At 44.9% G+C, this 72089-nt stretch overlaps 1 protein-coding gene and 1 long non-coding RNA gene across 2 annotated transcripts in view; one reads left to right on the top strand and one right to left on the bottom strand.

Moving 5' to 3' along the window:
* The window catches only part of LOC146181517 (uncharacterized), a 15006-nt gene extending 14168 nt beyond the window's left edge, over nucleotides 1-838 (bottom strand). The window contains exon 1 of the mRNA XM_084576575.1: nucleotides 681-838. Within this exon, the coding sequence (XP_084432701.1) occupies nucleotides 681-779 (99 nt within the window). The 5' untranslated portion in view covers nucleotides 780-838. The remainder of the gene's footprint in view (nucleotides 1-680) is intronic.
* Nucleotides 839-44183: 43345 nt separating this feature from the next.
* LOC146181516 (uncharacterized) lies at nucleotides 44184-63592 on the top strand. The gene is made up of 4 exons (XR_014700214.1): nucleotides 44184-44408; nucleotides 49068-49243; nucleotides 61008-61099; nucleotides 63487-63592. It is a non-coding gene; the product is annotated as an uncharacterized LOC146181516 (long non-coding RNA).
* Nucleotides 63593-72089: the final 8497 nt, after the last annotated feature.

Raw genomic sequence — 72089 nt, 5'->3', positions numbered from 1 at the left:
TTATTGAAGCGTGCCGCCTAAAAGAAAATACGTAGCCTTCAAAGCCGAAAAGCTTCAGATGTGCAGATATTAGGCAAAGACTCGAGCCAGTGGCTGCTTTCCGGAGTGCAATAAAGAACAAAGGAAATAGTGGTTATTTTTCTTCTAATAGGGCATGACTCAATTTCTCTGAAACATCTGAGAATCTTATACAGACATCAGTTTGCTTCTTCATATTAGAGGCAGACTATTTGTAAAGCAACCATATTTTATAGAGCGATTTCCTACAAATAAAAACTAAATAATTCTTCGTCTCTTTTCGCGTCCGACATGAAGGAAACAAAAATAGATATTGTGAAGACCCAAAATGAGGCGTACAAATAAATTTATCCCATATTGTCGTCATTATCATACTCTTAAAAATATGGCCCTTGCATGTGTTTAGATATAAAGCTCTACCTTCTCCGAGAAAGCAGGCTATCAGGCTAATATCTACGTGGAGTTAACTATCAACGCAATATTTGGAAGAGCTGATTTAGGCAGGTATATACCTGCAAGTGATCTTGTTATTCCTTTGCATGAGCCTAACGAAAGGAAAGAGCCCATATTTTTACAAACTTTCGCCTCAATGCTTTTGAGCCACACCTGACAAGGCTGTAAAGATCAATATCTAATCTTGCAAAATAAGAAGCATTTCTTACCTGCTTAAGGTTGTCCAGTGTAGGCGTGGCACTAGCCCTGGAAACAATGGCACACAGTGCCAGGAGTAGGATAGCAGCAGAACAAGTCATTCTGAACATTATAGGTACAATTAAACGGGTAAGCTTGTGAATCCCTCATCAATGTCTTCGCTTATATATACAGGTTTTCACATCATAGAGATATTAAATTCCAACTCTCTTCCTGGTTTGAAGCTTCAAATGCTTATTTTTCTCCATAATTGACTGTTTCTCATAACATTCTCATGTTTCACCGCCTTCACTGCAGCAGAGCTGCATAATTAATAATATGTATATTTAAGCTCCCATCGCCCTAGCTGGTAATCAGTCATCCTAAACCGACAAATATTTCACGTGTACTTCATATTAAAGTTTATACGTTTAGCGGCCAACCTTATTTTAATTCGTTTCGTTGAAATGTGTTTTCTCTCTCAAACGCTAACGTGGATTACTGTTGACGTAAATGAGGAAAATGTCTTATTAAAAGATGCGGACATTGCTGAGGACGTTTCACTTCGTGATCTGACAAGGAACACGAGACTGCCTACTTCGGATTAAATTGGCAGACTAGTTCCACTATCCCTCGAGCAGGGAGTACCATGCCGTCAAGCCCTATTTAACACCGCACATTATACAACCATTTGGAAATGTTTAATGCAAAGTGGTATTTAAATACACTGAGATTTTTAATACGGATGCCATGAAACAAAAACGAATTAACGAAGACGGGGTTTGTGATCTCGCCTTGCCCTCATTGACGAGCTTATTTCGCTTCAAATTAGGTAGACAATCTCATTGTTGAATGCGAGCTTAAGTGGAAATACCTTGGCACCTGATCAAAAGTGCATAATAAACCACCATTAGCTTGCATGGTTTAATGAAAACAGCCGATTCATAAACTGAAATTGTAAGGGATCTAAAATATTGACTGATATGATAAGAGTTCAGATACGTGTTTTGCGCGTTTGCATTTCCATTGGTTCGCAGCCTTCGTCAAAAAAGATGTACGAAAAATAGTAGAAGTAATCTCACAGCGCTCCAGCACAGACTACCGATATGGTTCTAGGATGAACGACAGTAATTGCTGGCTCCAGAAAACCCAGGATGCCTTCAGGTGGACTTCCTTACGTTTGTATTCTCCGATTAAGTAATGACAAATGTTTTGTTGAATGACTCCAGAGAAACATTACGAGTCATGTTTTACTCCTTGGACCGGCTAAACACAAGTATGGTCCCAAGAATCAATCAGCATAAAAACAAATTAATGCTGAAGAGCCTCAGGAGAGTGAGAATTTAGGATGCAAAAAGAGGCGCTAAAAGTGAAAAAGGAGAACGCTTAATTAAGACTTGCAGGGACCACTGGTACCAACCATGCATGTTAAATGTTTTCAAGCATCAGAATGGTACGTCTTGGGTTGGATTAAGACGCTTATTGTCTTAATGCTACTCAGGGCATGAAACACACCGTAGAGAGAACTTCCGATAATACGGACCACCTGCGTTACAATAATGTGCACGGACATCACACAACGTGGCCACAACGACCCACATGCATATTCGGAGTCATCAATCAGGCAGCCTAGCCACAGACCCCTTTCTGCGGGCCAAGAAGAGAATGATCAGGGGCGCTTCTCTCTTGTACTATTGCAATATCATGGATGCTGACTGCTTTCCTTATGCAAAGGTATATAACTGCTTTCTCCTAGTCCTATTCAATTATTATATTGAGGCGCGCAGGATACTGAGAGTGATTAAACTATATGGGGGACAGCTCAGTCAGTAACAGAAGGGAAAGAATTCGAAATTGGTGACTATGAAGTTGTGACATTAAGAAATTTTTGTAAACGCATCCTTTTATATATGTTATATTTGTTATAAATTAAATTTTATTTATTCGTTATTATCATTACCGCCTTATTTAGGTGCCCTGATATCTCACTCATGATCTCTAACTTACCTTCATAAGCAATCAAGTTATGTGAAAAACAAACCGACCTATAAATAAAGCCCAGCTTGTCCATTATGATATTATTACTAATAAATTCATTGACGCTTTGAATTCTATATTATCAACAACGAAAAGTAAATACTGCTTATTTTCAGGAGAGCCTGCCAAAGAAAAGATTAAAACGCTAGAACCGCGTTTCGAAACCGCTTCAACTCAAGCGAAACAGCAGTCATCAATAGGTAGTAGAGAAAAAAACAACCTCGCCTGGCATCCCAATCAGGCAATGTTCTATATGCGCTGATATGCCTTGATTTTTCCGTCATATAGGTCACTTTTGTAAACATATCTGTGTTTTATGATTTTCAACAATCACTTTGTTATTAAGCACCCACATCTCACTCATGGCCAGACCTCGAATTTCAGAACAAGAATGCGAATACTACCGTCGCAAGACCGTATTTTTATACCGTTCATGCGCTCGTTCAACGGTTTATCTGCACACACATACACGCGACGACTCACCCAGTTTTCTTTGGTGATCCACTGCTATTCGTTCCGGTGGCAGCGCAGCGTACTTTTCAACTTTAGCAGGTGCTGTTTCCTGAGCGCCATTGAGCTTGCCGGTAACAAAACATGGACTAAGCACCGCCATCGCAATCTAAACGCCCCGAGAAAGGCCCGCAAAAGACTCATAATTTCTTCAGTTTGTATCCCCTAACAAATCAGTGCAGCCCATAGCTTCCCTCGCCACGCACGATTTCACAGGCGGCAACACGCATTGCCTACTATGTGACGAGCTCTTTACACCTGTTATCCCCGCGTTCATGCGTTTATTGAGAGAGTAGGTTGGTACGCTGCCAATGATACGCTGACGCTCCATCCAAAACGTAAACAAGCCAGAGACACGCAGGATCTTGGGCGACGACGAAGGCTATGCTGAGTGTGGCGACTACTCTCATGGCCCAAAACTGATGCTGAGCTATGTTATACAACCCAAACGCCCTAATATCTTTTATATAACCAGGCACTGCACCTGGTCTAGCTCGCATCACGTGGGACAGAACAAGTGAATATGAGGGGTGGGGCTGTTCTGTTGGTGCTCCCAGGAGCCACACAAACAGCTAGTGGAAGCGAGTTTCAGAGCCCCTGGTGTATAAAACAAATGTTCAGTTTTAATGCGAATGTGCTTCTAAACTAGCAATGCTCTCCAATACTATACCTTTATTTCAAGTCGGAGATGGCAATGGTGTCTGAAAAGCATTACATGTTTTCTTTTCTGGGCACAGTCTAATATCGGCCAGTTTTATTAGCAATTGTGTTAAGATTCAAAAACAGTGAACAATCATTCTTCGAAGCAAGGTGGGAGTGATAAACATAATAAAATTTTAACGGCATGCAATTGCAGAAGTGTCACCCAGTGCACACTAAATACAATCAGTTGATGTAAACAGACGCTTGTTTGCCTTTAAACTATATCATGAAATAATTTGCTTTTTAATACTTTGTCTGTTGCTCGCTGGAGTGGCATGACGTCGCGCTACAATAACGAGAAAAATGGTGCGGCAAAAGACAAGAGGAAAGTACCGAAACTCGAGAAATTCAGCATTCTCTTGGCTCAAGCTGATGTTTTAGCACATCATAGTTTGTATTTACCTCAAAGCTGCTTTTATTTGGTTTGTAATATGTTTCAGATAGGTTACTTACACGTTTCCTATGACGTCCATTACTCAGCAGCAATGAGTGTTCTTCCTATGATCGTGTTACTGTGTCAACGTTTAGGTACGTTTACGTGGGTTGTACATTTTACCCTTGTATTCGTTAGTACATAAACGCCTTTGCACACTTTCTCTACAGCTGTTTTACACAACGTATGAGAAAGATTCCTGCTTTTATTTCGGACTTCTAAGCTACACATTTTAAACGACCCAGAAGTCATGCCTAGCCTTAAAAGGCATTGTCTTTAGTTTTTTCCGCTGACGAAGATCTCGAAACAAATAAGGCAAGGGCAACCATGCAACGGAGTGATGTAACCACTGTAAGCATGTACCACCTAACTCAACTCTCCGTTTTATTTAACTCCAAACTGCACTAATGTGTTCAACTTTTTCGTCTGCACTTTACGCAGCTCAAACATATTGCTTCGTGCCTAACGCAATTTCGTCTTAATAAGTAACATATTTACCTTGCCGGAGATACAGTGAACTAGAACATTTTCCAGTGAAGCGAGCGGAGGGGGCAGAGCCTTGCTACGCGCGTCATCGAGTGTGTCTCCTGAAGCGGCGGCGCTGTTGTCGATCACTCTTGAAGGCGGCCGGCAGCGGTGGGTCAGAGCACGCCCAACGGCGCTTCAGTTGTGCGCTGGCTTTTCGTTCAGTGTGGTTACATTGCACGAGTGTTTTGATGTGAGTGTATTAACAATGAGTGCAAAGCAACGGCTCAACCACTGCTATGCCCCAGGGTGCAGCACAGGATACGCAAGAACAAAAAACGCGCGAAAGTTGTCGCTATTCAAGGTGCCTGCTGATCCTGAGCGCAGATCCACGTGGGAGAGGAACCTACATCGAGGCGACAAGCCGCTAACCGCAGACTGCGCGGTATGTGAGCTACATTTTGAGCCACGCTTCATCGTTAGGGATTATGTGCACCGCATAAATGGCGAGGAAGTGCGAATTCCACGCGGGACACCTATGCTTACCGCAGATGCAGTCACCACAATTTTACCCAATTTGCCAGCTTACTTGAGCAAGCTCCCCACTCTCAAGAGGCATGAGAGAAAAAGGAGTGGTGAGGACGATGTAAACCACGAAAAAAGGCACGAAGGCAGGCTACAGAGGTGATCGAAGATGAACCTGTCGAATCTGCGGCCAGCAACGAAGTATGCGCGGCCGCAACTGCCCCGCGGTGAGGAGAATGGAAGTCCCAGGGAAGCGATGGACGCAGCATGAACTTCAAGACGCAGATAGAGTATGTTTTACATTATGTGCTCTCGACTCGCTGTCAGGTGAGGTGACCGTGGAAAAGGCCGTGTTCTTTATTGCAGACAGTGCTGGTGCCTTGCATAAAAAGACGTTCCTGGTGGGTAAGCAGGTAGCGGGAGCACCAGTGGCAACAATGCAAGATGCTGTAACCACAATGCAAGAAGCGCATGATTTTCATATCTGCAAAGGTGCAGCGTCAAGGGATGAAAACTCCCTGATGACCAACCTAACAGCAAGCTTGCAAATTCAAATTGAGTACAAATCAAGAACAGCATATAGTACTCGCTGCCAAGGCAAGGCACCCAAAGATGGTGCTTCATGCGTCAGTTGCAAGTACTTAAGGAAAGCGCTTTTTAAGCGGCAGTCACGCCTGGAAAGGCGTCAAGGAACGAACAGCCAAAATACTGGTTCGCGATGTCGCGGTCCCGTTTCCAAGAAGCTGCAAGCGTGTTCCCAAAAAAACAAACGGCTTTTATCAAAGCTAGACAAGCTCGCAGTGGATCTTCAGGAAATGAAAACTAAGTGCGCTGCAACAGCTGAGGAAATACTTTCTCGGAAAACAAGCTCCTTATCACCAAAGCAGCAGCTGGCTATAAGGCAGTGCTTCGAAGCATCCAAGAGAAAAAGCCCACGGGGCATGAAGTACGATAAGGAGCGGATGCTTGAATGCAGTTTGTAATACTTAAATAAAAAAAAAACGTTTACAGTGCGCTCAATAGTCTTCGTCTGTTATTGCTTGCTATGGCGGGATCGACATTGTACACTCAATTCAGTAAACATCCGCGCATGTCAAATATCTTCAAATATTAAAGATAAATAGCAAGCGCGAAACAGAACTACGTTAAGGGCGCGGCTACATAACGAAGCGCGCTTTCCAGTCTCGTGTGCTGGCGTCGCACGCTTCGAAGGCGAGCCGAGCGTTCAAGAGTGGTCGATCGCAGCGCCGCCGCTGCAGGGGACACGACATGCGTCAGGCTGAGAGGCGCGGTCGCGCCACTGGAAAATATTCTCGTTCACTGTACCGGAGACATACCAATTTTTACGCAGTCCAGTTAGACAAACTATTACGCACGCTCACTGACAGAGGTGGCACCAATCGCGGCCACTGCGCCTGCGTGGGACTGGTCTGGTAAACCGGTATACGTCAACAATAGTATGCCTCCGGGAAGCTAAATCTTTCTATTAGCAGATACAAAATTATGTTAGTTGAAAATGAGGGTAATATTTTTGGCAGGTATATCCGCCGAGATTCGGGTTCCTAGAAGAAACAAAACGTTTATAAGATCAAGATTAACGATTATACTGTACAATGAATAAACTAAAAGGTAATATATTACAGACTGTAGTCAAGACAAGAGTTACGGCACAATGTACTTATTGCGATCAATGTAAAACATAGATGCATCGAAATTATATGTATAAGCGTCATGATATATCTGACAATGATGCTGTTAGACATTTTAATATCTGAACGATAAACTCAAAATAACTAGAATAATAAAGGCACCGAGGAAACATTCCACCAGCCTTGAAATACAGTGTATTCGTTCTTCAGAATCACTGTAGTATTACATTAGCTGCTTTATCGCGGGAGTACCACGCCTTCATTTTCCCGGTTTTCGGCTGCTTCAGTAAATTCGGAAAAATGAATACATGAATACTGGCAATAGAGCTGTTTTGTAAGAATAACGAGAGAATTTCATTTCATGCGGTTGGTGAACATCAAGCCAATATTTTCTACCGCAAGCTACACCAGACTAGTAGAAACGTATTTCACGGATCCGTGTAGAGGCCACTACTGCGCATGCGCCATCACCATAGCAACCAGTTACGCCGGAGTAGCAGAATAATGTTATTCCCCAGGTGTGCGCTTGCGCTGTCTCTCCGCCGAATCTGCTACGCCTAGCCCCCCGCGCGTGACACCCTCCCTTCGCTATTCGCGTCACTGCTCATGCACGGAGTCGCGCCGCGCAACTCGAATATAAGCAGAGGCGATGCGTTCGCTCCTCAGACACGCATCATGGAAGGGCATCGGCCATGTTTGTCTCGGGAAATTAAGCCCTCCGATTCAGAGTCGTCCGACAATGTGAAAACACAATCCGGCCGACACTATGAAAACAAGGCGAGAAAGTACAAGCAAGGGGGCCGAGATATCCGAGAAACGAGAGGAACATCTCGCGAAGAGATGCCGCCGAGCCGCTGAATGACGAAGACGTGTCGCAACCGAAATGTCAGTGCACGAATTCGCGCACTGTGAAGACACTGCTACCCGGAGGTTAACTGACGACACCGTCCTACATTCGGCAAGTGCCTCTGCTACGCGTGCGAACAATACGAGGTGATCATGTCTTGCACACTGCAGCCTGTGTCTCCTACAACATTCTCACGAGACGCATTCACAAGGAAAACGAGGCCTAAAGGTTGCTTTTGCAATCTATATCCTGGCCTAGCTGAGCAAGTCCAGCAGCAAGTTTTATCTATTTCTTGCAGAAGCGGCTGATACCAGTATGCTTTATGGTGTTGACGTCTACGTTCCCGGATATAACTGGGATATCCATTTCTATTGAGTTCATAAATGCCTCATTCGTTTTGTGTCTTCTGATGTGGAAAGGTAAGCTCTGTTCCTAAGATGTCATAATAGGCGGCTTGTTTCGAAGTAAAAAATTACCGACGATTACGTTACTTTCTAATGCTAAATTTGAGCGCAGCAAATAAGCTGTTTCACCTTTTCGATAGATTGAGGCAAAGAAATCGAGACACACATGTATGCGCTATCACAGAATTTTTTTTTTATTTTTCACACTTATTCCTTTAACAAAGACTCCACTAACAGTTCTTGACAGTCATGAAGGAAGCTTTGTGGTCGGAGAAATAGACTGATATATGTTCGACTCGCCGCTGGGCCTCTGCTCTGGCAGCTCGTTTAGCAGCAGCAGCAGCAGCAGCAGCAGCAGCAGCAGCAGCAGCAGCAGCAGCAGCAGCAGCAGCAGCAGCAGCAGCAGCAGCAGCAGCAGCAGCAGCAGCAGCAGCAGCAGCAGCAGCAGCAGCAGCAGCAGCAGCAGCAGCAGCAGCAGCAGCAGCAGCAGCAGCAGCAGCAGCAGCAGCAGCAGCAGCAGCAGCAGCAGCAGCAGCAGCAGCAGCAGCAGCAGCAGCAGCAGCAGCAGCAGCAGCAGCAGCAGCAGCAGCAGCAGCAGCAGCAGCAGCAGCAGCAGCAGCAGCAGCAGCAGCAGCAGCAGCAGCAGCAGCAGCAGCAGCAGCAGCAGCAGCAGCAGCAGCAGCAGCAGCAGCAGCAGCAGCAGCAGCAGCAGCAGCAGCAGCAGCAGCAGCAGCAGCAGCAGCAGCAGCAGCAGCAGCAGCAGCAGCAGCAGCAGCAGCAGCAGCAGCAGCAGCAGCAGCAGCAGCAGCAGCAGCAGCAGCAGCAGCAGCAGCAGCAGCAGCAGCAGCAGCAGCAGCAGCAGCAGCAGCAGCAGCAGCAGCAGCAGCAGCAGCAGCAGCAGCAGCAGCAGCAGCAGCAGCAGCAGCAGCAGCAGCAGCAGCAGCAGCAGCAGCAGCAGCAGCAGCAGCAGCAGCAGCAGCAGCAGCAGCAGCAGCAGCAGCAGCAGCAGCAGCAGCAGCAGCAGCAGCAGCAGCAGCAGCAGCAGCAGCAGCAGCAGCAGCAGCAGCAGCAGCAGCAGCAGCAGCAGCAGCAGCAGCAGCAGCAGCAGCAGCAGCAGCAGCAGCAGCAGCAGCAGCAGCAGCAGCAGCAGCAGCAGCAGCAGCAGCAGCAGCAGCAGCAGCAGCAGCAGCAGCAGCAGCAGCAGCAGCAGCAGCAGCAGCAGCAGCAGCAGCAGCAGCAGCAGCAGCAGCAGCAGCAGCAGCAGCAGCAGCAGCAGCAGCAGCAGCAGCAGCAGCAGCAGCAGCAGCAGCAGCAGCAGCAGCAGCAGCAGCAGCAGCAGCAGCAGCAGCAGCAGCAGCAGCAGCAGCAGCAGCAGCAGCAGCAGCAGCAGCAGCAGCAGCAGCAGCAGCAGCAGCAGCAGCAGCAGCAGCAGCAGCAGCAGCAGCAGCAGCAGCAGCAGCAGCAGCAGCAGCAGCAGCAGCAGCAGCAGCAGCAGCAGCAGCAGCAGCAGCAGCAGCAGCAGCAGCAGCAGCAGCAGCAGCAGCAGCAGCAGCAGCAGCAGCAGCAGCAGCAGCAGCAGCAGCAGCAGCAGCAGCAGCAGCAGCAGCAGCAGCAGCAGCAGCAGCAGCAGCAGCAGCAGCAGCAGCAGCAGCAGCAGCAGCAGCAGCAGCAGCAGCAGCAGCAGCAGCAGCAGCAGCAGCAGCAGCAGCAGCAGCAGCAGCAGCAGCAGCAGCAGCAGCAGCAGCAGCAGCAGCAGCAGCAGCAGCAGCAGCAGCAGCAGCAGCAGCAGCAGCAGCAGCAGCAGCAGCAGCAGCAGCAGCAGCAGCAGCAGCAGCAGCAGCAGCAGCAGCAGCAGCAGCAGCAGCAGCAGCAGCAGCAGCAGCAGCAGCAGCAGCAGCAGCAGCAGCAGCAGCAGCAGCAGCAGCAGCAGCAGCAGCAGCAGCAGCAGCAGCAGCAGCAGCAGCAGCAGCAGCAGCAGCAGCAGCAGCAGCAGCAGCAGCAGCAGCAGCAGCAGCAGCAGCAGCAGCAGCAGCAGCAGCAGCAGCAGCAGCAGCAGCAGCAGCAGCAGCAGCAGCAGCAGCAGCAGCAGCAGCAGCAGCAGCAGCAGCAGCAGCAGCAGCAGCAGCAGCAGCAGCAGCAGCAGCAGCAGCAGCAGCAGCAGCAGCAGCAGCAGCAGCAGCAGCAGCAGCAGCAGCAGCAGCAGCAGCAGCAGCAGCAGCAGCAGCAGCAGACGGAGGACTTCCACCGGTCGTCTCGCTCATGGCTCAGAAAGAACTGGCAGATAATTTCGCAGTGGCGAACGGCAGCGGCAATTTCGGCTCGGGCGGTGCACATATACAGATCCGCCGCCACCGATCTGGCTCTCTGATTGCCACCGCACAGGGGTTGCATTGGAGGAGGAGCGAAGAAAGGAATTAAGTTCAAGCCGGCGCTTTGACAACCGGAGACTCGCAGGAAGAGGGGTGAGGGGGGCGGCGTGTACACCCAGCGGCAAACGATGGGGGCAGAAGCGCGCGCAGCAAGCGGACAACGCGATAAAGGGAGGAGGGAAGAGATAGCAGCGAGTGACTGATGCTGCTGACGCCGATAGTGAGTCAACTCCAGCTGCGGAGTTGGTTTCAGGGACAACGCCGCCGATGCCGACGCAAACAATATGATACCCTCGCTTCCGCAGCGCCAAGAACCAGGTCTAGCCGTGGGAAGGTGGTCACGTATTCGTCGACGTGCCGGGGCCTACGTGAAATAACCGGAGCGTCGGCAACTGAAGAGCACCCTATCCGCCACACAGAAACAGGGGGGGGGGGGGGGGGGAACCCTCCCCTCCTCTTTCTGCATGGCGGCGACGGTGTTCTATGCAGTCACGTTATCTTGACTCTCTAGCGGCGTCAGCGGCATCCAGTGGTATCAGTCGGTCGCTGCTAGCGCTGGGGGGATGAAAGGGGGGCGGAGCTGGTTACGAGGCCGACGACGACGCCGACGCCGACGCGAAACCCAGGAACGGACGCCAAAGAGCTGCGCTCTAAAAAATCGCAACCATATAGCAGCTATCGTACCTCCTGAATGATATTCACTAGACTCACAAAGGTAAGGCTTCTAATGTGTACTCATTTTCTGGCGGTTTGCGTTTTCTTGTCATCAGGAGCTCGTCAACATTACGTTCGGCGAATCAGTTTCTAAAAAAATGAACGGTTTCCTCAGGTAGAACATAAAGATCCCGTATAGAAAATCTCGAGATGAATATGGGTAAATTAGAGGTCGAAATAGCCTGGAAAGGTAATGTTGATGTCTAAAGAGGTGACGTAGTACTCAACAGTGCCGGGAAATTTGAAATATTTGTACGTGAACGGGCAGGAAAGGGCGTGATATGCGCGCACAAATGGCTGGGAATGGTGAGAAAGTGTGCATAGGGAGGTAATAAATAAACTGCAGTCTGAAAAATGCAGAACCTGCAGTGTAAAAATGCGAAAGCCTAAGCGTTGCTGCGGCACACTATACATCGCGTGCCCCTTGTCGAACACAACCAGCGCTCCGTCGAACGCATCAAAGTTTTGCACAAAGAAGGCAGGTCACACGGATAGCAGCAATAGGAAGGTATACATTGGTATCCTAATTTTCGAATGGGTAATTAGACTATATGAGGTTCCAAGACATGCCGTTTTATGCCATGCAAGCACTGTCCGACAACTTTGTCAAAGCGGGGTTTATACCTCTGCCTGGTCGGCATCACATATGGTATATTATGACAGTAGTTATTGAATGTGCCATATCATTGTTTTTATTATTAAGTGTGAACTATTACAGTCACAAATAAGGGAGTGGTGAAAATGCGACTAGGAAAGTGCATACGCGAACACCGGTTCAACAGTGCCTGAAAAATAAAGCATAACGCGGTCACTTGACATAGTAAAAGCTTATAATATGTGCCAAACTGATTTTCTGCTGATAGATATGTGTGCACAGACAACAAAACACTCCGCTGGAGGCGAAGGCGAAGAGCCATGGTGCCATTTCTTTTATCCTGGATATTAGGTATCGTGATCTTAAAATACGATTCAATTGTTTCACCGCTTCTTAGTGATGCTGACATGTAATATTATTCCGTACGTTCTACTTTCTCATCCATGCAAAGGTGCCAGTGTCAAACGATATGACTCGACATATTGGGTCACTGAAAGGCTTGAAGAGGCGCGTGCGATTCTTTGTGTGCAAGTAGCCAACTCACCCTGCCGGCTTCCCGATTGCCTCAAGACACTGTGATATTTTATTGAAGAGACAATAAGATGCCTCGTCATTGGAAAAAGATAAAAGAAATTATTTAAATCATTGTTGACCTGTTCTGAGGTGGATACCCCAGCTTCTGCGTTTAATGTTTCGTTCACAAAACAAAACTATATCAATGTCTACCCCAATCCTACCGCAGAAGTAACAATACATGTCATTCAGTCCGCGGGGATCGGCACGTTCTTAATGCCAATCACCTTGCTTTTACAGATGCAACCCTTAAAATGAAGGTAAAGCAGCGCATATCTGAGGCCGGGCGCACCGTGAAGTGCTGCCAAGGGCGCTGCGAGACGTGTGGTCGTAGCCTTCTATTTTATGGGCCACTGTGCTGAACAAGGCTGTATGCCGCCAACAGGCTTCTTGAATAGTGCTACGAACTATAGTTGCGGGCAATGGTAATGGCTCCCACTGCTGACTCACTCATACATCTACAGATTAACTACGTGTGTGAACGTTCGATCATATGTGTATACAAAAATAGGAGATCTCATTTCCCTGATATCACACCGCCGCAAAAGAGGCTGCCAATGTGTTTTAGCCGCCGTATATCAACAAAGACTGTTTGCCATTCATGTGTCTTAACCTAAATTTCACTTTTCGAACCACATGGACCCTCTTGAATGTCAGTCATGAATCTATATTCTAATCGGCTCTAGACATAGCTTCCGCTAGCTTCTACAGTCCTGTGCGTGCTGGGAATCAACGCAAGGTGTAGTTCTCCGAACGAAACAGACGTTCTTACTCAGACACATAATTTTTTGTCGGTTCCTAACACTGGTAATGCAGTGCTGTGGAAGCCTTTTGTACATTGTAGGCACCCTACGTATATACATTATAAGTCTCTATTACTGTAACACTATGTCTATACTGCAAGGCAAAAATTTGCCATTTATGGCAATTGTTCTTCATGCTTCGAATGTGAAACGTAAACGCATGACGTCGATCAGTTTTATAAGCAAGCAGGTTTCAATGACTAATAGGTTTCAGAACTGTGCTAGGCTTATTTTCCCTGCGAGCAAGTAGTGACAATTATGCTTTCACCATAATACATATTGATGCAAGTTTTATTATTTTAATACATTTTTAAAATATTTCATATTTGCGGTTAATATACCTGCCGTTTTCTATTATGCTGTACTGAATACGTTAACAATAAGCGTTGAAGAAATAATTTCTCATTGCCTACAGAAAGGTCTCTTATCAGCCCACTTTTATCGAAGCATGAATGAATGTAAAACTTGCGGGGGAAAGTGCGATCGGAAATGTCCATAGCACTGGAAATTAAATAAAGCATGTCTCCGCCAGTAATGAATCCATTAACCGTCCGATCAACAGCCGAGCACTCAAACCACTAATCCACTCCGTGCTCACTAGAAACCGATAGTAATGCTCCTTGTCTAGCACAAGGACAATAGCAGTAATGACAATGATGCAATTTGAGATGATTGGGCAGTACATATAGTTATGATGAAGACATTGGCGATTAAAATTACAATAAAGATAGTATAATAAAGGCGATAGCAACATTGACAATGACAATGATAATGCATTTAAGAAACAATGTTTTGTAAAATTCCTTTCGCCATTTCCGCTTTTACATGGACTTAATCGCAGACCTGTAATTTTTATACCTTTGTCAGGCGGTCTTTTCTCATAGACTGGGTGCTTGAGACTTTAGTATCCAGACCAGGTGGTCATTAAACGACGCGCAAAATTGGAGACGAATGATTAGGTAAAATATAAAATAAAGTACATGAAAGAAGGTCAACAAGAAGGGTCAAAGCTTGTAGCCATTAGCCATGTCGAGTTATAATCCCAAAGCGGCGCCTAAATGTCCCCTAATTTTTCCGATGAATTTATGCTCAGCTCTGATCAGAACGAAGCCACCAGAAGCATCGAGTCGAATTATGAATGCAATGCTGATTTATTCTTGTCAGCATCGCCTAAGAGCATGCACAGACGAATTTCTTGGCGACTAAAAGCTGGCGCGCGAAAGGGCATATATTGTTTTTTTTTCTTTGGTTCTAATGCAATGCAAGGAATATATTATGACCATGCATCAGCCACAAGCTATGCTCAAGCGGTTCGACTCTCAGGGGCTCCGGCCCTGGCTGCATATTTTGGCATTTATTTGAATGCCTGCGCAGCAAAAAACTGCCAGGATGGTAAAACGTCGCTTAAGGTGGCTTGGGAACGTGAGGAAGAAAAGAAAGGCGTCATCTACGTAGCAGAATATGTTGTGCATTAGCAATTTACAGTAGCAATATATAGTAGATGTTTCGATGTGCAAGTTTACTGAAAAAAGTAGAACGTTTCGAATCTTTATTTTACGAACAGTTTAGCGAAATGGTATTTCATTTGTCATGGCTGATTTACAATCACGAAAATTTGTGATCAGCTTGCACAACCAGTAAGGATGTGCGTCCCTGTCCCGTTTCCCACTTGTGAAGAAGGTGAGGCCGCATGACATGCCTCGATCTAAGACTACATGTGGCTTCTAAGACAACACATAACAGCCAGAGGACATCGCATTGGCTAGAACAAAAGAGCGAGACAAGAGACGACGTGGACACGGTCAGGAAAAAAAGGGCTGGGAGATGAAAAAAAAAGTACGTGTGGAGAGCACGGCTCTTAACGCTGCCCAATGCTGCGCCGAGGTATTTTCCTCCATGCCTAGTACGCCACCCATATCAAATATTAGCACCTGCTATTGGGAGGAGTGTAAGAGCGGTAATCGTGACACACTGGTTTGATGTCGCAAAAATAGCTGACAGCACCTCTATCTACATATTTTCTTAACTTTTATTCGTTTGGTTTTAAATCAACTTGGGTATAGGTACCTGGGTGCCTATCTTTAAGTAAACATTCCGGCGACGTCTCAATCCATTACAGTGCCTTCAAGTTTTAGTAAATTGGCAACACCCACAAAAAATACACTTTTGGAAAATAAAACTTTCGAGAGCCCAACAAAATCTGCACTGGAGAAATGTGAAAGCCTGTTGCGCATGGTTCATACCTTGCTCCTTGTCGAACACAGCCAGTGTTCCACTGAACGCATTGAAATTCACCGGCGTTCTATAACTAGTTTACAGGAAAGTAAACATGTAGTATCTGTTACTCGCTGAATCTCGATGACACATCTCGCGGAGACAAAGCAACACTCAGGTTTACGCCTTTCTCCAGTGTAGATTCTGCAATTCTAGTGAATCCTCAATCGAGCACAACCATAAGTTTGATCGTAACTCTTCTGAGAACGACACAACGGCTATGGACACGTTTTGTCCAGAGAACCTCGCTAACATAGCCTAGTAATGCTTTAGGTGGTCCCCATGGTAACTGCAATGTTGTGGCATCCCTACATATGCGTAGCCATTTTGCACATTTGCTCAGTCTTCTTTACTGTCCGAGCCCTCATTATACACTTTATTTGATTTTTTGACACTCATTACTCACTTTCAATTACTATCATGCAGTTATTTGGCTCAATAAGACAGAAACACACCCAATTTCGGTTGACGTGACGTTCCATTTCTTGGACATCGACATTACTCGTATGACTAATTCAATGTCTGATTGATTTTGCGTTTACATTTTTGGCTCTAAATATTTACTAATCTTCCCATTGGCATAATTGTTTTCTACAGCGTCTTCACCTCATCAATCACAGCGTTGCGCTAGATCCTAACACTTCGGAGAATGACAAAGCGGATTCGAAGAAGTTCTGTACAAATGATCCAACCGGCATAACCTAGTAATGATTTTGCAATTAAAATACCCACTACAATATGACACATTGTGAGGAGTAAACGGAAGCTCAAAACAAAAAGCCCTATTTTAATTAATAAACATTGCAGCAAACAAAATAGAGGTTCCCCCTAACAAGCAATACGTATGTACATGCCCCCATTGCCTAAGACTACCCCGTCTTCTTTGGCACCCTAGGCTACTGATTAGTTGGTGTCATGTTTTCTTCATGGAAGACAGCAGCCGAAGGCTACGTTGGTGTGTAAACTAACGTGATCAACATCAAACTTGTACTGGAATGCAGCCCAGTAGCCGAACAACGGGGCTTATCTTATAGCCAAATCTAGCGATGGGCGCTCCGTTGCTATCGCTCGAGCGGCGATTATTTCACAGTAGAGTGCAATCTTGCTCTTACACTAAACTGTTTGCTTGGCTTGGCTGTACCTGGCATTTTACCGTCACCACCGATAATTAAAAAGGCCTGTTCATGACTTTTCCAACCAAAGAATGTCATTTTAGCGGATTGGTAACAAATGTTCAGAAAATGAATCAGCGCGAACGGGTTTTGGTGAAGAGGCGAGGGAAAACTACGGGAGTATACTCATATCTGCGGTTGCAGCTTTATTTGCGGTCCCGTCATCGCATATCCGTAGTCGTCACGCAGGCTGCTCGCGTGCGCTGGCCTTTCCAAGATCTCGGTGGTGACGCATTTTACATAACATTGTGTCGTAGTTCTGACGTAATCATCAAATTTTTCTGTAGTTCTGTATTTTTTCTGTAGTATATTTCTGTTGTCTGTAGTTCTCTAGCACTTTTTTGTTGTAACTACAGAAATTTCTGACGTTACTACAGAATGTTCTGTTGTCACAACAGGTTTCCCGTCAAAAACCGCGCAGAAATTCTGTCGTAACATTAGAAAATTTTCTGTAATTTTTTTTTGACTGGGCGACCTCTGCCTATCAGTGTCAGAGGTATGCGCACGCTTTCCTATATGTTTATGTTTTCTCTGTCGGTGTGACCTGCACCAGTGCATCCTGTTGCACAATTTTTGTAGCATCGCTCCCGTTTCCAAAGTATTGAGATTGTCCGACTCTATACATCAGGGACAGTGTGGTGACGCTAGGCTTACGCCCACCATCATAACTTTGTTTTGCACTCCAATTTGTAAGTATTAATAATAAGAACTTTAATTCATGAGCGCTGAAATAGTGCCGCTTTTAGAAGTTCGTACATCTCTACAAATCTGCCTGGTAGAGGCTAGGCTTGCGCCGTAGACACAAGGGGCGCCACGCTTCCGCCCTCTTCTTTAGCTATATTGAGAAAGGGTAAGAGGAAAGAGATCTGCGGCCGTGCAACCACATCATGGTGTAGTCACTGTCTAAGAGAGGCACTATCTAGACAAGCAATTACCTAGACAAGCGATTAAGTTCCTGTGGCAGGATTACGGACTCCGCTATCAATTATTTGAGCATGACGGCAAAACACTATGTCTCTTTGAGACCGTAATTATCACTAATTACTAAATCATTTAAGTATCAGCGAGGTATTGGTTATGGTAACGGTCACTTGCAGTATCGTTTTTATTTTTGTAAAAAGGCACAATCAATAGGCAGTAAATAAAATGAGCAGTGTTTTATTTTGCCGACGAACTGTCTTAAATAAAACGAGATCGTAAAGAACAAGAAGCGTCCTCAGTTTTGCTATTATATTTACCCTTCAGTAACCTCTGCTGACGCGAGAGCACGCTAACAGCGATGCACGCACGTAGAAGTCCACAAGAAAACTGTTGATTCTTCGATTACAGGCGCACAGGCTTGTACAGGCGTAATTTGAAAATGGGGTTCCTCTTCGGGGATCGTAACTGGGAAGAAATTTATGAATAAATCCAGTGCCTCGTAAAAATCTGCAGGGCTAAACGTTTCTGGGAGCTCGGCCCGAAATCCTACGAAGAGTACTTGTGTAGTGTTTTCAGTCATTGTTTACTAGTGTCGATGACAAAAGTGCTCAAAGTGCAACATGCCACAGGCATGTATACTCTGGTCATTTTGCTTTTTATTTGCCAATTATAAGACGGCATGTATAGTGGGCAGCGAAATACATATCATTCATAGCACCCCTTGAAACTTACCAGGAAAAAGGTTTGAGCCTGTACCCTCATTGACTTTCTTAACCGTCGGCCGGAATCTATAAGGAATCAACAGCAGTAACGCTGAGACCGATGACTTATCGTTTGTTTCGTGCGTTATTGCTAATTTATGAGGTCTCCCAAGAATCTGCATTTCTATACGAGTCCTTATGCATAGGCTATGCAGCAACGGGCAGTACCTACGCCGCAATAGCGCACTCGACCGCACAGCTTTGGCACGCCTCTCAGTTTATCCCGTTGCCAGTCACTGTACACTATGCCCGAGTAGGAATATAAGACGTAACATTTCATTTGGAATGTCAAATGGCCTTCGTACACCGTCTTCGCCCCTGATTGCGTCGGCGCAGCCGTTACTACCTCCCGAGAACGCCGGCCAACACCCATATTGCCACCATTTCTTCTTTTGACCGTGATGTGAGCGGCTCTCGTCGCTGAAAAAAGCTCCCAATTAGCAATACTAGGTAGGCAATGCCTTCACTTCAAGAGCGTTCACGGCGTCAACCACAGCCATATGACGGAAAAGCATCAGGCGTCGAATCCGCGCTACGTCTGGATTATTTTACTGCAGGCCTTTCTGCCTGCTGACCGACGTTCTGTTGGCAGAAGCGAAGAACAGTTTGAGAGGAAACTTGGTTTCAATAACGTACGTGCTCCTCTACGGTTGTGCAGGACGAGAATGTGAGAATGCAACAACTTAAACAGTTCATGCTGTTTGCATCGACGTTTTCAGCACAGTTGTAATGAATAAAATATATACTCCTGCTGGTGTCTTGAAGTAGGTGGGAACAATCAACATAGCGTCTTCGCAACATAGGTGGCAGTTGACGAGTGGCACATCCAATATGAAAAAGAGGGCGTTCATCCGTGAGAACCCTATTTGCGGAGTATAGAGCGGTTTCGGACGAAAGGCGCATCTTGTGACATTACCGCGATTGAAAAACGATTAGTGCGCGTTGGCTGTGTAAGATGGCGCCACTGGTCCAATACCGTGCCCCTAGCGCAAATATTTGAAATCGGGCTAGAAGCTTTAAAAGACTAAATCCTGCACCTTCTCAATATAATTATTGGATGCACAAAAAATCATAGCAGGGATAAAACTAAGGTTAATCCTGCACACTTACCTCCTGCAGTGGCCACAGGATTGGAGGAGGTCAGTTTACATCCCCATTCCAAAGAAAGGCAGTGCCAAAGATTGTTCCAACTACCGCACGATCGCGCTTATTTCGCATGCTAGCAAGGTGATGTTGAAAATCCTCCAAGGAAGGCTGCAGCAGTATGTGGATCGGGAGCTTCCGGTCGTGCAAGCTGGGTTTCGCAAGTGCAGAGGAACTAGAGACCAAATTGCCAACCTTCGCTGGATCATGGAAAAAGCAAGAGAGTTCCAGAAACCCATCTACTTCTGATTTATTGACTATGCGAAAGCGTTTGACTGCGTAGATCATAGCAGATTGTGGCAAGCTCTCCAAGAGATGGGAGTTCCAATTCACCTCATCTGTCTCCTCAGGAACCTGTATGAAGGGCAAGAGGCCAGAGTCAGAACTGGGTATAGTCTTACTGATTGGTTTCCGATGGAAAAGGAGTGAGGCAAGGCTGCATACTGTCGCCCTGCCTATTTAACCTATATGCAGAGTGCATCATGAGAAAGGCCGGTCTGGACGAGTCTTCAGCTGGAGTCAAGATTGCTGGAAAACGTATCAACAACCTTAGATATGCGGATGATACCACTTTAATGGCAGAAAGTGAAGTGGAACTCAAAAGACTTCTGATGCGCGTACAAGAACAGAGCGAAAAGTTTGGGCTTAAACTGAACATTAAAAAGACAAAGATCATGGCGTTTGCCCTATCAAGTCCTGGAGCATAAATGGACAAGAAGTGGAAGCTGTGACAGATTTTCTGTTCTTGGGCTCCAAGATTACCTCGGAAAGAGACTGCAGCCATGAAATTAGGAGACGCCTGCTACTGGGAAAGAGAGCAATGGTTAGCCTTGACCGCCTAGTAAAGAGCAGAGACATTAGTCTGCCAACCAAGATCCGTATAATTCGTGCTAGGGTCTTTCAAGTTGTGATGTATGGATGCGAGAGTTGGACTGTGAAAAAGGCTGACCGCCGAAGAATTGACGCGTTTGAATTGTGGTGCTGGCGAAGACTCTTGAGAGTTCCTTGGACTGCCAGAAGATCAAATCAGTCGATATTGTCGACCATAAACCCTGACTGCTCATTGGAGGGTCAAATTCTAAAGTTAAAGCTCAGCTACTTTGGTCATCTGATGAGAAGAGAGGAGTCGCTGGAGAAAGATTTGATGTTGGGATCCTCGAGGCACTGCAGATGAAGTTATGGGATGTTAGGAAGATAGTGAGAGACCGGAAAAGCGTGGCGTGACATGGTCCATAGGGTCACGAAAAGTCGGACACGACCGAACGACTGAACTGAACTAAGGTTAAGCCGAGTTAGATGCGCTAAAGCATGGTTAGCGAAGTGCCGTTTGAAATGCAAAATGCCGCGAACGTAACGGGATATTAATAATAATTGGTTCACAGGAAGGGAAAGGCGCAGTATCTGTCACACTTATAGCTGTGGACACCTGAACCACGCCGTAAAGAAAAGGGGGAAGGTGGGAGTGAAAGTAGAAAAAAAAAGGAGAGCCGTAGTGCAGGGCTACGGATTAATTTCAACCACGTGGGATCTTCAACTGGCCATAACATATCGGCTTTCTGCGCAATTATCGAATACCTTGTAGCGATCGTTTCTTTATTTGTCCTGAATAAATTTTCTTCACACTAAATTACTTCAGCTGTGTCGGCCCCCGCCGGGGTGGCGCAGTGGTTACGGCGCTCGAGTACTGTTCCCAAGTGTGCGGGATCGAATCCCGGCCTCGGCGGCCGCTTTTCGATGGCGGCGAAAAGCACGTCGCCCGTGTGCTGTGCGATGTCAGTGTACGTTAAAGAACCCCAGGTGGTCGAATTTTCCGGAGCCCTCCACTACGGCCTTTCTCATGGCCTGAGGCTTTGGGACGTTAAACCCCACAAACCAAACCAAACCAATCAGCTGTGTCGGCGCTAGGTGTGACGACAGTGTGAGTTTCAGCCGTATGAAAGCTAGTCCCTTGGTAGTCTGAAAGATTCAGGGCTTGTAGAATAAAAACCTTCAGGTGATTTGAATAACTTGATAGAAAAAAGAGCTATTCCTTTCTGACTAATCAAACCGCCTCAAATTCTTATACAGTAATTTCAAAGCTTTGAAATAACTCTTGCGCGTTTGCTCGGTTCAGATTTATGCACGAACTGAGTACCGGCGGTTCCATCGAAGGCGATACATCCATGCACATCACTCGCATGTCTCTAACTCTTTTATTGAGGCATCTAAATGTAGAACCTGTAATGCTCGGGGAGGAGGCCTTCCTCCTGCATTGCTCAACGCGCTTCATTTCCATTCTTAATGGAAAAGTGACAGTGTCCATCCTTCCTTACTAGGAAGGTGGACGAGTGTTTGCCTGTATTATTGTCTACTTGCTTATCCTCTCCTTGCGAGTCATTGTATTCTTGTAACATTTTTGTAAGTGCCCTTTATTGCTGTGTCAAAAGATAATCATGAAGCCTTCTCCTGCACCAGAACCTTCAGTATAAATAAAATTCTCTTAAACCGTCTCTAACCCAACGACCTACGCCATGAGGCGAGCTAGTTTCCCTGCCTTGAGCCTATAAACGCTAGGTAGAGCTGACCCTATTGTGACCTTCAATACCACGTTTCAGGAGCTTGTGGACACATAGTGACGTGACCTATACTGTCCAAAGAAAAATGTTCCCGAGTATGGTGCTTCTCCTTTCTTATCAAGCAACAAGCAATGACAGCTTAGGGTAGCCACATTGGCTCTCAGGGAGCCACAGGACAAAGGGTAGTTATATATATATATTGTGCGTTCCTTCCTCGAAATCATCCCAACGCTTGATTGAGGTGAAACAGAGGCGACCAAGTGGTGTGTGATGCCAGTGCACACTGAAGATCCCCAGGTGCCAGAAATTAGCTGTCCACGGTGGCTCCTCACTCCTCTTTCAAACCCGCATTCCTGCGTTCTCCCATCGCGCAGTTGCGGTGTCCACAGAAAAATGTCTGACAGAAGCTGCGCTTTTTCTGTAAACCAGTTTATTAATTCGTAAGCATTTGGTGGCGATGTTTTGCGTTTGACAAGGGGCAGTACATCATATTTCTCTTACATTTTTAGGTCTAGATGTCATTATTATCCCAGTAGCTTACCTTTGTTTTCTTGTCTTCGGGAACACCACATGGAGTATAGTCCGGTGCAGGATGAACATTGTGCTCTCTTTCTCCATCAGCATTAATGGTCGCACAAACCGAACAGCAGCTCTGAATATTGTGAGCTTCGCTATAGTTCTGAAAAATTAATGTTAAAGGGAATCTTGCTTTAACATTACTTAATGGTTCAATGCACTAAAATGACTTTTCTTATAGTCTGATTGTTATTAGCGATATCACAAAGTATATTATGATATCAGTGTCCTAACCAGTGGTCAATTCATTTAAATACCGTGTTAACTTGCAGGGGCATTTCCATGGATGGATGGAAAAACTTTATTTTCCTCAGAAAGCATGTATATATGATTCCGTGTTAGATGGCCATCAACCAATGGCTGACGGCGACCTGGGTGGCCCACTCCACGGCCCTGGTCTGGACGACCGGGTCTGAGCTGGCCAACACGGCCTCCCACTGCTCGAGGGAAGGATCACGCATAATATCCGCCGGTGGCGGTGCTCTGCTACAGCTCCATAATATGTGGTCATAGGTTGCCAATTCCTGACACCATTTGCACTCCGGCTGAATGTCCGGGTAGATTTTGCTCAACACGTATGGGTTGAAGAAACATCTAGTCTGCAATCGTCGCCAGACGCATTCCTGCGCCTTCACCAATTGCTTGTCCGGGGGTGGGTAAATCCTCCACTCAAGTTTGAAGTGATTAGTAATGTCATGAAAGGATACCAGCCCATCTCTCGTGGACCTTCCCGGAACGTCCGGCTCACCTACTCGGCTGACGAAACCTCGAGCATTCATGTGAGCCGTCTCGTTCCCAGGATTCCCAGAGCGTGTTGGTACCCAGACAATTTCCGCCTCCGTAGTCCCTCGCCCGGTGGCCCGATTCAGCAATCGCGCCGCTGTGACAGATATTCACAAGCGCTGACTAACAACTGAAGTTTATTCGAAAAAAAGCACAGGTAATATACACTTTTTTTCTTCAAGAACCAGGACGCATGCGCTCCCAAACAAGCATCAGTCTAATCATGGGAATCCAAATATACAATCTCAGTGTCATGCAGAAGCACCGATGGCGTGCTCACGCAACTATCCCCTTTTTTATGGATGTGATAGGCTTCCGATAACTCCCTGGTTAGTTGATCCTTATGCCTGTAGATTACATTAGTGTTGTTAAAAAGAGGTGTGCATAGTTTTCTATCAGGATATCTCTGATCATTATTTAAAGGGCAGTCCCTGTAGTGCAGGGCAAGGTTCGAAGATGGGGCATTTTTCAAAGATGCCTTATGTTGGCGTAGCCTTATGTTTTTTCGAATAAACTTCAGTTGTTAGTCAGCGCTTGTCCGTTATTCTCCCTTCTCTGTTTGTCCCAAGTAGCCGCGCTGTTTTTTGATCTTGCAATGCACCAACTAGCTCAGATTTCCGTTCTTCGACAGATATTCTGCCCCTCGCCAAATTTCGGATGGCTGTTTTGGAATCGCTGAAGATCAAGTCAGCATTACTACTAGTAATAGCTAGTGCTATCGCCGCTTCCTCTGCAGTTTCTGGGGGCTCGGCGACATCTACATAGTCAGCCCCGTTGTACTTCCCGTACTTAACATGTAAAGCTTTGGCTCTTGCCTTCCTGCGGTCCTCGTGATGTATTGGATGCATGTTCTTGGGCAAAGGTTTTATGTACAAGCTCTTGTACATTTCCCGCCTAATCTGAATTTTAGTGTCACCAGCTGAAGCGTCAACTCCAATGCCGATCCTTTCCAATATGTCCCTTCCTGCTTTTGTTTTTGAAAGCCTACCGAGCTTCATCACCAAGTGTGCCTCCCGTAGTTCTTCTAGGGTGTTGTGCACCCCTAATCCCAGCAGCCTTTCGGTAGACGCATTGTGAGGCAACCCAAGGGCCGCTTTACACGCCTACCTAATCATAGCCTCCACCTTGCCTTTTTCCGTCGCGTCCAACTTCAATTAAGGCGTCGCATACACTATTCTACTGAGCACAAACGCCTGCACCAGCTTACACAAGTCCTTTTCCTTAACACCTCTCTTACGATTGGTGATTCTCCTGATCAGCCTCACGGTAGCATTGACCGTATTTTTAAGCCTTTTCAATGACTCGCTATTCTTCCTGTTAGTCTGCAGATGCATACCCAGGATCCTGATCGTTTGGACCTCAGCGACCGGTACGCCCCCAACTTTGACCTCTAAAGGCGGTGGCGGCACATAGTGCCTCGCATGTATCCCTCTTGGTTTCTCCCTCAGCACAAAAAGCTCGGACTTAGGCTGAGAGCACGAGAGTCCTGCTTCCCCTGCTAGCTCCTCAACAATATCCACCGCGTGTTGTAGAGTTTCTTCCAAATGTGCGTCACTACCTCTTGTTACCCAATGATTAATGTCATCCGCATAAAATGTAAGTTTAAGTCCCGATATCTCTTGCAGCCTGGGTGGTATCTTGATCAAGGCGAGATTAAATAGGAACGGCGATAATACCGACCCTTGCGGTGTCCCCCTGCCCCCCAATGGGAAGGGATCCGATTTCATTTCTCCGACTATAATCTCCGCAGTCCTACCCTCCAGAAACGATCTGATGTACCGGAAGGTTCTACCCCCCGATCTTATGTCCGATAGGTTCCTCAATATTGCCTCATGGGTAACATTGTCAAAGGCCTTAGTTAGGTCGAGCCCCAAGATAGCCTTGGTGCCCGTGCCGTACCCAGGATCAACCACATCTTTTTTGAGCTGTATCATGACGTCTTGCGTTGATAAATTAGCCCTGAAACCAATCATCGTTTCAGGTATCAACTCCTTGTCCTCTACATAACCCTGAAGCCTGTTCAGGACCACATGCTCCATCAGTTTGGCTAAACACGACGTTAGCGAGATGGGACGCAGATTCTCAATGCAGAGCTTCTTCCCTGCTTTAGGAATAAATGTAATCCTAGCATGCTTCCACTCTGGCGGAATCTCCCCGGCCACCCAAAATTTATTCATCAAATTCGTGAGTGCCCCTACTGACTTGAAATCCAGGTTCCTCAGCATCTTATTAGTAACCCCGTCCGGACCCGCTGCTGACGTGGTACGAAGCTGACCCATTGCAAACTCCACCTCCGCCACCGTAAAGTCTGCATCTAATTCAAGGTTTTCCTCTCCCGAGTAATCCGGCAAGCAACCGCCCGCCTCTGCGTTTATGTAACGTCTTCGGAGTTCATGTATAAACTCCCCAGTCGTGCCTTGATACCGATGCACTAACCTAGTCATTTGCCCCTTCTGCGCAGATTTGGTTGCCGTCGGGTCTAAAAGGTGCCTCAACAACTGCCATGTTTTTTTGCATCCGAATTGCCCATTCATCCGGTCACAAATCTGCCCCCACTGTTTGCACTGCAACTCCAATGCGTACGTTTCGATTTCTCGTTCTAACTTGGCCATCTTTCTACGGAGCACACCATTATGCCTTTGTTTCCTCCACCTCCGAAGGAGACTCGCATGTGCTTCCCACATGTGTAACAATCTGGAGTCAGCCGTAAAGCCCTCCTCCTCCGCTGGAACCTCTTTTGTGGTACTCTTCATGGCCTGCTTGAGTGCCTCAACCCAGGCTCCTAAGTCCTCGATTTCCCCGGTCACTGTGTCATTCCCGACTTCCCGAAATCGGTCCCAGTCCGTCACTCGAGTTCCTTTCACCTTGTCTTTGTGCTTAGCAGCACTAAATATCGTGGAAAGGATATAGTGATCACTTCCCAGTGGCTGTCCCGTGTTTACCCACTTTGCATCCCGGATACCATTCACAAATGTGAGGTCTGGAGAGGTGTCTATGCTCACACTGTTGCCTATCCTCGTATGATCTAGCGGGTTGTTCAAGATCGTCCATCGCAGGTCCTGGGCAACCTGCCAAAATTTATTTCCCTTCGGGCTGGCTCGGATGTAGCCCCACTCCGGATGAGGCGCATTGAAATCCCCCACCACGATGAGTTGAGGCCTAGCCGCTAGCCGCTCTACAATAATGCCCTTGGACACCTTAGGTACTTGTATTGGGTAAATAAAACGGATGCAGGAAGGGTGTAGAAAGATGCTATGTGGTTTCTGGCTACATTCAGTTTTCGTTCAGTTCGGATCGCTCTCTGATTGGTTGGATGCACTTCTGCTCAAAGCCTCGGAACTGAACGCGTTTACGACACGGCACCCCTTCTTCCTTTCGGCAAAACTACACACCGGAAGTGCGTATCAGGGGATGTAAAAGCGTTCAGTTTTCGTTCACTTTGAATTTTGTTGTTAGGACTGTGTCGAAGTGAGAACGCAAGAGCATGACAATAATTCCACTCGATATAGAACAGGACCACCTGTCGCCAGAAAGCACATACGTGCGCGGGGAGTTAATAGATAATTAATTAGAGCCAATAATCAATTGAACTTTCGGTAAGATTTACTTGATGCCTCACTTACGGTCACCTCACATATGAAGACGTCGGAATAGTTACCAATTCATGTCGACGTCGGGATGTGACGTCGTTGCGGACGTCAAAAATCCAGAAGTTGACGTGTTTCGACATAAAGCGAAGCTGAAAAGAAATTGTGTCAAGTGCTGTTAAAGTAGTAGTAGTATAAAACTTTATTCTGCGAAATGGGAAGGCGTTTATGGATTCAAAACCTGTAACGAACCCAGTGAAGCGGCCACATTCTTTCAGAACGTCAGGCTAGCACAATTCAAGGTAGGAAGGTACCTACTAATGAGATATGGCCGCCTTTAATCAACCCTAAAAGAAAAAATATTACCAATGGGTTCATCGGCTACGTAAGGAGATATGTAGCGAGAGCTACTTTCCTCTGGTTTCCACATGTTGCCGAGCCTATTGTTGAGCTTATATTGATTAGCATTGCTTTGACAGTGGTTGTCACACATTTTTATTTCATACAAGAATGAAACACGGCCCGTTTAGTTGATGAGTATAGTAACAGGCGGCCGTTTATATGACGGGCCTTTACATCCTCTTCAATCGCTGTCGTATCTCCCCTTGATCTTCCGAAGGCTCCATCAAAGCTGCTATGCGCCACCTATTACGCTCTTTATCCTATCGTCTCCGCTTGGCAAGGCGTTCATCCCTCTGTTCCGTCCTCTCTTCTCCTTTGCCTTTCGGTATTCGTTCTTTGTCTGGTGAATGACCAACTACTAGGCGACAACTACTAGATTCCAGGAATTGAGCCTCCTCTGTCGATACCGCCGCTCAGCAGCGGCCCGCACTCCTCGCGCGACCCCAGCTGCACCGGTCCGCCAGCTGATTCCTCCTTGGTTGCCGCGCATGCGCATAACAACGTGACACAAGCAGACGCGGCAGCGGCGGCTGCCCCCGGCATCCAAGCTCTGATGTCAAACCTCTCGCACCTGCTCGTTCTCTCCGCATTGCATTCAACACACTCCAGAGCGGTTCCACAGCGAAATGCGCGACTGGAAGCCGGAATGCAGCCCTCGCCACAAATATTCTATAGCACACTTTGGACCTCTAAGGTGTGATGAGGCGAAAGCCATTAAGCGCCGTGGGTCATAGCCGTCCACTACACAAACTCTGTCTCCCTCTCTTCCTTTACTGCCACCTTTCTTCCTTGCTTTACGGCGTGGCACATGTGTCCGCGGAGAATTGTCACAGATGGGGCGCCTGTCCTATCTTGTAAATCAGTTTGAAACGCCTATGCAACCTGCTGTGCTAAAGCGTCCTAGACATCTGAGTCTGCTTCTGTTGTGAGGTGCGGAGTTGGAGGAAGCGCCAAATCAAAGGCGCCGCACGGACTCCTTGATCGGACGTCCGGTGGGGTCAGCTTCGCCTATACTTGAAACGACGGGTGACGTCATGACCAGTCGTGACGGGACATGGCGCGCCCCTTGAGAAGGTGGCTGTTCCTCGCCCTACGGGTCTCGGACTGGTAGGTCAACGCTGCTTGCGGTGGGGGCTAGATTGCCACCGAGTTTTTATCTGTTGTATGCCGCCATTGCACCCGCCACCGCATCGTTGGTGACGACGACTGTTGCGATGCGCGTCTTCCTCTTCTTATTATTTCTTCTCTATTTTGTCTTCCGTCCGCACGAGTCAGCGTAGGTGGCTCAGCTACAGTGCCAGTAGCAGGTCCGTGTATTTTCTTTACCTTCTTTCTACGGCAGCAACAATCGAACACAACCTGCATTCCACTGAACGCATCAAATTTCACCTGAGTTCTATTATACCACGTTTGTATTTTTTGGATAAATGTTTAGATCAGTTTTTCGTTATTCGCTGCTTATTCAGGCAGGAGAAGGTAGAACAAGAAATCGATCAGTCGGCATGTCAAAAATCGGGGGTGTCGATTGGCGATTGAGTGAATGGCACATAGCATTTTATTTCATTCTCACATCTCTCTAACTGCGGTTGTTTAGGGTTTTGTTCTGATGTAGAGCCCATTCTGAAAACGCTTACAAAAGCGAAAAGTCTGAATTCAGGAGCAGGTGATGAAGAAAACATGCCCTCATTGTAATACTGCAGGTCGATTCACGTTGCCAAGTGTGGATTACAAAAAGGCCGTAAATACTTTTTTTTTAATCTACTCACAATTCATAACGCCGGATCTCACTGGCAATCACCAGACATGCAGTTTCAGAGACAGTTACCTTCGAAGTAATGCATGCATTTCATGTACAATTTTGTAAAATTTGTATTTTCATTGTCTGCTCCACGTTATTCAGTTTGTGGTTATATTAAAATAAGCAGCATAACATTTTAAATTTGATGACAGCATTTACACATTCATTCCTCACAAAATGTCATTATCACGGAACCAGGAGCTCTATGTATACGTATAATTAGTGCCACATAACTGTATCAATATTATGCCTTCGGAAGAAAAATGCCTCAAGAGACATTTTTTGTGATCATTCTGAATACGAGCAAAAATATTTTTCGGTGCAGCATATTTTATATTGTTCGCGAAACTCATGCTCAATTCCGAACGTGTGCTTGGCATTTCATGACCCCGGCGCACATGTGTCGGCAAAAATGTCGCCGTTATTACTGCCTGTCAAGCCTTGTTAAAGCGATCATAAGAATGTAGTATGTTTACCATAGAGCACCTAACGATATCTATAACAATGTACGGAATTCTGCTCTGTTCACCCTCCAGCATTATATTCTTGCTCCAAACGAAAAAATCTTTCAGCTGCCCCATATCCTCGAAACATCTGAAAGCTCTTCGTCAGCAGTGCTTGTTAACTTGGGATGATTACTCGGGACAATTCTTGAGAAAGTATTAACGATAGCTTTAAAAATAGCGCAGCGAAAGCCCTTACATTCTAGAAAACATATGCCTGAAGCATCAAATATGCGAGAATTTTATCACCATGAGATCATACTTCTGGAGTGAAAGATTTTCCTGCAAATGGATAGGAGCTGTTTTGAGTCTGTAATAACATTATGTGGTTGCTACCCAAGACTGAATGTTTAATTTCACCGCTTCAACTACCAGCCTTACAAACACGCAGATTTTATAAACGGCATGCAGTAGTTTATGCGCATGTCTCATTTCGCTTTATAAATCCGAATATTTTTACTCTGCCGCCAGGTTTCCGGGATCTGCTCATTCGTTGTGATTGTTGCTAATTCTTTTAACAAAATTTTCATGTCACTTGGAACAAGTTCATTAATAAGGGGTGATTAGAATTTTTATACCTAAAGGAATGTACATTGGATAATATGTGTTTCCTCCTTCATCCAGTTTCGATGGGTAAGTTCTAAGGCACTTTGTATCCTGCTGCACTCTGCTTCTTTCTCATTTGTGGAAGCAGCCTGTCGTTACTTCTAAATAACTCAGCTATAACTGGTATTCGGTATTTCATAGCGTAGTATCAGACTAAAGATTTTTCCTCGTCATCTTAAATGCGTTCCTGTTTCTTTTATTCTTTTTATCAGCGAGCTTATATATTTCCAAAATTTTCTTTGAGCCCTTTTCACTGCATCGTAGACTCTAGCCACCCAGCGATTGCTGGCCCGTGTCTTAGGTTAGACGAAGGGCTGTATTGCTAATTTTTTTCGTTGAAAAGATTCTCATTTTAGGACACTTTTTCTGTAAATTACTGTTTTTTATTCATGATATTCCCAGAAAAATAGCCCGCGTTGTTAGACAGCTGCCCTAACTATCTTATTTCACCATCTCCATGGTTTCCTCTTTCCACATCACCCGTTTTCTACGTTTCCTAATTTATTTCTGTATCTGTATTGCAAGATATATATCTTAGAGTAATTTATTGCTTCCTCAATGATTGCAGCTATCAGCATTATTTGGTCGTCGTTTTCCTGTGCATGATCGTTTTCTTTTTTAATGTCTTTTTAAATCAGAGCGCCATTTGTCCAGTTATACATTCAGGATCACTTCCTAGTCTGCATTCGCCGGCTTCATCTGTTTTTATTTTCGCCAGCTTGCTAAAATATCGCCTGACACTGGGTAACACTCAATGGTAATCTCCCTGTTTGGGAATTCTTAAGTGAGTGCCTAAGCCATCACATTTAGTTTACGAACTACGTTGCCTCGCCCACAAGCCGCGCATTCGTTTCTTTTTACACTATCCTTGTATCCATCCACGTCCTCGCCTTTAGAGTCCCCCAATAGAATATTATCGGCACCGTCTCTAGACTGGTGTACATTATCACTGCATTAATTAATGCGATCTTTGTGAGAACTTTGGTTTGCTGCCCCCATTGGTCTGCTGCTCTAAATACACTACTCCAGAAACTTCATTCCCAGCAATTATCAGTGATCAACAGATGTCTTCTTAGTGCCATTTTGTTCTTTGCCAATAGTATCTTTGGTATGTCAACATATTGTGAGCCCTCCACGGATCTTCTTTCATTTTACATACCATGCTCTTCTTCTTCCTCTTGTACATACCATCATCACAGTCCCGCGGCGCCGGCTCCGGCACGCGCTTGGGTTTTGTCCATCGGAATAAACGCCAGACACGGCATCCCTTGCCTTGCCGTCTCGACCTTGCCGTCTCCACCTGGCCTTCTTCCACAAGGGGTGGTGGTGAGTCTTGATCCCCTTGCTGTTTTGTGCCCTGCCTCTTGCTGGAGCTACGTTCCGGTCGCTGTTTGCCGCCCGCCACCATCGTTATGTCTACCGAGAGTACCCACGAATCGGCAGGACCCTCTACCTCGGCTGCACCACCCCTTCCGACTGTGCCCACACGACAGCGCAACCCGGCGCTCTTCGCTGGTCGTCGCGATGAAGACGTCAAAGACAGGCTGGACACCTATGAACGCTGCGGTAACTACAACCGGTGGAACGATGCTCTAAAATTTCTGAATGTCTCTTTCTACCTCATTGAGGTCGCCAGGACCTGGTTTATTAACCGCGAACCCCACACCACTAACTAGACCACATTCCAGCAGCAGTTCCGCCAATATTTCGCGGACCCAGCAGTTCGGACTGAGGTCACGAAGCACAAGCTCGCCTCTCGCCTCCAAGGTCCCGATGAGTCGTACGCGTCTTACATAGAGGCCATAATTGCACTTTGCCGGCGTATTAGTCCCACCATGCCGGAACTTGAACGCGTAGACCACATCTTGAAAGGAATTATTCTCTGGCTTATAACACCCTAATTTCCCAGAATCCTTCTACTGTTGACGCCATTATTGCGACCTGCCAACGCATCGACCAGCTGCAGTCCTCCCGATTGGAGCCCGGCATTGCTACTGGTGCGACCTCTGCTGACCTGGATCTGCGGGCACTGATTCGAGCCATCACCCGGGATTAGCTCCAAACCCTCAAGCCTGTCTGTCGACACGGCATTCTTGCGTACCTTCTAATGACGCCGGTCTCCACAACATCATTAAAGATGAGCTGGCAACAATCACCCGACCTATGGCGTCCGACCCTCCTGCACCCCGCCCGGCATCGACTTACGCGCACGTCGCAGCATCACCCACTCCTTTTGTTCCGCCGCCCCAACTGGCACCGCGCTACAATAACATCAATGCAATGGCGAGGGCTCAACCTGCATCACCCTATTACGCACCTCGGTGCCCCTCCCGACCAGTCTGCTACTGATGTGGCATTAGAGCACACATATCCGTCTTCTGTCGCCGCCGCCTTCAGAACGAGCGCCGTGGTTGCGACGCCTTCGAAACTGATCTACCTTCAACTTCTTATTATCAACGCCTGTCTATTCCCAGCCCGCCTCGTCGGTTCTCTCCGCCTCCAGTGCCCTCATCTGAGCCTAATGAAGCCCATGTATCTCGACGCCGCTCCCCATCCCCATACCACCATTCAGTTTCTCCGCTCCGTCCCGCAACAACTCTTCCTGTCCGCCATCCGGAAAACTAAATGATGCAGTTGCCGGAGGACAAACTACACTCTACGAACTTACTAAAAGTCCTCCTCATCGCCCGTACAATATTCTGTTTTCGCTGAAGGATTATTGGTCGAAGCTTTGATTGATACAGGGGCTGCAATTTCTGTTATTCACGCTGATTTGTGCTACCGCCTACGAAAAGTGACGACACCATATAATGGACCTCAACAACGTGGAGCCAATGACGTTCCTCTGCGCACTTCAGCAAAGTGCACTGTGCGAGTTGTTATCGAGCGCGTCCGCCACCATGTGCAGTTTGCTGTGCTTTCACCTTGTGCGCATCTGATGATTTTTGAATGGGATTTTTGTCAACTGCTTCAGGGTTAATTTTCTCTGGCGACCGTGTCATCCATATGACAGACAGTGATTTTGCATCTGACTTTTATGAACGACATTATCCCCTCTTTGCCGCAGCTGATGCTGTTTTGCCTCCTCAGTGCGAAGAACTACTTACCGTTGTTTCTGACCATATCACTGACGGAGACGTACTCATCGCACCATCTCGTCATCTTGCACGTGGAATCGCCTTCCCGTCTAGACACCACCAAGCCATTTTTGATGCCACTTCCCCACCACTGGGACGGACTACTGTTGCACACCACCGCATCGTTACTGAAGGTAACTCGATCGTACGCCCACGACCTTATTGGGTTTCTCTCTCGGAACGAAAAGTAATCGAAGAAAATGTGAATGACATGCTCCGTCGCGATATTATTCGTCCATCAACAAGCCCATGGTCCTCCCCAGTAGTATTAGTTAAAAAAAAGGACGGATCGGTACGATTTTGGGTTGATTATAGCGCACTCAACAAAATTACCCGCAAAGATGTATACCCAATGCCAAGAATTGATGACGCCCTTGACTCTCTCCAAGGCGCCAAATATTTCTCGACTTTGGGCCTCCGCTCAGGTTATTGGCAAATACCTATGCTCGAGCACGATAAAGAAAAAACCGCTTTCGCAACTCCCGATGGCCTTTATGATTTTAATGTTATGCCTTTCGGACTTTGTAACGCACCAGCGACATTTGAAAGGATGGTTGATACGGTACTTCGTGGCCTAAAATGGAGAACCTGTTTCTGTTACTTGGATGACATTGTTATCTTTTCGCAACTTTTATCGACCATCTCACGCGCCTGAATGAAGTCCTGACGTGTCTTTCTTCAGCGGTCCTTCAGCTCAACACCAAGAAGTGCCACTTTGCACAGAAGGAAATTAAAATATTGGGACATCTGGTTAGCCATGACGGCATTCGTCCAGACCCTGATAAAATCAGTGCGGTCTTGAACTTTCCTCGCCCGCAACGGACTGCAGATTTGCGCAGTTTCCTCGGCCTGGCGTCATATTTCCGGCGTTTCATAAGGCCCTTTGCAACTATTACTGCGCCACTTCATGAACTACTTAAAGCGCGCAGCTCTTTCGTCTGGACTGAACAGTGCAACAGTGCTTTTACCGACCTCAAGCACGCCCTCACATCAGATCCCGTTCTTGGCCATTTCAGCGACAGCGCTCCTACAATCCTGCACACTGATGCAAGTGGTCACGGTCTTGGCGCTGTCCTTCTGCAGCGCGATGCAACTTTGCGTGAGAAAGTCATTGCCTTCGCCAGTCGGACCTTGACTCCAGCTTAGAAAAACTACACCGTTACCGAGCAGGAATGTCTTGTCGTCGTCTGGGCTGTTCAAAAGTTTCGCCCCTACCTGTATGGTCGACACTTCAATGTTGTGACCGATCGCCATGCTCTTTGCTGGTTGTCTTCACTGAAAAATTTGACAGGCCGACTTGGCCGCTGGATTTTACGCCTGCAAGAATACAAGTTCGACGTCGTTTATAAATCGGGTCGCCAACACCAAGACGCCGACGCTCTTTCTCGCTGCCCACTTACGGAATCAGCCTGCTGCTTTTCTTCGCAACGCATTTCCACCTCTGACCACAGCCGACCATCTCTACCCCCGACGCATATCACAACAGTTTCTTTTGACGATTCTCAGCACAAACATGCACTCCGCTCGCAGCAATTAGCTGATGCCTACTGCCGGCCCATCATCGACAGCCTTATCGGCGCTTCGAACCCGCCCAATGCTAGGCTTCGCCGACAGCTTCGCAGTTTCAAGCTCGAAGATGGCATACTACGCCGCTACGTGTATTGCCCTGATGGAACTCGCTGGATCCCAGTCGTGCCGCGTGTGCTTCGCCGACGTATACTGGCGGCTCTCCACGATGACGCTACTGCAGGTCACCTTGGTGTTGACAAAATCTACGACCGCGTGAAAAAACGATTCTTTTGGCCTGGCCTATCTTCAAGCGTTGCCAAATACGTTGCATCCTGCCCTCTATGCCAACGTCGCAAACGGCCGACTTTTCCACCCGCTGGCCTTCTACAACCTGTTCCCTGTCCCGCCACGCCATTCGACGTAGTCGGCATCGATTTATATGGTCCACTACCTATCTCCGATGGGGGTAATCATTGGATTATAACAGCTGTCGACCACCTTGCACGCTATGCTGAGACGGCCCCTGTACTGACTTGTTCCGCCGAATATGTAGCTAATTTCTTTTTGCGGTCAATTGTATTGCGTCCTGGCGCTCCTTGGGTGCTTCTAAGTGACCGCGGGACGGCCTTCTTATCGACAGTCGTATCCGAAGTTCTTCGTGCGTCATCCACCCTCCATAAGACAACCTCAAGCTACCATTCCGACTAACGGTCTGACTGAGCGATTTCATCGCACCCTATCGGATATGATATTCATGTACATCACACCGGATCATCGAAATTGGGGTACTGTTCTACCATTCGCCACATTTGCCTATAATACTGCAGTACAGCGGACTACCGGTTACTCCCCATTTTTCCTCGTTTTCGGCAGTCTTTCCACTACAATCCTCGACACTTCCTTCTTCTCTACGCCCGATTACTCCTCATCATTACCAGCCCAGTCCTTATCGCGTGTGGCCCGATGCCGTCATCTTGCCCGCCTCAACACAAAAGCGTGCCAGCAAGATCTCAAGAGTCGCTACGATTCGAAGCATCGCGTGGTCTCTTTTCGTCCTGGTGACGAAGTACTGCTTTATACACCACTGCGCAACCCTGGCCTTAGTGATAAATTTCAGCGCCGCTATCTTGGTCCCTACAAGGTCATCAATCAAACGTCCCCAGTAAACTACCAAGTCACACCTGGTGATCCCCCAGCAGCCCGACGCCACCGTGGAACTGAAATTGTTCATGTATCTCGCTTGAAGCCGTTTGTGCGCCGCGGTACATCGGTTGGTTAGGAGCGGCCAGGCTGGCCGCTTCCGACCCCGCGAGCAGATTGTGTGAGCCCTCCACGGATCTTCTTTCATTTGTACATACCTTGATCTTCTTCCTCTTGTACATACCATCATCATCGTCCCGCGGCGCCGGCGCCGGCACGCGCTTGGGTTTTGTCCATCGGAATAAACGCCAGACACGGCACCCTTGCCTTGCCGTCTCGACCTTGCCGTGTCGACCTGGCCTTCTTCAACAATATATACTTACCCCTCCACCCTTCTCCAATGTTGAGCTGTTGCTTTATGACCGGCTGTAGCCATCAATAATCGGCAGATCTTCTAGATCATTGAGACGTGTCTCGAATAGGGTGCAAACATCACTTTGTCCTCCTTTAAATGATGCTCTATTTCTAATCATTTAAATATTTGTATACCCCTTTTGCAAATCCCAGTGTTAATTTTTCTTGCTTTTTATTTGTGGAACTCCTATTATCCATTTATTTCGATACACTGCAGGCCAATGTTCTGGTCCAAGCAGATTGTGACATACTAATGTAATCGCATGAAAAATAACACAATGCGACAAAATACAGCGAGCAAAAAAATGCAGCATCCCAGAGAACATTAATACGAAAATTCTGAGCATTTAGAGGAAACAACACATTTCGTGAACAATAGGAATGCCAAATAGCCTGAAGAATAAATCGTTCTGCAAGGAAACAGTGGACAGTAGGCATGCGATACTTGGAAGCCTAGTTCACAAAATAATAGCCTTTAAAACTTTTACTTAGCAAAGAATTCTATTGTGTGACTGCGTGAAAAAAAAAACAAATTTGTAAAGAATCTGGAGAGTTCTTCTTTCACACGAGAATGTACCGTCTAGAGGACGTTAGATATAGCGGCCGGAGGATGTCGTGAGAGAGGTAAAGAAGCGGTCCAGCAGCCATGTCTCGCACACAACGAACAAACGTGTCTTCCTTTTCTTTGGATCCCTGTCCGAGAGGCTCGTTAGTCTGCACCAGTGGAACTTATACACGTCAGCGTGCGGGGGGGGGGGGGGGGGGGGAGGGGGGGGGGGCAAATCGCTGCTAAAGAATGCATGTGTCCGTGATTATACCCTGTTTGCCTTGTAATATATTCGTTCCTGAAAGCCTGTTGTCAAGAACTACAAGATGATTAAGTTTCCACATGGCTTCGAACGTGGATACCTTATAGTGCTTCATTAAACTTTAATGAAACCCTTAATTTGAAAAAAAAATTATAACGGCTTTCCTATTCAATCCTTTCAAGCTGCACATTATAATTCTTTAATTGACGTCTCATATGAGAGCGGCATAATTTAATTTTGACCTTTTGCATGCATTGCAAGCTAGAAGTTCGTCACTTATTAGTGCACCTTTAAATTTTGTTTTCAAGAATCACAGTTTTGAAGGGGCAGCTGCGCAAACATCTAGTTTATGTTTCAATCAGGTGGGCTTGTTAGCCTAATGGCTATTTTATACATTCGTTTTTTTGTAACGCTATTTTTTTGCGCTCATAAATAATTGCGCTTTCTTGTGCTTCACATCTTAGTACTTCTGTGCCCGGTGTCCTAGCCGACCCCATGAAAACGGTACTGCCCGGGTCCGACTTTACCTGATTCATTTCAGCTGCAATGTCCATGCCACTGCTGTCCTATCTATACCCCGTTTCATACATCAAGTGCAACACGGCCAAAGCTAGAGCTCTTGTTCGCGCTCCCCGCATCCGCGATGAAAAATAGTGTCATGCTCTTGACGATAGAAAATGGTAGTTTGCTGTGCCTGCAAGCTTAATTCATCTACCATTTGCCATCAACTTCATAAAAACCACCTTTTGTTGGGAGAAAAGATCGGATTCGGTGAATTTGTATGTTTTGTTTGTCGTTTTCTTTCGTGTCGTATTTTCGCTGTCCCCCAAACCTGCCAGCTGTGCCCTCCGCGCTGCGCAACGCAGCGACCTCGACTGCCTCTTCAGAGCTGATTTTTTTGTATAAGATTCGCACTGCGAAGATGCCCAGGCGTGCGAAGCAAGTTATTGTAAACGTTCAACAAGTTCGACGACTGGGCAAGTTGGTAACGGTTCATTTTAAACGAGTCAAAAGACGAGACACTGGAAAGAAGAGAACAAGAACAGCCTTGTCTTGTTCTGTTCTTTCCTGTGTCTCGTCTTTTGGCTGGCTTAAAATGAAATGTGTTATGCTCGGAATAGAGCGCGTTCCCGCCGAAACCACTCGGCCACAAAACGAGCGCGTAGTGATACGCCTGCTTTTTTTTTCCTTGCGGGCTACTTGCGTATCTTTCGCTGCGTTGCACCCGCTGTATGAAACGGAGTATAAGTAGCCCTCCCTGGAATGTCTGCCATTGTGGTCTCTAATGACGGTGTCGGCCATTTTGCTTTATTTAATAAACCTGTCCCTGCAATTTAGTATTCTTCGTCCTTACTATCCTCAGCTTGCTTTGCGCCGACAGTCACACGCATCGCTAGTTCGGTGTTTTCCCTTTCAACCCTGTAAACACACGCGTTCAGCACGCAACAATGGCGGAAGAAATCCGCACCTTCTACAGCTTCTACCGAATCAGACGGTGTTTCCTTCGAATAAGTGGCGTACACCGTGCATTCAACATTTTTTGGCTGCAGATATTGGCCCCTATGCACTCGAATATTGCTACCAACAAAATATCTCAAAACCTGAAAAAACGACCACCAAACGCACGTTCCAATACCTTCAGCGTATTACAAAAGGCAATCACCACGAAAAGAAAAAAGTATATATATATATATATATATATATATATATATATATATATATATATATATATAGCATTCCTTGACGAAGGCCGGGCCCCGGCCGAAACGTCAGAAATAAACCTTTGTTTTCGTTTCTGCGCCCCTACCTCATCTTATACATATTTCTAGATCATGGAAGACTTTTATGAAATATATATATATATATATATATATATATATATATATATATATATATATATATATATATATATATATAACACTATTACAATATATGCTAACTAATGAAGTGGCACCGATCATCATTTCAACGAACTACAATTTGCTCTGTAACAAGTACCTATCTTAAACAGCGCAAGCACTAAGTTGATAATACACATGGAAAGAGCTCATCTCAGATGCCTTCACATAGCTCCCACAGATGTTCGTCCGTCCGTAGCCGGTGATACACTCAATGTGAAGAGCGGTGAATCATACTCCCGCACCGCGCGGCTACCAGCTGTCGCGATAATTTACGCCCAACACTACACCCATCTTGAGCCCATGCTCTCTTTGAATTTAATTTGGGAAACCTATTTATGCGTGCAAGCTATATATAGCTATATAACCCTAGCAAAGTTTTGCAAAGGGTTAGCCAAATTTTGGTTGGACACCTGCTATAAAACCTAAATTCTACATTTCTGCTTTTTTACAACAGCGATATATGTCAGTGCGCCACTGTGAAAAACCAATGAATGTTAAGCTAAGTTTGGAAAACATACAACGGAACAATATTTAAGCTTCCGCATTTTGCACAAATATTTCACTCATCTCTAGAGCATATGCTCTAATTCCCCTGTTTCAAACCTCAACGCCATTTGGCTCCGAACATTTGAACATGAGCTGTCGCAGTAAAAAGCAAACGTCGTCGTCTCAATTCTTCTAAGTCCATCATCCCCACAAGCTAAGTACTCTGTATGCGTAAGTATCCTTTGAAATTATAGTGTAATAAGGTTCTCGATGTTCATTTTTTCTGTAATCGAACTTGGGATCAACATGTTAATGGCACCTACAAGAAGGTTTGCAAAGATATTGGTATAATAAACAAAGGTAGGCATGTGTTGCCTCAGACGATTAAGTTACTGCGTTATAATTCGCTAATTCTTCCCCAAATGGCGTACGCTATTTGGTATGGTGAACCACAACAAAAACGAACTTAACAAATTATTGTTGTTACAAAAGAAGGAATAAGAATTATAGCTAACGCAAAATATGATTCCCACAAACAACTTTTTCAACGACTTGCAGTTATTAAGGTTTATGAATAATATATCTATCGTCTTACCGTATCTTACACCGTAGCTGTAAAAAAGAATAAGCTTTTCTACAACATCTCCAAATTGAAACAAACTGCTCAGAAATATAACACACGTCACCCTGATGGGTTCTATATACCAACGCCGCCAAACAACTATGCTCTACAGTCAAGTTCAAGTTCAAGTTATTTCCTTTTAGCAAGAAAAGGAGGGGCCAGAACTAAAAGCTGCAAAAACAGCTTGACGGGGTCCTGGCCCCCTTACAATGCTGGCAGAGCAGCAGACAGGAGAAAAATCAATTCACATGTTTATAGCTAAACAGGTTTATACAAATAAAAAACGGGTAAAACGTTGTTTTGTTCCTTCTGTACGAACGAAGGAACGTTATAAAATACAGCACAAAGATACATGGAAAGAAGTGGGAAAGCACTGCTGATACAGAAAACAATGGTACACAAAGATGCAAAAAAAATATACAAATTTATGACAGCTCTCCTGGACAATAGAGGTTGACATCGTGGTTCGACACGCAAACTAGATCAAGTCCGGCAAAATGTAGCTTATTCAACAATTTGGGTACAGTATAATGCAGTGACACTGTATATGCGTATGTGCGAGGTACTGGAACAAGGTATTTTTCTTTATGTCGAGTTTGTCTGCTTCCAGGATTTTCTTTTGTGTCTGCAAGTGAAATTATACAACTGCTATTTGATTTTATGTGACTTATAAGTCGATATAAGTCTGTAATCAAATAACTGGAACACCGAAAGTATATCATACTTGGAAGAAAGCTCTTTGGTGGGATGGAAATAAGTTACACCAGCGATATACCGGAAGGCTCTTTTTTGTAATACATGCAGTTTTGATAAATTGGTTATTCCTGTGGTACACCAAACTAGGCTACAGTACTGGAAAAGAGATAACACGAGAGCATTATATAATAGCAGCTTGATTTTAGGAGGTAGAAGATACCTTATTTGAGCAATGACGCCAACAGCTGATGACACTTTCGATTGAATATGGTCAATATGCTCATTTCAAGCCAGGTGGCTCGAAAATACCACTCCGAGTACTTTGACCGAATCTACAAATTCAATTTGTTCCGTTCCTAGTCTAGTCGTATGTTTATGCTACCTGATAAATGTTTTCCTTTCGGTGAGTAACACACAGCTTTTGTGTTGCTCGTGTTAATTTTCAAGTAATTTGCTTTCACCCAGCGATCCAAGTCAAAGCGCTATTTGCTCGTTCTTCAATGTCGATTTCCGTGATCCCGGACAAGACGATAGGGATGTCATCTGCGTAGGAGTTAAAAATTACGCCCTGTGTACAGTGTGCCATATCATTAATATAAATGAGAAATAAAAGCGGCCCAGTATGCTTCCCTGCGGAACGCCAATGTAAATAGTTTGCGAAGAAGATTTAACATTATTTATTTCTACGTACTGCTTTCGATTTGTAAGGTACGACTTCAGTAGCGCGTGGGGTGTTTCGCGGACACCATATCTGTATAATTTTGAAAGAAGGATGTTATGATTTACCAGGTCAAATGCCTTTGAAAAATCTATGTAGATTCCTAGTACTATATGTTTCTTACTAAATCCTTCTATGATAATTTCTTTTTTGTGTTAAAAGGGCTCTTTCTGTTGATCGATACTTCCTAAAACCATGCTGATAGGCTAAGAGAAAGTTTTGTCGAGAAAAATACGATGTAATTCTAATGTGCAATATTTTTTCTATGCCTTTAGAAAATACCGGCAGCACCGAGATTGGACGGTAATTGGAGAACACGTTTCGGTCTCCAGATTTATGTACTGGAGCCACTCGTGTTATTTGCATTGCCCTAGGAAATACACCTGTAGACAAAATTAAATTATATATAAAAGTGAAAACGAGAAAGATTAAATCAAGTACGTGCTTTACGGGAAGGAGCTGCACACCACATGCATCCTCAGTTTTACTGTTTTTGATGGACTGAATACAAAAGGACCCCTCGGCACAATCAGTAGGACGGAGAAAAAGCGATTGGCTGCCCACAAACTGAGATAGATACGTGTCCGCGTCATATGCACCATCACTTCCAGAACCATCGCAGTGGTCAGCCTGCCGTGCGAAAAACATATTCAGGGCGTCAGCCAGTGGGCTACCATTAGGTTCCTCTCCTTCATGCATAAATGTATCAGGTATACTTTCTTGAGTGCCAGGACGCAGTAGGGAATACGGGGTTTGGTACGGGGTTCGATCCCCAGTGCCGCCGGGTACCCACCGGTTTCCAATGGGTACAAGATTTCCCCCAGCCTGGTGCTCGGCTCTTCTGGGGTGAAATACTTGAGAAAAGGGGCCATGAACTAAAATGTTGGTTCAAGAAGAAAAGGACCACATAATGGGCTTCTGCCGCGCGAGGCGGACTTACTGTTGTCCGATGGCGGAACGAATCACTGCCCCATCGGCGCAACTAAACTCAGTAATCTATAGTCAGTAAACTACACTCTGCCAGTTCTCGACAATTATTCTCTTCAGTCCGTCGATATTACTATGATGTCTAAAAGATGTTTGAAACAATGTTCTTGGAGTGCGAGCTCAAATGTGAGCTCAGCGTCATTTTCCTCTTTTTCCTGTCAATCCCATGTTTCCTTCTTACGACACTGTATTCGTTGTTTCGTATGACAGTATGTTCGGAATGCTTCTTTGTTATTCTGGTAATAAGATTTTTCCGTACATGCCTCTGCTGCTGTGATGATTTGGGGTAGTCGCCTCGTCAAGCGGCTGGTAGTAGTAGCCTTTTGCGGTGACTCCATCCTTGTTCTTTATGCAAAGAAAATAAAATTTGATTTTATTTTGTTTTATTTGACTCTCGACAGCGCAGCGCTACAAAACACACATGTCTCAATTGTGCTTATAGAAATAGTGCCAAAACAAACACATTTGCTTCCCTGGCTCAGGCAAGCGAGCACTATGCTATCGGCACAGCCGAGCACGCCTCGTAAAAACAAGTCCAACACTCTCACACTGTGCAGCAAATATCGTAGTCTTCAATAAAGTCCAAACCGCAAAACCCTCACGCGTTGTTGGGTGAACATCGTCGTCTTTATCCATGTTTAATCTGTAGCGTTCCATCATAAGCGACAATGAGCCAAAATCGATCCGTTACAATTATTGTTCGAAAGAGCAGCTGACAAGCTATCCTAGAGTATTACGCAAAATCCCTCCCAAATATGCGTGTGTGTTTTTCTTTGAGATATTGATTTTATTGAAGTAACGATTAATTGGTTTGTCCTTTCTAACCGAATATTTTGCGCGGTAGCTGAGATGTGTCTCAAATATTTGGCAATAAAAATGCGTCTGATTTAGAAGCGTCATTATGGGTTTAAATTACTTGAAACCTAAAGGAGATACGTAAAGAGCCTATAAAATCTAAGTTCAAAAATACTGTTACACAATAATTGTTAGCACACTTTACCAGAGCATTTGTAACGGTGACAATCTATTCATTTACGCTGAATTTAACAGTACGTTCGCTGCACGAATGATTTATTATTTAGGACTGCAATTTCAAATCTCCAGAAGATATTCCTACCACAAAGCATTGTGCATGTACGACACCAAAACCATTGTTCTGACGCACTGTTCGCTGAAATAAAATACTAAAGTCGAGTACAGCACAAAATGCGTTATAATGAGAAACCACCTAACACAGTAATAGGAAGCGTCACGCACTCTTTATGAGTAACAAAAAACCGCGACTGAAAAATAATTATGGCTATCAATTTTCGGGGGCTACAGAAGAAAAGAAAAGAAAAAGTAACCTCCTATAGAAAGTGCTAAAATATTCTCAGCATGAAGATAGCAGCACTAGTATATAAGTCTATTCCCGGACTGAAAGGAAAAATCTGAATATCTTGGAGTCAAGGAGAGCACAGGGTTTGTGCTGATGACGTACATCCTACATGGCAACGTCCTGTGTTGTTAAGCTTCACAATTTTCTGCGTTTAGTTATCATTTGTCTTTTTGCTTTTTGTTTTCATTTCGGTCTTGGGAGTCCGGAGAACCATGGCGAGAAGACAAATTTCGACATGGAACTTGACATAAGAAAGGTAAGTAGATTTACCACAGTTTATAGGGGCTACAGTCGAAATGCTTACCGCTAAAGCATTACCAGTCATGTTGGAATCCCGGCATCGGTGGTGTCAGTTTGGCGTTTTGAGCTAGAATTCGCGGCATGTCTTGAGCAGGTAATAGTTTGCAGTTTTCATCGCACTGCACTGATTTATTATCGAGTTGTGTGACACTGGAAGACATCACATAGCCGAGCAGGCATAGAAGCGGCTCAGATTACGTCTTTGAAATGGGAGAGTTAGATCTGGATTCAGCTTGATGTGACCTGAGATTCCGCTTTAGACATGCCGCTCCAGTTCCAAGCTGGGAAGCTGGTGCTGGTAGGTTAAAATGGATATATGTCCATGACTGGTGAAGTTTTATATAATTGGTACTTTACAACAATAGGCTGTCCTTTACCCGTCCTTTAAGGAGTAGATGCATAAAAAATCTAAGAGCACTGCAGAAACTGCATTGGAGTAATGCGAAAGCACGGATGCTCTGGTTGGTTGCTTCTGGTTGCTTCTAGTGGCTTAATTCATTTCTTGTTTATTCAATTCAGTCTTTGGTACCGGAAAGCGTGGCGTGACATGGTCCATAGGGTCACGAAGAGTCGGACACGACTGAACGACTGAACTGAACTGACTTTCAGACTGCGTGCCATTCCTTCTTATGCCCTTTTCCGGCTCTACTTCCGGTTGCGGAAAGTGACATCCTCTACGCCACATTAATTCACTTCTTCTTTATGCATTTTAACCTTTGGTACTTTCAAATTGCGCGCCAATTCCTTCCTATGCCATTTTTCGGCTCTACGTCCGGTTGTGTGACGTCACATCCTTGGCGTCACAATAATTCACTTCTTGTTTATTTATTTTAATCTTTGGTACTTTCAAATTGCGCGCCAATTCCTTCCTATGTCCTTTTCTCGGCTTTACTTCCAGTTGCGTGACGTCCAATTCTTGACGTCACATTAATTTACTTCTTGTTTACCCATTTTTAGTCTTTGGTACTTTCAAATTGCGCGCCAATCCCTTCCTATGCCCTTTCTTGGCTCTACTTCCCGTTGCATGACGTCACATCCTTGACGTCACCCTAACTGACTGCCTTAATTAACTGCTTTAGTCGTTTGTACTTTCAAATTGAGCGCCAATCCCTTCCTATGTCTCTTTTTTTCGGTTCTACTTCCAGTTGCGTGACATCACATCCTTGACGTAACCTTAATTGACTGATTCAATTAACTATTTTAGTATTTGATACATTCAAATGTGGCGCCAAGCTATTCGCTAATGAGACCATTTTCGCCTTTACTTTTTTTATTTTTGCCTCTAATTAATTACTTAATTATCCTATTAGCCTCATTATTTTTTCGCACACAGCATTACATCACTATCTATCATTGACACTACTCATTAACCTCTCCGACTTCTCAATTGCTCACAACAGCTGCAGACACGATTTTACGTGTTTTGCCTCTAATTAATTACCTAATTACCTTACTGGCCTAATAACTAGTTCGGAGACAACAATACGTCACCCTCTATGATTGACACCACTCATTGACCTCTACAACTTCTCAGTTACTCACAAGTGCGGCGGACAACTTTTTCATTTGTTGACAGTAATATTTACCTAATTACCTTATTGGCCTAATTACTTTTTCTGCAGCAACATTACGTCAGCCTCAATCGATTGAAACAACTCATTAACCTCTACCACTTCTCAATTACCCGCAACTGCTGCGGACATGATTTTGCGGACGCGGCCTGCGAACGAGGTCTGCGGACAGAAATCTGTGAACATAGCAAAGGGACGCTTTCGCATTAATAAACGAATACCGTTCAAAAGACTCACAAAGTGAATGGTATCGAACAAAATACATAAGGGGAGCCAAAAGGTGCGAAACAACGCCACTACGAAACGTGAGTGTTATCGCCCTATATTTTTCACTCACTGGGTGTAAACTCTGAGGCTACAAATTTAGAAGGAAAAAATTTTTTATTTACGGGTACGTTATTCATGCGGTGACGTTAAAAAGGAAGACTCAATCTTGAATAAACATCGCTAAGTTACGGTTTTTTTTTTTTTGCTCAGTTGAAAATAAACTGAAGATTTTACATTAATGACAGAATGCAATGTTTTTTAACCTATTATACATTGCGCCAACGATATGATGCAGAATTGTTTTTGCACCTCACTGCATAATGGTTGTTGCACTTGAAGAGTCGAGCTTTGTTTCATAAAACCATCAGGTATTCATTGAAAATGGCGATCAACAAATAATGGGAGCTGCTTTTGATGACGTAAGAGCCTTGTCCTCGGCAGTCGGCCCATATTCGGTAGTAATCTTGAACCAATCTAGGAGGCCAGCTCTGAAATCACTATACTAAGAATGATCAACAAAACTTTAAACATCACTCAACGCTGTTCGCTTGTAGACAATATGCTGCGGTACTCAGCTGTTTGAATTATTCTACTCATAGACCACCCTCTATTCCCAAGTCTCGTAACCGCCGCGCTTTCATACACCGGTTTCTCTCGCCCGTTTTGTCAAAAGCTCCATAATGTGTCGTCGTTGAAGAGAAAAGCAATACACGAGCAAGCTGAAATGATGCTTGACAAAAAGGTCTTTCAGAACTAGTCCATACCTTGGCCTGCTCGTATGATTGTTGTTCGCAAGAAAGCGAAGCACCTGGCGATTTTGCGTGGATTAGCACAAGTTAAATTTCATAATGAAGGAGTATTTATACTTTTTTACTTCCAGTGATGGCACAACAGACTGCCTTTTTAGCGTTTCTTATATTTATTGCCTATATGTGCGATCAAGTTACTGGCAAATCCGGTGCATGCGGCAAAGAGAGTGCTGCGTTTATAAAGCTAGGTGGCCTTTTTGAATTAAATGCAATGCCGTTTCCACTTTGCGATGGCCCTCCAGCCTATGAGAGATTTATGGGCATGGTATTGCGCGGCATCAAATGGGACTTATGTCCATGCAACCTTCATGACGTCGTCATTTTTGTTATAACTTTCGACGAGCAAAGGAGCCGCTCAGCTCGCGTATTAGACAGCTTACACGACTCCGGACTATTCCTCACTTCTAAGAAGTACCGCTTTGGCAACCGTCCGGCGTGGTGCGCGGCTATCTCGTCGATGAACAGGGTGTGAGAACAACTCATTAGAAAACAGCAGCTGTGGAGCCATTTTAAGCCCAACGGAACGTGAAAGGAGGTCGCAATTTGTTGGGGTAAGGTTCCTCAAATTGTTATAGGAATATCACAAAAGCGGCACTTCTCAGGTGAGACAAAAACACATTTTATGAAGTCAGTTCTTGACAAGGAATGTTTCTGCTTCGTATTATAATAAAAAGTATTGGTGCGAGGTCAAATTAACATATTTTATGCCCCCATTATAAGGTCATGTTTTAGCAATCCATTCTATGTCGAACGTAAGAGCTGGAAGAAAAAGCAACGAAATGAAGCTTTTGTACACGAGTTTGCGTAGCTCTGAGAATAAGAACTCTGTTGAAACATGTGTTTTGATAACCCGTACTACAAAACATACCTTGTGCACAAACCTTCTTAGACAAGCACTGTCACCGAAGTTCGCGGACAAACTTTATGTGGAAAAACAATAATTAAATCTGTATGCAGAAATGCCCGAAGGATTAGGTTACAGCCTGCACAATTTGTGCTGATTGGTCTAGAAGAAAAGCTCTTTAGCACCTACCTTGTTTTAAGGACATGTAGCAAACGCGCTATGGTGTTTATGACTTACTGACCTGGTGTTCGAATATCTACTGTGGTTGCCATAATAATTATTTGAAAGAAATCAATAGTTTAAATAAAGAAGTTATCATACGTTTTAGATTTGAAACGCCGTGTTAAACGCGCAATCATGCATATCCTTGATGCTAAACTGAAACAATGCACAAATTATCTCGTGCAATGTGCTTCTTGCATACCATGTTGGTAATGGCATGTATTTGGTTCTGCAAATTAACTATATTGTGAGTGAAGAGGAAATGGTGCTGTTCGCTGAAGGAAACCTGTTGCAGTGCATTGTATGATATATTTATGATCAACGAGGAAGCTTTGTTGGCTTCAATGAACCTTAAAGCAGATATGCGAACAGTGTTGCGTGGTTTTAAGTGCAGCGTCAACTGCGGCGCTTCAGTCAAGATTGTGACTATTTATTAGCATAAATGAAAAAGTATCTATTCTTTTTGTATCACAAAGTTCTAAGGAGGATTACACCAATCCCTAAAGCGAAATTTGAGCGCAACTGTCCAACCGTTTTCGCGATATATTAAGGCAATGGATTCGAAGATGCTTGTATGTATGTTCGTCTAGTTACAAGCATATTTTATTTTTCAGCAAAGAGAATTTCTCGAAAGAAGAAAAAGCAGATACTTTAGCGAGCGGCACTGGCGTCATGGCTATTCTTTATATTTTTCCATGACATTCTACTTAACTTGTGACTTTTTCATAACTAATGGCTTGCTGTTCCTTGGTAACACCGAGAACAGCATGAACGATGACTCGACATAACCTCCGAACGGGCCCTTAAGAGCTGCTCTCTAAAGCGTTTTCTTTTAGTAATGCAGAAGAGCACAGTTTCTTTCTGCGCACTTTGAGATTTTGTTTCTCTTTTCGTTTATACAGGTTCTCAATACCAGTGAGAGGCTTTGGTTGTTCAAGCAATCATGGAATAACACCTTCAGTTTAAGCGATGGTATACGCCAGTACTACGAACACTACACATGCCTTCACTATAAGGGGCTGAGTATGTCGACAACGGAATATAATTTTACAGTAACAATGCTGCTTAACGGAGAAATGTAAGCGAAAAGTTGTCTTCTGGCTATTGGCTTTGAGCATACAACTTCGAAAATTCACCGAGGTATTTGTGCGCCGAGATTATTAAGAGAATTTTTCAGGTAATATTGAGAGGCTTAGAAGCCACACATTACGGAACAAATGCACGATACCTACGTTATGCTTCACGTACCCCCGAATTTCAATTGAATATCGAGTGTTGTGTGCTATGCAAACGCTTTTTATGGCTTTTAGCTCTCGGAAAAAATTATATCGGCATATGCTCTCCAGCTCCTCGTATAAGTCATTTTGCTTTAGGGAAACTATAACACAATTACTGCCGTTTCACTAACAACCTTCTGATCTCATCGCTGCACTAAAGCCGAAGCCAAAAATGCCATCGCACACACCAAAGCTGCTCACAAAATCTCATTGTTTAAAACCAGTTATTGGAGCGAGAAAGAGCACAGCAATGGGTTGTCAGAGCCTCACCCAGGCATGCTTGAGCAATCTGCTTCCGTAACTCTGAGAAATTTTAATGCATTTAATTGCTGTTTGAAGCTTAATTAAGTCAATTTTGTCAACATCCTTGTCTGTGAACGACAAGGTGCGCTTTGGACAGAGTGTCATTTTAGAGAGCATGAACCACCACTGTGAGTGCTTCTTCGTGTTTCCCCTAGGTTTGTCTCAGTTGCCTTGGCATTTGCCCTTGACCCCTTCCAATCCCTTAAAGAATGCGCAAGATGTCCACCGGGAACTGTCACAGGTACCGCGCCTTTGCATTTATATAAACAAATTGTCAAAGCAAGTGTTGGTGCGCACTATAAAGCGAGAGAAGTACTGGTGCTTCTTTTATCGCAAACCTAACATCAAACGATGCACGGAATGGAAAGGCCGGATGAGGGCGCTATTGCGGCTACGCTCAAGGCTCTAGCTTCAGCGTCCACCTAAATCAATTCCTGCGCAACCTGATCAACCCATGCAAAATCAAGCTTCGCTAGCCTTTCGTTTATATAATAACGTTCAAACAATGATTTACACCCATCATTTTTCGCCCTCAGAAAAATGGCTTCTCTGTTGTGTTCGCTACTAGGTTGTTTCCTGAAGCGGATATATATATATATATATATATATATATATATATATATATATATATATATATATATATATATATATATATATATATACACACACACCAAAATTAGCTCGAAAATATAACTACATACCAGAAGCTCCTTATTGACATCGGCGGCAGAAACATTTCGCTGTTTGTTTTTCTCATCAATTTTATCAACAAATATTGTTAATATTACGTTACTGTGTGTGTAAAGTTTTTAGAGTACAAATATTAAGCACCTTCAAGGTGTCGCGAGTAGGGCGCCAACCTGGAGTTGTTCAATGTCGGCTTTCTAAGACCCAGTGGCACCGCCGGAAAGCCTGCCTTGCCCAATGCCCCTAGAGTCATTGCCTCCGATGATCTTGCGTGCGCAGGCAAGCTCCTATAAGCGACAAAACACATCAACATGGCAGTGCGGGCACTGGCGAACGGAGCCATTTCCGAGCGGCTCCACGTCGCCCATCGGGTCTAACGTCTCGCTTTTCCACTGACCTGCGTGCGTCGGCACGTCGAAAAAACTCGTGTCGCGCGCGCGCCGCTTTCTTCCTTGGGTTGTGAGGGCACTGTGAAAGATTGACTTGGTGTGTGATCCCGTGGTTTAAAAAATAGGTATTTCTCGCTTATTTCGACACCCATTATTTTTTCTTGAGGGCGTCATCGCGTGGTATCGTGGTACCAAGGAGTGAAAATTAAAATCTACCCTAAACGAAGCGCGGCACGAATGGGTTTTGCTTTTTCTTGTCTTCATACCGTACTTGTTCGGATTCCTGTAGTTGCTTCACCCGTATTTCTGTCCTCGATACAGTTGTCTGTTGTTTTTTGCTTTTTGCTTTTTGTTCCAGCAGTGCTTTATTCGTTTTGCGTCCAGGCTGCTCAACCGAACGTCCCCGATTGACTCTTTATGCTTTTTGATGCGGACAAAATACGAAAGCGCGTTTAGTGATATCGCTGCACGTGAATGAACACAGGTGGTTGAAATTTGAGATTGATAGGTTTTGTATGGTTTTTTCCATATCGAGACAGCAGTGCTGAGTTGTACGTCCACTGGCCGGAGAAGATTTGACGCGGCCGCCTGAGTTCGCGCCTTATGAACAACTCAGCACGCGGCATCTCAATTCAATGTCGTCAGCAAAAAACGTTGTTCATGCAGAAAGGCTTGGCCTAGATCGACTATGAACCACCGCAATTGGTTCCGCGTGTGGATGAGCATCAGTAATTCTGTCCCCATTGCTGTTTATGTGGAATTGATTGTTCTGGCTAAATAACAGACGAGTGGCCACAGTTTTACCTTGCAAACCACATTGAAAGCTCCAGCATGTCCATGCCTTTTAAAAGGGCATCTCTTCTCCTCCTCAGCATCCCTCCGCAGTATTCAGTCACGTGGGTGATGGGGTGTCACTGATCTTGAACAATAAGCAAAAGTGTTTTAGAGTCCGTCGACTCTATTCTCGGGTCGCCATTATTCCGGCAGACGAGAGACTGCGCCGAAGACGACTCTGTGGCTCGTTTCGTTAAGGCTGCGTACGTGACTAGACTGAAATAATTATTGAATAATTATTATATAAACAGCAAATTCTCCACCCAGAGACCGGTGCAAAAGGGGCCCTTAATAGTACCGAGAAATGTGGCGCAACAAACACAACCACGTGAGAAGAAACACAACACATGCGCACCAACTTGCCCCTCAAGTTATTATTTTAAGAGACCCTTCATAGAAAGGCAGAAAGTTCTCAGTTTTAATAATCATTATATAAATAAACCTGTTAGTTTTCTCTAAAGTTCTGCCCATGCCTGTTTCAGCGACTATTACTCTATCCATGTCCAAGTTACAAAAGCCAGAACCCGGCTGCCGTTTTATCATAGCCTCCGCTGCCTTCAATCATGGTCATGGTTAGAGTATTTGACATACGGGGTGCTCTATCAAATGCCTACTCATCCAGAGCCTTGCAATCCTCCTTTGACTGCCCACTTTAATCCTCCTTTGGTCGTTATTCTGAAAACAAAAATTATACTATGACACTGTTTTCATATGCTTAATCTGACACAGCTTTTGCGTTGTAACGCCGAAGTCTGTAGCGAAGTCTATAGAGTGCAAGGGTTGTAAACTACAGAGCTTCACTACTTGCTACCCCATGTGTTCAACAGAACTTTGGATATAAGGTGGCGTCTGCCATTTTCACCTTTTAAACTGCACGCACTGCCGAATTAAACGCCCTACATAAGTGCAAACTGTATAGCAAAGGACTGATGGCATACTCTTCCTTGTCGTCGCGAAGGATGTATCATTCCAGCTGCTTTCCAGTTACAGCTGTGGAGTCCAGACAAACTAGTTTTAATATTTTACTTGCATACCCAATTCGGTCCACCTGGCCATAGTTTCATTGCATAAGACATACGCCAGTAGGGGAATGCTAATTCTTAAAACCCCAAGACACATCCCTTTTAGGCAACCGCGACGGCTCTTCAAATATCACAAAATCGCTCAACGACCGACGTAATCGGCGCCAAGTACTGCTGCCGGGCGTCTGTTGGCACTCGCTGCGGTCGAGAGAAGACGAGCGCAACCGGCGCGAGCAGCACGCGCAGAAAGTAAGCACACGCGCCCCGTGTTGCAAGGTTCGTAAAAATGATGCGGAGGCGTCGTGCCAGCTGAGGGCCGCGGAAGGTCGCCACTAGGAGAGAAGCGCGCAATAGTCGCAATTTAAACTTTAGGTTGGGTTCCCTATGGGGGTCCTCACGGGTATTTCAAGCCGCTGTTTAGGAAGTAAGCTGGAATGCAAGCGCAGTCCTAAATGAGTGGCTGCTTGATAATGAAACTTCAGAAACTGCTTAGGTTTCGCTTCAAATGTAAACATTGAGTTCAAGACATAGTTGACTTCATTATGAAATTAGGGCAGTGGCAACAATTAGGTTGTAGGGTTCAACTTCCAAAAACAACTCAGACAATCAGAGACACTGCAGTGGGTTTTAAGGAAATATTGACCGCCTTGAAATTCCTTATCGTGTACTAACATCGCACAGTACACGGGCGCATTTCTCTTGGCTCCATCGAACAGCGGCCAGGATTCTATGCACTGAGCCACCACAGCGGAGGAGTGGCAACAGGCGTTCGTGTTTCCAAGTGGAACGACTCTTGGCTTTGCCAAATAATTCTTCTAAACGGTACAATCTGAGGCATTGGGATTCTTTTGTTTACTGCTTGAATGATGGCAGCGCTGTGCAATCGACGATGTCGCAAAACTAAGGAAACAGAGTATGAAAACGTACGTATCGGTAAATGTTTTTACAACCGAAAAATAAATTGGGGCCTATATTATAGACATAAAATATGTTGGAAACATGTTAAGGAGGTACATAAAGTTTGTATATAGTAGAGTGTCTCAAAGTCAAAGTGCAGATCGGGACACTGGGTTAATAATACTAAACACTCAGCAAACTGGCAGAAACAAAAACATGCCTTAGTAGTAAAAATAATATCTTCATTGACACAGGAACCTATAAAACATTGATGAACTAATAGGCAATCTATAGATCAGGGCACAAACAAATAATTTGAACATAAATCACTGTTACAAATAATGCTGCGGCTATACAATAAACGTACCGCATAGCGAACACAACCCGAAGGTCCATTAAAATGCTTACGAAGGTAAGTATAGTAGGAGAATGTAGGGTACATTATTGAAACCAAAAAATAAAAAAACAATTCGAGAAATTTCAGTGGCAGTATTCGCAACAAGTACTAATTCTATACATTGTTACAAAAGAAATTCTTCAATATACAGTCAAACTTAGACAGACATCGGCAATTTTAAACTCAGCGGGAAATTATTCCATATTAAATGCAAACGATAATGCGAACTTCGTTTTGCCTAATTATTGAAAACATGAGGCCGCAAAACATTTTCACAACTTCGAATCTGGTGGTGTTATATTTCATGAAAAACCGTAATAATTAAAAATATGGTATTCAGTTTTCTAAGGAACATGATAGCTAGGTTGTACTCCATGAAAATTATTAGCGCAGAATACTGTATAACGTACACAGTTACGGTGGCATTAGGCCATCGGACGGAAGCCAAGCAGCCCCTAAAAACACACACGTCTACTTTCTTGTCCTTCCAAAATATATCCACTTCTAAAACAGCTTGTCTGTATCACTTGCCGCTCTTGCCAAGCAAAATCTTCTGGGCCAGTCAAGCAAGCAGTTGTCACAAGAATGGTGCTTCTTCAAGCGGATGACGTGCCAAAACTTGGTTTTCGCTAAATGTCGTTCACTGGCGGCAAGGCGTGCAATCTGGTAGTTGAATTCGTCGAATCGCTCCAGGATCACATATGGCCCAGTCTAAAGTGCCAGCTTTATCATGTATAAGCCGCGCTTTTCCATCGGTCTGAGCAGCCAGACTGAGTCACCGGGGATATACGTGATGTGGCGATGGTGGCTGTCATAGTAATATGCTTTCGTTCGATGTTGTGATCCCAGATTTCTCAATATGGCAATGCGACGCCCTCCTTCAGCCAATCAGGCAGTTTCCGTTAAGCATGGATTGTCCGCTGTGAGATATAGGCGGATGGTGTCGAAGGTGTGTCGAGGGAAACGGACATGCAGGTGGAAGAACGGACTTCAGCCTGCGGTCTCATGTCTGACTGTGTAAAATGTGCATGTGATGAATAGTAGATTACATGCACATTTTCTGTGGTCCAAAGTGACGTACATTTAAAGCATATCAGCGTGTCTTTCCGCTTGGTTCCGTCTGCAACAGTTGAGGATTTGGAAACGTTACTGAAATAGGCGGCAGGTAGTCATATAAGTTATCTCTCAAGTTATCGAAGCAGCGAGCGTGAGAAACATTCAGCATCAGAGTGTTGACGGCCTCTTTTGTATGTTACAGTGAAGTTATACTTTTGCAAACGCAAAGCCTGTGGGCGAAGTCGGCTGCAAGGGTCATGGCGATTAACAAGCTAACAGAGCGAATGATGGTCGGTGACAACGGTTAAAGCATTTCCATAGAGGAAGGGACGAACTCGATGCACCGCGAAAACGACTGCGAGTCACTCTTAATCTGTAATGGTGTATTTACGCTCCAACTTGCTCAACGAACGACTTGCTTAACCTATCAGCACATGATAGCTTATGCAAGTCGTTCGTTGCTGGATTAGCACAGCGTCAATGCCCACGCCGCTAGAGTCGGGGTGAACTTCATTGGGGCATAAATGGCGTAGGATAGAGACTGAATTCAGAAGAAATTTGAGATGTCGGTCGACATAATCACAGTCAGCAGTCCAACTGAACTGTGCACCTTTGTGCAAAAGGCACCTGATCGGCTAGGCGATGTCAGCGAAACTATAGGCCCAAAACATCGAAAGTAGGAACATAGTCCTAAAAAGCTCCTGAGCTCCTTCACTGATTTCGGTGCCAATAATTTGGTTACAGCATGCACCTTCTGAGCTCCCGTAGAACATTATCGTTATCGACCAGGTGGCCAAGCACAACTGTGTGACGTTCGCTAAAGTGTCATTTCTTACACTTGAGAGTGAGGCCTGCTCGATGAATGCAGTCAAAAACGATAGTGAGGCAGCTATTATTCTCCCGAATGGTCTTGCCGAAGATGACAACTTCGTCCAAATAGCACAAACAAATTTTCTAGTCGCGTTCGCGCAGAATGCTGTCCATCAGTCTTTCAAACGGGGCAGACGTATTACCCAATTCAAAGGGCATTATGGTAAACTCATAAAGACCATCTGTCACGAATTCCGCCTTTGTCGCTCGGGTGCATTGGTGCCTGTTCTCAAGTCTGCCGATGAGAGGTATGATGCTTAGGGAGGACAGTCGATTGCATCTTCAATACATGGAACGGATACACATATATTTTTACGCATTAAGCCGAAGGTAGTCCATGCAGAAGCGCCACGTGTTGTCTTTCTTTTTAACGAGGATAACCGGATCCGCCCAAGGACTGGAAGATTCCGGATGGCGCCACGCTGAAGCATGTCGTGCACTTGTTCGTCATTAAGCTGACGTTCGCTCAGTGGCACACGGTAGGGCTTCTGTTTGATCGGACGAGAGATTCCAGTGTAAATTGAACGATGGACGCAAGGAGTTGGAATCGGTGGCCGACGATCCCTGGCGAAGTCGAAAACAGAAACATACAGCGCTCCTTTGTTGCCAAAGATGTATTTAGCATTGTCTGGATTCGAGAGTCTGTAAAAGGGTGTGTATTCTGTTTAAGAGCACCGTCCCTTAGTGCAGCCTCAGTAATTGACACATCTCCCTCGAAATGAGCGAGTTCCATGCAACGAGGTAACACGACTGGCTCGCCTGAATAGTTCACAGCCCACACCAAGATGTGGCTTCTGGTCTCAGAAACTGCAGCGGGGCACCAAGACCGTCTTCCTTGCGCAGGTAAATGTTTCAGGTTCCACTACGGAGTCGACATCTTTGCGCACATTTGTACATGAAACAACTCGGATGAATTCTACAGACACCGCTAGTAGAAATGTATCTTAGTCGGATATTTTAGGGGAATTCCCCGACGTGGAGTAAACTTATAATAAGGGAGTAATTACTTATTGACTCCCACCCAAGCGCAGCCATACGACTACAAAGGAAAGCTATACAGCTTTCTCCGAAACTTCATAGTTGAAGAAAAATTTGCCCTGATGCGGGGAACGGGCCCGGGACCACAGACTTTCCGGGCCAGTCGTTCTACCAACTGAGCTAACCAGGATGGTCAGCACAACAGATAGTACAGCGAGAGCATATTGATCAATAACTCGAAGTGGAAGTCATGTTGGACGGATATTTTAGGGGAATTCCCTAAGGTGGAGTGGATTTGTAATAAGGAGTAATTACTTTCTTAATAGTAATTATTCCCTTTGTAGCCGTATGACTGCGCTTGAGTGGCTGTTTGATGAGTAATTACGCAATTTCAAGCTTTGGAAAGTGTGGCAGTGCTTTATGACGTCATCAGTGGAGTACAAATTATATTTGCTGAAAAGGAACGTATAAACGACTTCGAGGCGATATCCTTTGAGCAAGTGTCCGGCTTTATCTTCCTCGCATATCCCTGTATTTGCGATCTTGCACAACTTCATATTGTCCGCGATTTATGTTCTGCGCTTCTTACCAGGTACCTGGACTCACCGCAGTAACGTTTGCTCTGCGCATTTCTTTTTCGCGGATCCATCACGAAACCACACCTTGATTTCTTCTGTGAAACCATCCTAGCTGGTAAGGGAGTCCTCGTGATTTTCAAACCAAACTAGCGCCGTGCCTTCCAAGAAGAGCACTACGTTCACAAGTTTCGCAGTCGAATTCCAACGATTGCACCCGATCACCCGTTCGTAGTTGGTCAACCAATCGTCGACGTTTTTGTCAGATTTCGCACCAAAGGTGTGCGGCTCACGACAATGCTGCCAGTTGCCCATCGCAGGTGTTCCTCGACCAGCGTCACCGTCTTGAGCCACAGTAAATGATAGGGGTGGTAACCAAACGAGCTGACAGCTTCATCAAAGACCACGGGGATTTTTGTTGATATACTCTGTAAGCTCCACAACTGTTACGTACTCAGTACGTAACGAGAGTATGTATGTGTAGTCTGGGCACTGCGATCCCAAGGCACGCCAGCTTGTGCGTCCTGTTTCTCACTCTTCAGCTTCTTTCTGCACCTTCTCATTACGTCACAAAGCACGTGACAATATACGAGAAACTAGCTTCAAATAGAATGCACAAATACCACAAAAGCTTGGGCTTGTATTTAAGACATCATTCGAGAAAGAGTTTGGTGCTTGTGTTTGCTTTAAGTTTATGTAATGGTATGCGTCCGCATATAATTACAGCTGCCTAAAACTCCCTCTCTTAACAAAAACTTCCTATCTGAAACATAGATTATGCACTTATTTCCCCGTAACTGAAAAGAATGTCGAAATATCAGCGGCAAGTCAGGGTCCAACACTGCCACCTTGTAAAAATGACGTAGCCGATATGGGGAACACGATCCTCAGTTGCAGCCGTCAGGGGCTCTGTCATTGCGTGGCATTGCAAATAGAGGGAACGTGCACAAAAAGGCGCTTTGTTAGAAGTGTAATGAAGTAACATGCCACCACATAGAAAATAACTGGTAAATAAGGCGTTCATATCCAGTGCTGGAGCCACGCTGTCAATACGGGGGTAGAAGAGGATGACTAGGGCCATCATTGGACGCGTCACGAACTAGCTTGCAATATGATAGATCAAATGTATCGTAGGACCAGCACTGAAACTGCCACTTACTGACATCGGCAATATTGGGGAACCGGTGGAGACACAAGTTCAATGTAGGCCAAGATTTGCCAAGAGCTTCCCAACCCTGGGAAGCCGACGTGATACCTTGCAATATTGCCGACGTGATACCTTGCGCTGCTCGAATAGGGGACGCTTTCTAGAAACGGATGTCTTCGGCCGTTGTTTGGAAACTTTTAGAAGTTTTGCAACGTTATATTCGTCTTTTAAACAGATTGACCTTATTAGTTCAAATAAAACAAACCGAATTCAAAGGTATTTAGTACAAATTTGCCTTTATAGTCAGTGCGTATAGACCCATTTTTCTAAGGCGTTGAATAAAACCAGCCCAAAAGACACTGCCCTTCTGGGCGCCTCAAAAATCATGAGAGTAATATTTACTTATAGAGCTGATGACATATTGATAGGTAAGATTCCTAGGCTGAAAGAATATCCAAGGTTAGTGTGTTAGCTTCGATGGCAACATTATTGTCTAGATTTGCACTTTAAAGACAGATTCTGTAGACCTATATACTCAAAGCCATAAGCACATTTTGATGACAAAGCAAAAAGAATGCGTCTCGGGCGAACGTAGTATTTCCAGTGCGCTTGGAAGATGCTGAAACAAAAAGATAAATAGTTTACTAGTTGGTTATATCAGTCCTGCATCTTCCTTTAAGTTTGACATCCTTTCAACGTTTGCTCCTTATTTTGAAACGTTATTACAGACCAGTGACAGGTTGTAATCATGGGCATATGTGATCCAGAGCATTTGTGAGTATTATAATCTCCAGGCTGCCAGTATCCTATATTTTTTATTGTTTAGTTTCAAACACGTTGGCGAACTTTTGATCCTGAATTCATAACCTTGAAAAAAATAAGGTCGAACAGACAAGCGATAAAATGCGAGGTGGCCAACATAGATATCGCGTGAAAACATAGCTTCATATTCAATACTGCCGACGTCCACCAGGAGTAAAACGTAAGCGCAACAACTTGTTTGAATGTTTACTCTTGGTGATCAAGGCCTTCATTTAAAGAGCTAGAGCAGATGGCCAGCGAAATACACGATTAAGTGGTTTACGCACATGCCAAGCATAACCGACATGGTACTCATAATCTGCGAGTTGTATAAAGCCTGACGAAGAAATTTCTGATCAACTACACATTGCCTTACCGTATTTGATGGCCTATTCTTCAAGTCAGTAAAGGCACACAAGACGTCGCCAAATTCACTTTTTGCAAAACGCATTTTTATCTGACTGCTTGATACAGTTAAGGTGTTCGAGCTATCGCACAGCATGTTCCCAGTGATATGCTCAGAATTTTCTGAGCGAAAGCCCTAGCTTACGTCCAGCACCGCAAAATTTTGGTGGATTGTGAGTCGATATTGTCGACCATAAACCCTGACTGCTCATTGCAGGGTCAAATTCTAAAGTTAAAGCTCAACTACTTTGGTCATCTGATGAGAAGAGAGGAGTCGCTGGAGAAAGATTTGATGTTGGGAAAGGTTGAGGGTCGCCGGAGAAGGGGTAGGCAGCGAACGCGATGGTTAGATGGCATTCTCGAGGCATTGCAGATGAAGCTATGTGATGTTAAGAAGATAGTGAGAGACCGGAAAGCGTGGCGTGACATGGTCCATAGGGTCACGAAGAGTCGGACACGACTGAACGCCTGAACTGAACTGAACTGAGTGCTGGTCTGGCATCCCTTTGTGTTTCTAGCATATAAATAGCATGTTTCAAAGGGAGAGCAAACTATGGTAGGCGTGTCATGCCCATTTGTGAGTCAATATATTACCTAAGTGTATCACGGTGAATATGACAATTAACAGTTAACCCGGGAGAAATTAAAAATTCGGTGCGGATCATCTCAACGAAAAGCAGTGATCGGGGCTAGTTGCTCGAAAATATCGAGGAAATTACGCGCTGTGCTATAAACAGATACCCAAGGAAGCGGGATAATCCAAACATTCACTTCAGCTAAAATGGTCAAAATTTGTATCCATGTATGTTGGCCAAGCGGAGTTTTTTGGTTTCGACCAAACTTAGTACGCCCCATCACCATAGTATATTCGGCTGACCTGAAAACGTAGCGGAGTTATATGGAACGAACATTATTGTGCAGGTATAATTTACTGGACTATTTCGACTGCTGGCACAAAAGCCGAAACATTAATCCTGAATGTCCTAATGATGGAACTCGAGCAAACGAAACAAAAATTTGTAAACAAGTACAATAGACACTTTACAGTTCTATAAACGCTGCCAAATGTTGCCCAAGCCACGTGTACAATTTAGAAATTTAACCCAAACATTTGGCCGTGCTTTCACCCAAACCATGGACCATATCTTGTCACGTTTCATCAGGGTGACCTTGGTAATAGTTTTTTATTCCTCTTTCATTCAAGGCAAACAACAAACTATACTGGAAAATTTGTCACTAATGATACCATCCACAGTGGCAAACCACCAAAAGCAATGGAGATTTTTGAAGATCAAGGTTAGTACACTAGCTGTGTTACTGATATCAATTATTAGAAATGTACTTGTCTGTAGTGATCTTATTCTAAAGAATTATCTACTTACATATGGCAAATCTTAGCGCAACAGAAACGTAATTATTAGGGCAAAGGGTTTTATCCTAGAGCACTTAAATCGCACGGGTAAATGCATTTTAACGCAACACCGGTAAGGGCCTTGTGTCGCAGAAAAGCCGGTGACGGCGTTGTAGTTTTAACTCGAAAACATGAAGAAATTAAGGAAACAATATAAGTTTTGCAGAAACCCACGACCTCGAACACGGTTTTTTTCTCGTTGCGAGGCGACCACGGAACCACTCCGCAATAGAACGGCATCGCTTCTCTCCGGAAAATATGTAACTAATGCATGTATTGTCTTGTGACTGTCAGCTAATGTTTAGGTATGTCATTAGAAAGAAGCTAATTACAGAAGAAATAATTAGGCGAGTAGAAAAGAACGTGTGTGTCTTTTTTTTTTGCGAGGCGATGATCACTTCAAATAATTTATCATACAGCGCTGCCGCCACAGATGGCATGAGCCGCCGCCACTATTCATGTTTTACAAAGAATTGGGGTTTAAGGACAGCAGAGAACCAACAGACGACTGCCTTTAAGCGGGTATAAATAACCAAACGGAGGTTATCTTATTGGTGGTTAAAATCAAGGCAAGAGGGAGAATACACCCTGCACTAAATCCATAAAATAGAGGAGTGGTGTGTCGTGAGATTTATGACGTCGTGAGGCAGAAGAGCATGACACGGCGATGCGAACGCGGCCCGATAACGCTATTCAGTTGAGCTCCTCAAGGTAAGCTCAAGCGTCCTCCAATTTCTAGAGTACTTTTGAACACTAAAATTATAGTACCGATGTGTTGAGCAAAAAAAAAAAAAGTTTTCGAAGTGTTGAATTTTCTACCTGGCTAAAAATCAGCTGAGAGGTTGCTAACACATTTGTTTATTCTGATGCATGAATAAATATAGATAAAAATTACACTGCCGAGGCTGTGATGTGATTTTCTATAGATTGTTTCGGCATCCATATTCGGGAAAATGCAATGCCGAGCATGATTGACACCGTCACAAATGTTTTTTGACAGTACGGAAGCTCTATGGTTCTTTCGTTCGTAGTCAGCTTTCATGACCGCTTTGCTATTCAATGCATGCCCAGATGCCTCAGCTGTTCTCTAGACTGAACACAAACAATTGCACGCTTTAGCCAGTGCGTACATTAAGGCTATGAGCTCGGCCTACTTTCATACTTCATACACATAAGCGGCCTCAAAATGTTGCCATTGATATTTTGCCTGCAAAGTGATTGTGAAGACAGTGCGACAGATAAGTTGTCAATATTTCTACATCATGCTTCTGGAAGAAATGTGGCAACTTTACGGTCAAAAATGTATTAAACAGTTGTAGCCTCTTCTCATATGAACGAAACAAAATGAAGTTTGCTGCGTTGATAAAGGCATTTGTCCTACATGATCACGATACTTACTGAAATGTCACTTAAGAAATATCAGCAGTAAAGCCGAATACAAAAGTTACACCTCGCCACTGAGAGCCACGCTTAGGGTTCGTATCTTGTAACAACATAATTAACTAATTTTTGTCCAGACCCTTCCTGCACGCTGAACTGGGGATAAGCTTCAATGTGGGTCTAGCGTAATTATTCAACACAGCGCAATAGCGCCCCATCTATGGTAAATTAGGAAACCTGCGTGAGTTAATAACATACTTAGCTGAAGAGGGTGGCGGATCGGGCGAGTTGGTTGTTCATGATGAATACTGTAGCGCTTGGAAGCACGGACGACACGAAGCAGGCAACATATAGGCTAACTTTCAACTTAACGTTTATTAAATGCAACAAAATTTAGAATCTGTGGCTCTAGTGATTTCAATCTGATAGGATTCTGAGATGCGTCCCGATGCACTCATCTTGTATAAAAAGTGTACGTGCATTTAATAAATATTCAGTTGAAAGTTAGTGTGCATGTTGTCTTCGCGTTGTCCGTGTTTTCGAGCGCTACAGCTGTCATCATACTTAGCTGGATAATTGTTCTGAATAATTCAGCACTTGACGTGACAACGACTGCGAGAGAACAGATGTGTGTGCATGGCCAGCAATCATACAATATTTATAACTTCGTCATCGTTGTGCCTTTCTCGGCTGCAGTATTTTAAGGGCTCTTATTTTTTCTAAATTTATTTGCTAAATATGAGCAACTCGACTTCCATGCAACTAGCAACTAGGTTACAGCTGTGCTGAAGCGGGCAGTTGTGAGAAAAGGGTTTTGTAGGCACTATTCGGGCGTACTTCATGTGCTCCACGATTTTAGTCTTCGGCGCACTTAAAATATTCCTCATTTCAGGGAGAGAAAAAATGGAGATGATGACACTTGCGTACACCAATGAAGAAAATAATTGCAGTGTATTTTTCGTATCCTCTTTGTACCCTCGCATAAGTGAAGGTAAGCAGTGCGTGCATTAATGAATGTTTTTATTTTAGATGTGCCAAAAATACTCTTTTACACAATATACCTGGGTGCTGTGGCAGATATAAGGATATTTGGAATTTTGTTGGCCAATTGTGTTTCGGCCCCGGCTTTCGCTGCAAACTGCTTGAATAAATAACCAACGTTATCAAAAAACCTGCGCCACAAAATCACTAGAGCTGTAATGCGAACATAAACTACATAGAGATCAGGCGTGTTATGCCATAAGAGTACTAAAATTTTGGTTATCGAGGGAAGGAGACTTGAAACATTTACAAATTTTAGGTCAAGATTCGAAGGTTAAATAGCGTTCAGCTTCCTTACTTATAACGTGCATAAAGTCTTCAAGTCTCATTACTTTAGGTGAGCGCTCCGGTCATGTTTAGGAGAGCATCTAATATAATCAATAAATTAAAACTCTCCGTGCCATGTAGGCCACTGGTAAGCTCTGGGATTCCCAAAATGAAGCGTTTACTACCAATCACTTTTAATCCACAATCAATTTTATTTGAAGAAAAACTTTGAGCATAAATCGGCCTCTTATCCAGCTGGCAGTAAACACAAATCTTCGAAATCTGGCAACTATATAAGAGAAACCTTACCCTGTATGAAACATTGCACTTCTAGATAATGTTGAACAAAATGGGTACATATCCACAGGATTTAATTAGACATGTGCTGAAAACTTCTGAAAACAAAAATCATCAATAAAGAAACAATTCACAATCTTGTATTCGAATATCTACGTGATTTAACAAGTCCTGATTAGCATCTACAAATACCGCATGCATCCGCGGTGATGCTACTCCTGCCGAAGCAGCCTGGATGATTGAGCAGTAGAATTGCTAACAGTTTTGTGTCTTGTCGTGAGCTTTGCATTACCCTGTCAGGCTACGCTGGTGACCGAGGACTTCACAAGGCGATTCAAACACATACGAAGCGGACTCCGACCGGCGTCTATTTCAGGCGTCCATGCTCTGAATTTTCTTTCGCGCTTCCTCAAACGATAAAGGCGCAGTATAGCATTGCCCCGCCGGGGTGGTGCAGTGGTAAGATGCCCGACTACTGTGCCGGAGTTCCCGGGTTCGAACCCGACCGCGGCGGCTGCGTTTCGATGGAGGCGAAACGAAGAGGCGTCGTGTGCTGTGCGATGTCAGCGCACGTTAAAGATCCCCAGGTGGTCGAAATTACTCCGTAGCCCTCCACTACGGCTCCTCTTTCTCTCTTTCCACTTTCATATTCCCACCCTCCTCCCTTCCCTTACGGCGCGGTTCGGGTGTCCACAGAGCAAGTGTGACAGTTACTGCGCCTTTCCCTTCCTGTGAACCAATTTAACCCATTTATTTTTATAGCAGGAATCAGCGCCGCTTCAAACAAAGGCTTTCTCCTCACTGCACTTTAGTGGTTCAAGGTACCCTTAGAATTTTTTTGGGGGCATCCCGTGTTTCCCGTAGGCAAGCGCAAGAACCGGAATATAATTTAACAGTACGCTGTATTGGACAAGTTGGAAGAAGTTCGTGTAGCGGAATAGGCAAAAGAGACAAAGGACCGAAGTGATAAGATGACACGGGCGCTGTTTAAAAAAATCAATCAGTTCAGTTTAGTCGTTCAGTCGTGTCCGACTCTTCGTGACCCTATGGACCACGTCACGCCACGCTTTCCGGTCTCTCGGTATCTTCCTAACATCACATAACTTCATCTGCAGTGCCTAGAGGATGCCATCTAACCAACGCGTTCTAACCGGCGACCCTCAACCTTTCCCAACATCAAATCTTTCTCCAGCGACTCCTCTCTTCTCATCAGATGACCAAAGTAGCTGAGCTTTAACTTTAAAATTTGACCCTCCAATGAGCAGTCAGGGTTTATACCATCGTTTATACTGGCCGCCGTTCATACCTCACAATTCTTGAAGGTAATTCTTGAAAACGTGCCCCCGCCACCGCAACTGCGATGAAATAATGCGACAGATCCTAGACGCACGACCGGAAGAAGGTTGGAGCCACCCGCAAAGTGACTGGACGTCAGAAGAGCACAGGTTGTATCTAGCTTACCTTGACGTTGTACCCGCTCTACCCCCGCAAACAGCGTGTAGAGCTTTGGCCCTACAGGCCTGATTTCAAGATAGATGTTATGTGTTCTACAAGAGGGTGCCAAATACGACAGCAAGGCAGCATACACAGTGGTAGTGGTTTGTGAGAATAAAGACCAGGTCTCCTGCCACACCGCTAAAACAAGTGCAACTGAGGCAGAAGTTGCAATTGCTCTAACAATAACAAAAAATAAAAAATTACGGACTCGAATTAGAAGATAAGCTACCTTAGCATTTGGAGTTATTATCCTAGTTCAATATCTCAGTGTCAAGTTGGCTCCCTGGATTGGTTCCTCGGCGACTAGGAACTATACCGAGCCCCCTACTTTCTGCTCATGTTCCACACACAAGCATGACTGACAAGCGTATTGTCCCCCTGAAGTCCTCCACTTGGCTTCAGCACAGTATGGGAAAACCATAGTCCATCTAGTAGGGCAGAGGAATCGAAAAGCCACCAGAGGCGAAAGGAAGAATTTTTGGTAGTCCCAGAACCACTAAGGCGCGGGTGTTATGCTACGAAGACATTAAAACGCGAGCCTCTGTCACAACAACTAACTTCAGCAGCGATGAGTTTTTGGATGAGGAGTTCGTGTCATTATGTGTGTGGGGTCTCTTCCATGCCGACAAGAAGCACGAAAAAACAAGAACGGAAAGCAAGGCCAAAGGAAGACGCATACGCGAGAAAGCATGAATTTTCGTCGGTGGACCTTCGCATTAACTGTGATTCGAAGGCGATTTTGTTGTTCCAAAATTAAGAGGAGCAGGATGGCATTCAGGTAGCGGGAAAGCCAAATCGCTCGGGCCGTGGTGGTTACCTCCGCTGACCTAAAGCCTCCGCGCAACGGCGCGGTACAATGAGGAAGAGTGAGTTAGGTAATGGCTTAATCCATAAGGGCAAGACACGTCGAGGAATACGAGAAGCTTAAGCTAATCTAGGTGCGATTGCAGAGGACGCCAATTCAGGTCCGCAAGTTGAAGTCGCCTTCTCGCGTTTTGAGGACATGGGCCATACCATGAAGATTACCCGTTCACGCGTCGAGATTGCTGTTCGGCCTGATGCCGCATTCATCACCATGATTGGCATTGTTCATTTTCTCTTTTGTCTTTTAGAGTCCACATTGCATTGACGCTTATATTATAAAACGCCTAGAAAACGTGAATAAAAATGCATCCAGCAGTCACCTCATAGCATACAGTCAAGTGCTCAGCGCAACCTATCTCAAACGCTGATGCAGATGGAGATTTGTGTGAATAAGCTGTGAGAGCGCGGCTGCCCTAACCTGTCCAGTGTCGAATGTTCTTCGTTCACAGAATTTTATGAACTATGGAACATTGAAAAAAGATAATTGTTGACGTCTTACGTTTCTTGCCACGTTTGTTTCCTCTTATGTGCCTCGGTTAATGTTTTTAGCGTGAAAACGCTTAGGAGCTCAAGTTTAAAATTATGTCACCAAATTAAGAGAATGTTACGACGAAGCCATACATGAAAAAAGCTCCTGGTACACGATGCGTAACTGTGTAAAATAAAGTGGTACACTGTGCAGTCATGGGGACCCTTGTGCATGCCGAACTATAGCACGCTACTAATGCAATCAGGGCTGATTGGCCCAATCCTGTTATAAGGGGCCTATAGAATGCGTTGCATCGCGTGTGACCTAAAAACATACTTATAGTCACTAAAGTATCGCACGATAAACGAACAAGCGAAGTAAAGAAGGAAAAGGCGTATCTTTACTATTCAGGTGAACATTAAGCCACCATTCCAATATTTTGTTTAATGTACGGGTTAGTTTCATTTTTTTTTTTTATTGCAAAGGTGCATTCGTCCGGGCTTCTGCCTCTTCAAACAAACGTCTCTGTAAATGGCATTGAGCTGACGACATCGACATCACCCCGCTGCTGCATTGGCAGGAGTGAAAATACGCGCCCATATTTTAATCCGTTTGTGTAGATGGGACCTAGCCAATGAACACTAGCGCGCTCGCTCACTGGTAACTTTAATGAAACTCGGTTCCTCCTGCGTGCACGGCTTTTATGTGGGCAAGCTTTGCGTTAACGAGGACTTCAGTTTCGTGTCTGCAAGTATTTGAAACATTTTTTTGCCAGTTTGGCCATCTGTGCCTGTGACTGACGTGTCTGTTTTGTTGTTTTGGGTCCAGTATGCGTCTCACTGAAACAAAACCTGCGGCGGTGAGATCACGCTTGTAACGCGTTTTGAGACCTGTCGGCCGTGGGCGCTTTTGTTGATCTGCTGTTCACTTTTCAGAACGTCTCCTTGCAGCGCGGGCTACGCACCTAACTCTTATTTTATCTTTGACCTCGCTTACATGATCGTTCGATCCCCCACGATGCCTTCACTAGCTTTCCGACCCTACATCGGCACAAAAAATATTGCGGGGTACTTTAAACTGCTTACGGGTCTAACATCACTGCAGAAAGACTCTCTGAGCTACCAAAACGCCTTGCTGCGGCTTATTTCGAGTTTTCTAGAAGATGAAGATTTCCCACTTCACCTGTGAACTTTTTATGCGGCCATGCTTGATTGATTCGTAAAATACCATTGTGATTACTCAGTCGTTACCAAATGCTAGTTACCTATTTAGTTCTCTAAACAAGCTGCACATTTACCATCGCGCAGGTTTGTCTAAGCAACAGATTGAACAGTTTCAAGAGATATCTGCATGCAATCAAATGAAATACGCTGAACAATGAGTGCTGAGGTTTTTAATTCTGAATTTTAATTGTATTAGGCTTGGTTGGCCGCAATAAACAGGTATCATAGGACAACGGCAACTTTTTTTTTTGGCTCCCTGTGCTGCGATGCGCGTATGCGCTCACTGCGTGGGTAGCCATACAGAGATCAGAGTACCCTCCACTTGCGGTCCTTCAGTGACGCTCTGTGCGAGGCTAAAGTATACGCGAGGTTGGTGTCGCCCGTGAACAGCCCCAACACCCTAGTTGGAAAGCACGCAGTGCAACAAGGTGCGTGGTTTTTCTACAACGTGCTAAGAGCCAAAGTAAATGCGCCCTTATGAGGGCCGCCTTTCAGACAGCGCCGCGTCGACGATTCCTGTCATATGATTTTACCTTTTGTCTAAGCTGGTATCATACTGCGTGTCATGAGCTACACGCTTTAAGTGTTCATTTGCGTTAGTGGTTTAGTTACTTCAGTGTTCATACTCCTTGTCGCATGCCTGATTTTGTACCCCATTGTAAAACCTGTATATCATACTGTTCCTGTTAATGTTCACGTTTTGTTTTCCATTCCGCTATAATTGAATGCTTTCCACATTAACTGGACTCCACACGCTCTTTCTTGCTTGAAACCGCACAGACACACACGTGAGCCTTACACGGGCCTAAAAGCGGCTCCTGTGCATCCACAGTTTATGCTTGGTAGCCGTTTGTTGACAATTTTGTGACACCAGTGAATGAATAGAGCTTAGATATAAAAACGAACGGAGCAACCGTACTGCCAGGTGTCTGAGCTTGGGCCTTGGTCGATGACCGATTTCCGTCGAACCAGATATGTGACCGATCGTGGGTCATTAAACCTCTCATAGTAATTGCGAAGCCCGAGATGGCAGCTGCTGCCAAATCAACACGCGACGTGATGCCATCTTGTCACAAAATCGTACGACGAATCACTTATCGGTGTGTCAGCCGCCTGCACTTAAAACAATCGCACTCTTAAAGGTGCATTTCTTGTCTCTAACACCTTCCAAATTAGGGTCCATTGAGGTACTGACTAACCATTTTAAAGGCGCAGTGCTACTTTCAGCAACCAAATAACGGCTGCATCAATACCTCAATGTATCCCTTTCTGTGGCGTTTGAGTTATAGACAGGAAAGGGCACGATTTTTTTGCAATGTGCTACCACCTGCCACAGACAATATCGCGTGAATTTTCCCTCAAAACGCCAACGCCGAGATTGCTGACAAATTTTCTACTAAACGGAGCATTTAGTGCAGTCGAATTAGAATTGAAGATGGCCTACACATCATGTTATTCTAAAAACAGTTTCATGAATATCGCTTTTAATAAAATTCTTATTTTCATCTACTCTTTAACCGTATCCAGTACGAAGAGATGGCGCGATCTTGTTCACAGTGTTGGCGGGGTATATAGGGCAGTCCTGCAGGGATAGGATTAGTGAAACAAAAAGCCATGTTCTGAGAATGACACAAATATTTTCCAGATGCTCTTATGTGCGAGATGTACCTTCCAGAAAGTGCCTTGGCCGGTGGCCCCCCAGAAAGCTGCGCTGCTTTCTTCACAAAAGCCTGCATGATGACGACGTCCTTCATGGTGTACTCCGATGACTGCAAGGCATTACCGGCCTGAGGAGTTGCGTCAACGTGTAAACCCCAGCAAGCCAATTTAGCTGAAAAGAAGGTTTAGACATTATATTATGACTCAACTAATAAAGCTCTAAATATATAGTTTAAAAACTGCATGCTACCTGCTCTATTATTAAGCATTAATTGCTTTTAGCTTCTGTTGTCTTGAGCGATGTCGACGACAATTCTTCATCCATCACCGATTTGCCTTCTTTAATGAGATGAATTCTTGGCACCTAAAGCTTCCATACCCGCCACAAGGTTTGCGACACGATCCGATCACCAGCTCGTAGAACAACTGATGTCAGGTTCGAGGTGTTATCCATTCAAATCACGTTCTGAGATTTGGAATGGAGCGCGTATACAGTCGTCGTCATCAAGCGGCTGTGTACCTCTGAGCACTTGAACGTGCTCCGTCTCGTAAGTTCTTACGAGGGAAGCGTTTTTTCTTCGTGGCCGCATATGCTTCTGCATATCAGTGCCTTCACAGCTGCTTGAGGGCATCAGTGCAGCCGGATGAAAGGAGAGGTAGCAAGCGTCCGGCCGAAGACGCTTGCTACCTCTCTTCTTATCCCTAGAAGTCGCTCCCATTCCTCTATACTCAATGATTTAGTCAACACCACCGATCAGATAATACAAATGTTTCAACGAGTCAAACATCAAAACTACGGTATCAAGGAAAGACACATCCTGCAGAGGATCAACGCATTCATTATAGCCCGCATTACCTAATCCACACCATACCCTCCCTTCGTAAAAAGGAACTCAACTGGTTTAACACACAAAAGCGGTCGAGACAGCTCTGGGGCTTTCCAGTGCATATCTACCGGCCGTTTACTTCAACTTGGCAGACAACTGAAGAACTTCATTAAGCGCACCGCTTAGCAGACTCGCCCTCTGGAAGACATATATTTCAAGCTCTCAATATTATTCCGCCCTATACTAACCAAAAGCGCAATTATTTGCCACAGACTATCCGCCAAGAAATTTCCGCCATACCTCAATTCAAGCATATGAGTCCACAATATCACCACGTCCACCGACAGGCAAGAGCCACCTACCTCTCTCAATTATGGGATATTCAATCAGGTACTCTATACGTAGATGGTACTGGCCCTGTTAACAGTCACATGCCTGTTACTGTGACAACCCCAGCCGGCACTCACCGCAAGTGTGTCTCTCTCCGCACCACTGAACCATGTTTCGCAGAAGATGCAGCCATCGTTCTTGACGCCGCCAATACTACACAAGCTACAAATTATGTCAGCTTCCCGCACGGCCTTCTTTAACTATCTTCGCGAACACAATGGTGTTGCCAGCCTTCGAATCCTCCTCGCTAACCTTGTGCAAATTATAGGTGTGATCTGTATTTTAGGACACTATTCGATGTCCGGCAATGAAGCTGCCCATAGACATACTCACGCGCACCTACCTCGAACACCCACACCCCTCCTGCATCAAGCCTTTTGCATCCCAATAGAGGATGGATGGATGGAATGGATGGAATATGGGAGCGTCCCCTCTGAAACGGGGTGGTAGCAGTAGCTATCATGCTCATTTTTCTCCCGATATCTTAATTATTGATTTAAATTGGTTAACTAAACCATCATTCTATTTATAAAATTTTTGTTTCTAGTACATTACTAACATTATGTCACTTCTCTGCTTTTAAGCCACCAATCTTCCAGTCGTTTTTTGCTAGTTTCCACCGCCGGTTTATTCACCCGGCCACTGGTATCTCTAAACCCCAGAGCTTCAGGAACAGTTACTGCGCCTGCATCAACTTCCGGGTGGATACCATTACATTCGCGTATAATATGGTCAATTGTTTCACTGGAGTTACCACATACAGCACATGCATTATTTTCATTGTTAAATTTCTTTTTGTAGCTGCGTGTTCTAAGGCACCCTGATCTAGCTTCAAAAAGTAGAGCACTGCCTCTTGAATTATCAAAGAATGCTTCCTTCCTGATCTGCATTTTCCACTTTCGGTATAATTCCACACTCTGTTTCTTCTCCGTCGAATTTATCCAATTTTTACCTTCTGTGT

The sequence above is a fragment of the Amblyomma maculatum genome, chromosome 8 (genome assembly GCF_055883805.1).
Source record: "Amblyomma maculatum isolate TAMU_Amacu chromosome 8, ASM5588380v1, whole genome shotgun sequence".
In the NCBI taxonomy this organism is placed as follows: domain Eukaryota; kingdom Metazoa; phylum Arthropoda; class Arachnida; order Ixodida; family Ixodidae; genus Amblyomma; species Amblyomma maculatum.
This window is presented reverse-complemented; position numbering and strand designations above follow the sequence as displayed.